General features: G+C 36.4%; 2 protein-coding genes across 2 annotated transcripts; both read right to left on the reverse strand.

The window, feature by feature from the left end:
• Positions 1–4,087: 4,087 nt before the first annotated feature.
• LOC114353196 (serine protease persephone-like) lies at positions 4,088–12,149 on the reverse strand. The gene is made up of 9 exons (XM_028305075.1): positions 12,062–12,149; positions 11,037–11,059; positions 9,888–9,951; positions 9,169–9,219; positions 8,942–8,970; positions 6,556–6,720; positions 5,448–5,652; positions 5,075–5,232; positions 4,088–4,404 (listed from the first exon to the last, which is right to left on the reverse strand). The coding sequence occupies exons 1-9, from the start codon at positions 12,096–12,098 to the stop codon at positions 4,195–4,197; spliced, it is 942 nt and encodes a 313-aa protein (XP_028160876.1). The 5' UTR covers positions 12,099–12,149; the 3' UTR covers positions 4,088–4,194.
• Positions 12,150–16,117: 3,968 nt separating this feature from the next.
• On the reverse strand, positions 16,118–50,314 carry LOC114353202 (uncharacterized). Its single transcript, XM_028305087.1, has 32 exons — positions 50,284–50,314; positions 49,690–49,737; positions 49,255–49,287; positions 48,741–48,846; positions 35,860–35,925; positions 35,515–35,588; positions 34,724–34,879; positions 33,839–34,052; positions 33,286–33,440; positions 32,424–32,616; positions 31,947–32,008; positions 30,864–30,918; positions 29,299–29,354; positions 29,039–29,081; positions 28,642–28,661; positions 28,495–28,549; positions 28,075–28,170; positions 25,197–25,225; positions 24,984–25,026; positions 24,157–24,188; positions 23,386–23,421; positions 22,744–22,785; positions 22,621–22,647; positions 22,281–22,319; positions 21,660–21,728; positions 20,980–21,124; positions 20,522–20,587; positions 19,457–19,533; positions 18,930–19,100; positions 17,438–17,660; positions 16,950–17,110; positions 16,118–16,525 (listed from the first exon to the last, which is right to left on the reverse strand). The coding sequence occupies exons 2-32, from the start codon at positions 49,690–49,692 to the stop codon at positions 16,319–16,321; spliced, it is 2,754 nt and encodes a 917-aa protein (XP_028160888.1). The 5' UTR covers positions 49,693–49,737; positions 50,284–50,314; the 3' UTR covers positions 16,118–16,318.
• Between the last annotated feature and the right edge of the window lie 21,775 nt (positions 50,315–72,089).

Here is a 72,089-nt window from a genome sequence, read left to right on the forward strand (position 1 = left end):
TCTTGTAAATAAAATAAATCGTCCAAATTGCTACAGTATGACTAGATTTTAATTAAAAGTTAAAAATATATTGCACGATACTACAAGAAGCTATCTAATGTGTCCAACTGGTCGAAGGTCATGAATAAAATAAAAAGAATTGTGATCATAACACTGATATAGACAATGACAACAATATGGGATCATCTTTAATATATCTGTTACAGTTTCAAAATTCGATGAAAAATCCAATGCCGCTTAAAGTGAGAGAAATGTCTAAAGTTCTAATAGAATTGAAAGTTTTATTCGCTCAAAATGCTTATAACAATAATTGGTAATACATTTCAAATATTAAGTACCTTTATAATGTATCGATAGAACCAAAATGATATCCTCTCAGCTTGGAAAGGGAAAACCCAGGATTGGGGGAGCGCTCCAGGCAATTTTTAGAACATTTCATAGGTGGTAGTAAATAATATTTATTTTATTATTAAAATTGAATATTTTGATATTGATAAAATTGAATATATCTTTCGATTCAAATACCGAATATTTTTCAATCGATAATAATTATCGAGAATTGTTAATAATATTCAATTAAAAGTTGTTCAATCCCTAGTCATGCATAGACTAAGACGGTAACCATGGAGATAGTTAGTTTGGTAAGTCACGTGTTAAATGTCAAGAGTGGAAAGTAAACATAGGATTCATGTTATTTATTTACGTGCAAAATGTAAGTAAGTAAATCATAAAAGTGGAACGCCGAGCTATTTCCAAAACCCGTCCAATATTATAATACAATTTGGCTGCGACAACTACAATACAGAACATCTCCCAAATCGATGTGCATAAAATAATATAATACAATACTAGTAAGTAAGAGGTTATGATAACAATATTGCTATCAATAAGTTTATAGAATTGGTCCGCCAGGAATAATTGTTCTTACATAAAGATTTGTGTCATTTAGAACCTAGAAAGTATTATTTCGGCACTGTTGATCTAACGGCGAACAATGTATGGAGAACGAACATTGTCCTTTCAGCCCGATCCGTCCAGTGGTTTGGGCTGTGCGTTGATAGATCACTATGTCAGTCAGTCACCTTTGAGTTATATATTATATAGATGATATTACTCATTTTATGTAGATTTCTAGTGTAGGTACTTTTGCATGTTTATCTCTTTAAGTTACTGCTACACCTGTGCTTTGGCGTGGCACCAAGTCGCGATAAGCTGGCTGCCCGTGTGGTGCTGCGCTAGAGATATGACGACGAGTTTTTGATTACCCCGCTTTCTGTTTGGTTATGTTGGAAGCTGTAAAACTGAATATGGTCTGTCAAGAGTCGTCTTTGATATCAAAACTTAAGTCGCAAAATTCGCCGTTTATCGGTCTGAATGAAGTCATCATTTACATTTATTACACTCGAAATAATGCACTTTTCAAATTATGAAAGACCTTTTCAAATAGATTTTAATAGTTTTTTTCACTCACAAAATTCTCAATCTCTCTTTTAAATAACATGTGTATGTATGTATACTAACTAGCATTACCCATGTACTACCCTATATTTCAGAAAACACATAGAAAATAAATAGGAGATACCAGTTGATGTAATTTTCCAGACTGCCTAGCTCGCATCAATACTTAAGACTATAATTTGTATATTTTAAAGACTGTAAGTCCTTGAAAAGGAGGCTGACAATAGTGACTGAGTTTCTTGCGCTGCTTCTTCTCAGCACTGGCCCATTTATTGTCCCGAAGCAGTGGTAGAGATAATACTGGGACTTGTAAAAGTGCTTTTTAAAAGCCTATTTGCAAAAACAAATGAGTTTAAGATTTTTTTTTAATGTAGTGTATTTCCCCGTCTTTCGCCAAAACTAGAGGAACAAGTCATTGCTAAACCAGATATTATGTTAATAATAAATATTATATTCAATATTATATTGTCGGTTAATAATAAATATTATTGAATTAGTTATACATATAAATACAGATAAAAATAAATTTGATAATTAATAATCATAGAATAATTAATGCAATAAATCTAAAAATCTTCCTCTCTCCTAAAATGCAGTGCCCGACAGGGTCCATAATCGTATCTTACCTTACCAATAACACCTTTTCTAAACATTATGGAAGCAATAAACTGTTGAGTATTGAGTATGTTATTTACACTTTCTGTAAATAAAAACATATTTCTTTCCCGTTCTTAGCCTTCAATATCTTAAAGCATCAAATCATCCGTTTTGAAAACGGATCACTCCCTCAGACCGGCAGCAAAACAGCATCGTAATCCCGAACATGGTCCCATACAGTCCCCGTCAATAGTAACCGGCGATTTTTGTAACAAAGTCCAATAACATCGATATCGACATCTCTATGTCCTTTTTAAACAGCACTATTCCCACCTCTCGTTCCCACCGCTGCAACTTCTGTATAGCTAGGATCTACAGCTTGACCGCCAATAAAAACCCAACCAGTGAGAGTCAAGTTTGTCAAAAGTTGAACAACGACTGCAACGAGTTTAATATAATATTTTTCACAAAATCGCTTAAAAACACAGACATTTTTCCTTGATCTGTGTCTCTACTTATCTCTAGAGATATGAGATTAAACAAATATTATTTTATACTCGTACAATTTTACCACGTTTAACGATTCAGAGACAATTAAATCCTCATTTGTGCCTTTATTATAATCCATACTAATATTATAAATGCGAAAGTGAGTCCGTCTGTTTAGACGAGGTATATGAGACAGGGAGTCTCGAAAAATATTATTAACTATTATAACTTTTCCAGGTTTTTCTGTAGCAGGCCTAAATTCGGGTAAAGCCGCGGGCAAAAGCTAGTGCATTTATAAAATTGCCAGTTTCTATCAGCGCTGTACAATTGCAATAAGCGGGTCCCGAGCGAGTGCCACGGCTCAAGTCGGAGCCGCTATCCGTCTACCAGACAAATCGCTCCCTCAAATGGAATATTACTGTAATGCAGGCCGCCTCTCACACCGAAGAGTATCGTCGAGCATAATTCGTATAGATCACTCTGAGCTCCGCTCTGCCCATCGCAGAAGTTTCGCCGAGCCGCAACTAAGAACATGATAACACAACACTTTACTAAATGAACTCAGGTCGCGTGATCTGTCATGACAGATGTGGTCGCGGTCGGTCGGGTCATTTCCCTATTATCGCGCTGGCGATGGCGATCTGCATGCGTTGGTGTAGTTGAAGCATAACTGACCTGGCGAACTTCATACCACCCATGTTTGCCATAAATCAATCGCAATCACTGCGTATGTAGTGGTGCTGTACGTACATTACTTGCAACCTGGTATGCGAACGAATAGCCGCACTCAATGCCATATGTGCACGACACAAAGTCTTCGCGACGTATTGTTTTTATTTTGATTACTTTGTGTGTGTGAATTTCTCATGAGACGCTGGGTTTCGAACTCAGCGCATTAGTTAGCATCTCTCTAGATCTCTATGTTGATGATGATAATATAAGTGGAAGGAAAAAACTAACATTTCGGTGTCAGGCGCGGCCTACCTAAGCCCTGTCCTCCGCTATCCGACTAAGGCTAGTTTTATTGTTTGTTCCTCATCCTACGACGCATCCGAAGTGAACCGCTTTATCCCAGGCACTGTTCTAGCCAGGTGTGGAGAGGTTCATCGTCATCATCTTCATTTCAGCCATAGGACGTCCACTGCTGAACATAGGCCTCCCACAATGATTTCCAATAAAACCGGTTGGTAGCAACCTGCATCCAGCGCCTTTCTGCTACCTTTGTGAGGTCAACAGTCTACCTTGTGGGTCCTACGCGCTTTCCAGTACGTGGCTCCACTCCAGAACCTTGCTGCCCCATCGGTCAGTCAGTTCTGCCACAGTATATACAGTGTGTCTTGATAAAGTGCACATATGGAAATAGGTAAAACTAAACCTATTTTTATCGACAAAAAAGAGGTCAATTTTTTTTTTATAGAATGTTGTTTTAATTTGTGCTATTTTACAATATAAATGTAGGTATTTGGTACACCTAAACTTTTATGTAGGTATACCAGTACCAGATATACATGCATGACGTGAAGTTGAAAAAAACTCCGCGAAATAATGATTTTTTAATTATTTATTTATTACACAGGTTAAGTTTGACAGCTTGTAAACACATTACTAAAATACAATGATTAAAATACTCAGGTTTAATCACTAACTTTATCATTCAACAAAGTGAATAGCGTCGTTTGCTGGAGTTGTCTTCGGCCACACAGTCTCCTCGATCCAATCGATGAAGCTCGATATCCTGGTGTAGATGGTCATGTTTCCGCAGCCTCTCCCAAAGGAGGATATTCCATAGGCATAAGGTATTTGGTCTTCATCACTGTCGTCGAGGCTTCCTTTGGTTATCAGAGGAGATCCCCCTGACCCCTGAAATACAAATAATAGAAACTTTCGTTATTTTTATTTACCTACATACTTTCCATCGTGTGGGATGAAAAAAGTAAGATCACAACCATGGGTGTACCCAGAAGGGGTGGTCAGCTCTTCCCCCTGGAAATGGTACATCCAAGCGATAGGGCCCTGCCTAAAAATCCAAATTCTTTTTCGAACAATATGATTATAAATATTAATTGATTTAATCAATGCATGTTCTAATCAAACCCAAAAGTTTGAAGTGGACTACGGAGAAGTTTTTAAAAGCGTTAAAAAACATGGAATGCAATAAAGATGTTGACTACAGACGGGTACTATTTGTCGTTTGCAGTGATTAGCGTGTGGAGTGTAAGTCATAAGTATCCTCCATTTGACTCTGGTAAATTGGCGTACGTGACTGCACCAGACAGCCTGCCAATGGCGGGAGATCGTGCGAAGAGTTGTATCCGCCTCTACAACCAATGTGAACAACGCTTCAACGTGACCACGACCGCTCTGCCAAGAGCGTAACTAATAAGAAGAAGAAATTGGAGATAGTCGTATTCCTACAGTAAAATAGTTCACCTGATGATGATGAGGGTTATGCTGGCCAAACTGTTTTTTTTTCTCGCGAACGAAGTCACCCCAACAAGCCAACTAATCATAAAAATAAACTTACTCGTACCTGGCAGTTTTTGACAGCTGATTTTTGTTCATCACCACAGATCTGATGCAGACTCAGTTCTCTAAATAAACGAGTGATCCATGGTTTCGTTGCTTCCACACAAGAGTCGTGGTCCAGAATTTGTACATTCATTACTGCTATTTCTTTACGGATTTTATCTGTAAATAAACTTTTAAATATTACCTACTTTTCGATCAATGCCGAATGATTTTATAGGCTCGATTCACAAAGCCAGTGAAAGTAAATTATGTATTAATAATTTGCCATAAACAGTTTAGATCATTTTTTATTTATTTATTTCGAGACGTCCATTGTTGGAAAAAGGCTTCTCCTAAACACATTACATACCTACGTTTTTTATAGTAATACTTACATTCTTTGCCTTCAACTCCCCATGCAGGATTAAAAGCAAACTTGAACGAATCAAGATTCTTTGACCATAGACAAACTGGATAGATAGACCTCGAGAAAGGTACTTCAGACTCCAGTTGAATCAAAGCTATGTCGAAATTCTTTATCGGTGCTTTGTATTGCGGATGGACGATCACGCTACGAATTTTAACATCCAAACGCTTAACCTGCAAGCGAAAATTTAATATAATTAAAAAAACACTGTGGAAATAGAGTTCTCCGCCATTGAAGACATCAGCTTCGAATTTCCTACTAAGGATGATGGGCACTTTTCTATGGAATCTGGGCGTAAGACCAACAGAAATTTAACTACTATTATCTGTTAGGACTTAGTATCAGAAATATATTTTCATATAAATAACTACCAAACAGTAAGATATGATACAATACTATCAATATGATCGATACAAGCAATTAATTTGACCTAATACTATTTTTATTACCCTATTGTGATGTGAAATACTATGGAAACTTTGCATATTCAATGACCTCTATCTCCGTATCCCCGCGTATTTCAGGATTGTTGTCATACTATGAAATGAAGTACTAGTATTAAGCTTTAATTTAGTACACTTTTTGTTTCTGTTGGTTTAACGCCCAATATGCCCACCATCCTTTATTATATCCTACTGATATTATCGTGTGTTCTTTGGTTTAGCCAAATGACGTTCCACTGCTAGACTAAGGCCTCCCCCAAGGATTTCCACAAAGCCATGCGCTGCCCACATCCAGGTTCTCCCGCGACCTTCACCAGATCGTCGGTTTTTTTTCTTTCGCCCCAACGGTCATCAGTTCTACGAGTTATATGCCTTGCCTACTGCCACTTAAGGGTCCCATGACAGTTTAAACTTTCCCTGGGACAAACATGACCTTCATTGGTTTGGTTTTTATAGCGGTCAAGCTGAAGATCCTGGCTACACAAGAGTTGCAGCGGTGGGAACGAGAGGTGGGAATAGTCGTTTGCAACTTAAGCTTGGCAATTCTGCGGGCGCGTCTTCCTGCGGACTGATATAATAAATGTCTAATAATTATAATTGAAACTTGTTTTACATAAGGGTTTTAGTACTCACGTCATCAACTATATTTTTGTTGCCAAAACGGACAATTTCAGGCCTACTATCGGGTCTTCTTCTTGAGCAATGCGCGGCAGTGACCGTATACCTTTCACTGATGAGGAATGTTCCGCACGCAAATACCCAATCTTTACTTTCTTCTTCCTTGTAGCCTACAGCACCCTAAAAAAGAATAGCTTATTAGACAGCTCATCGGGCTATACTTTTCTTTTTGCAAAAATACCCTTATTATAACTACATGAAGTCCCACAGTTTTATCTTGTCATCTACTGTACAATACATATCAATGTTGTTTATTCAATGTCTTTCTCCATTACATTATTACAAGCTTTTGTAAGTTAAGTTATAAGCATTTTATTTTAACCAACGGCGTTACATAATAATAAATAAATAAATATCCTTGGACATTTACACTGCGCTTCTAGTCCCAAACTAAGCAAAGCTTGTACTATGGGTACTAGACAATGGATATAAACATACTTGAATACTTTTTTTTTGTAAATATGTACATACTTATTATACATAGAAAAGACCCAGTCCAATACAAATAAATATGTTCATGCACACAAATGTTTGTACTGTGCGGGAATCGAACCCGCTACCTCCGGAATAGTAGTTCGTTTCGAACCACTACACCAAACGGCAACAATAATAATAATAATTCTGTGGCCATTAAGTTAAATAATTTCTTTGATTTTTATCTATTGTTTTCAAATCTATCTTTAAATCATTAAACGAGAACATAATAATATTATATTAACAAAAGAAATAAAACGTATCTTTTCGATAGCACGGAACCCTTTGTATGTCACATTATTTATAATTTTCATATTTGTAAGGGAAAATTTTCCTGTGTACCCTTGGCTGTTCCTTTGATGGTACAGTGGAAAATAAAATTTAACCGCTGTACCCTTGGCCGTAAAACCCAACCAACTTAAATTGTACACGTGACCAAAAGGACTAGCTTTTCTTGAATTTGGCCAAAAAACAAAAACAAATGAACATCGATAAAAACAAATGAAGTAACATGGATGTAGATAAAAGTAAAACCTAATTATAATTAATTAAGTACATAGAATAAAGACAATATTACGTCATTTTCAACCGACTTCAAAAAAGGGTACACAATTTTTTATAGGCATGTAAATATCGTTTTTCATATTTATTCTAAAGATATTCAAGTATATGCATCTGGTAGTCATCATCTAATGTTGATGAGGTGATGATGGAAGGTAAAACTCCTTAACGCTTAGGAGTTGGAGAATAATTCTTTAAATATTTTAGGTATGTACATACAGTTGTTTTAGGTGAGCTGATGATGAAAGGTCAAACTTCGTAAGTTAGGAGTTAGATGATACTTTTTAGTTGCCCATATTTAAAGTAGGTAGCCTCTATTTGTAGGGAAGATTATTTACACTTAAAATGGAAAACTACAGTCTCAATCCCATTAAACATAGGTACTGTCCATCTTCAGTGAGAATAACAAGGACTAATCAACTAAATTAATTAATTTTAACAAAAAAATTAAAACGACTCCAAAAAACCTGCACTAAAAAGTAGAAAATAATTACATTATTTATTTATTAGGACAATTTTTTGTGAATTTTATCATGAAAGCTAATTGCATTGACGATGATATACCTTGTTTTATTGAGAGGAATGGCGGTATTGTTTTATTACATGACGGTCGACAGTACTACAATTTTGACATTTCAGAAGTGGTACAGGAAAATGGCGTCTTTTTTTTTTCAAATCAAATCAAAATCAAATCAAATCATTTATTTCGCTTGAAAGTGGTACATGTAAGTGATGGTAAAGTAGATTAGAGTAGTATCACACATTTCGCCAGAGTATGGCATGCAAAAATATAAAATTTAAACAATGTCATTTTAAGTAATTATGTCAACAATAAAGTTATTAACATCAAATAGAACACAAATATTAGATATGAATAAAGTCACCGAGTATGTAGTCAAAAATTAGAATATAAATATCAAGGTTACAACAACTTCCCCGATTTAAAATAATTAAAATATTCGTCCATTGAGTAAAAACATTTTTTTATCAACCATCGTTTGAGAGTGCATTTAAATTTGTTTAGTGGGAGTATTTTTCTTTATTCTATATACTTAATTAATTATAAATAAATAGGTTTTACTTTTATCTACATCCAACATGGATTTCTTTTTGTTTTTTGATAACTTCATTTGTTTTTGTTTTTTGGCCAAATTCAAGAAAAGCTTGTCCTCTTGGTCACGTGTACAATTTAAGTTGGTTGGGTTTTACGGCCAAGGGTACAGCGGTTAAAATTTATTTACCACTGTACCATCAAGGGAACAGCCAAGGGTACACAGGAAAATAAGGGCATATGTACAATACTGACCACGTACGGAAATTCGAAGCTGTCTGCGTCTGAAAAATGTAACTCTATTTTAGTTATTGAGCAATCTAGTTAATACCAATACGTTCTATTCATGAATAAATAAATAATAAATAATAATAATAAATAAATAATACCCTAGCTTCATTTAAATAAAGATCAATAGCAATAGCATGATCTAAATCTTTAGTCAAGGTGACATCTTTAATATACAGATTAATTTCACTGACCTGTAGAACATTTTTCTAAACGTTTTCTTTCCCAATTGTATTCACGGCATTCTGAAATTTAAAAAAAAAATGGGTTACAACATACATAAATATTATGGCGCTCTTTTGCTGATTTAAAACAAGATATTTAACAAAGGTTTCACATGCATCTAAAGAATTATCTAAAAAAACATACGATTCCTATAATTTTGGTCGGTCGGTTTTTTAGACTATTTTTCGATTTAGGGATCCGTTTGCATAATATTGACGTTTAAAGTGCCAATTTTTTTTCCGAGTAGGGCGTCCCCCGCCCCCCCCCCCCCTCCCCCTCCTCTAAAAACTGTTTGGTTGGAAAGTCTGGCAACATTCACAATAATAGTGTTTTTTTTTTTTTTCATAAAAAGCACTATTATTGTCTAATATCTGTTGTCTAGTACCCATAGTACAAGCTTTGCTTAGTTTGGGACTAGCGGCGCAGTGTAAAATGACAAGGATATTTATTTTGTTTATTTATTTATTGTGAATTTTGCCAGATTTAAAGTTCATAATTTCAAGGAAAACTATTATGGTTAAGTCAGTTAGTTTAAGAATAATAGTCATTTAAATAAAATTCCTTAGAAGAAAATACATATTAAAAGTGACTTTAGATGAAGTAATTGCTTGCTTCTGAAATATATCGTGTTAACGACGGAACCTACACTGCGCGTGGCACGACACGCACTAGGCTATTTTGTACTTACTTTGCTCGCTGATTCGTTGGCCGGGTGCACTAAAATCCGGTTTGGTGTCCTTGCAAACATCTGCCTGGAAGTAAATTTTATAACATTTTGTAAACATACATTGAACTAAGTTTGAATCCTAAATAAAAATATGAAATAAATAATGCACATTAGTTTCAAATTGCACTGCGTCAGTAATAATTATTATCCCGTTATGACAGCTCAATGGGGAAAATATCAATCATGATTCAACAGAGGAAACAACAATCTGACATTTCATGTCATCATCATCATTTTGACTCCTGCAAGTACCCGACCCTCTCTAATTTAACAAAAGTAAATGAAAGATTTGATTTTCAGTTTTCACTCTTCACACGACAAACCACCAACTTTTAGTTGGCCGATAGTTGGGTCGGGCAGTTAATCAGTATGGGCATGTACGAGTATGAAAGTGCCCACATTACACCGATTTGGTATCGGCCGATTCTTCATACAAATTTAAATCGGGCCTAACTATCGGCCAACTAAAATTCGGTGGTCTGCGCCTAGGCTAATGCGACCTGATGCTCGGATTTTTGTCCCTCATTTGCCTTTTACGACTTCCATGATGTGAAGAGTAGGTGATCCTATTCTACTCTGCCGAGACCACACGGATAGACTACATTTTAAATAATGCAATATTTATGTGCCAGTGCTTAGCCTAGGCGCAGACCATCAATTTTTAGTTGGCCGATAGTTGGGCCCGATTCTAATTTGTATGAAGAATCGACCGACGGACCGATAACAAATCGGTGTAACGTGCACACTTTCATACATACCCATACTGATTAACAGCTCGACCCAACTATCGGCCAACTAAAAATCGGTGGTCTGCGCCTAGGCTCAAAGTGTAGGCCAATTAATAATCACAATAATAATCCTCCCTTTAATCAGATTAATTTGAGAGAGTTGAGTTCCTAAAGAGCCTGATGATGATTTAACACTTAAGACAGCAATTCTCTTCTAGAGAAGAATTTAGGGGATGTTCTCTCTCCAAAGAGAAAATGCATTAACGTCCTTTAAAGTGCAGTCGAATAATTTTGATATTATGGTTTTTGCAGTTATGTGTCCCTTTTCCAACTCAAAATAAGTACTCAATGTACTCTATAATTAGTAAGTGCATGTACTCACCTTAACCAGGTTGAGTATAAGAACTGAAACAATAAAATTCTTGTTAATATTTGTAATATTGTAATAGTCGGCCGTTTGGTGTAGTGGTTCAGAACGGACTACTATGCCGAGAGGTCCCGGGTTCGATTGCCGGCCGGGCAGAAATTGAAATGATGAATTTTAATTTCTGTGACGGGTCTGGGTGTGACTATGTATAATATTTATGTATTTAAAAAAAAAGTATATAAGTAGTATATCCGTTAAGCTAGCACCAATAACACAAGCATTAAGTTGCTTACTTTGGGGCTAGCTGGCGCTGTGTGAAATTGTCCAAAGATTTATTTATTTATTATTTATTTATTAGCAGCTTAACCATTACTTGGACCAATTTAAAGCTTTTTTAACGAATCATTTATTTTAACCTTCATTTAGAGATCCAGAGAATATCTCAGTTTTTACTCAGGAAACAGCTCATCAGACTGTGTATTTGGTTTTAAAATAGTGCCTATTACAAAGACATATAAGATTTCATAGTGATCAGCTAGATTTGTAGCTCTACTAACGCTGAGTTGCACCACCTACTTTTGACCGTAACTATAACGATAACCGGTGTTTTTTGTATGGAGTTTGACAGTTTTTTCACGTTTGTCAAAGTTAAAGTAAGATGGTGCAACCCAGCCTTAGTGTTCTGCAGTTAGCTTTGTATTCCAAAACAATGCTCGAAAACTCAATTCGAAGCTTCAAAATTTAGAAAAAACAATGCTGAAACACTCAATTTGCAGCTTCAAAATAAAATCTTTAAAAAAACTATAAAATAATAGTATTTCATAAAATGCAAACCCAACGCATTTATTTCGTTTTACTAACCAAATATACACTTACATTTTGCACAGTAATAATATACATGATTTTACTTTTATATTTGTGCAATATATCACACATTTTAATTATAAATTATTTATAATGATAATTAACCGATACAAACACACAATATAACAGATGCGTTCTTAAATAAACAATATTAATAACAAAAATGACGTACTTACCAGCAAACAAGGAAAATAGCTCCAAGCGACACGACATGTTGTTTCTTTGTATCACTCCGGTCTGACTAGCTTCTTGATCACTCTTATTTAAATACGGTCATCAAATGGTCATTACTTCAAGAATCTACATGCTTAAGAGGATAATGGATAATTTTATAAACAGGAGTATTAAACAAAGGTTCAAAAGTGACCTGGGTCCGCCAAAGCGGAACGGAGCGGAGCGGACAAATGTTTTGAACAACAAATCAGATTTTAAACTTTCGCGTTTCATTTCAATTAAAATCTGGTCATCACAAAAATCGGCCCACCTACGTTTTACAGGAAAACTCGTTTCTACTGACATATACAATAAATAAATGTGACTTGAAAAAATGTCGATTTTTGTGATGACCAGTGTAGTAAGACACGCGACGTTTATTAATGAGTTACATTATGTACTCACGGCTTGACGTTTCGGCTGAGAAGCTGAAGCCGTGGTCACAAGCAGACTCATGTCTGCTCTTGTATGTCTTACTATATTAACAAATCAGATGTCATGTATGAAATCGAAACAATTTCTAAGAAACAAATTAAAATCGGGCCCAACTATCGGCCGACTAAAAGTCGGTGATCTGCGCCTAAACTAAGTCTTATGCGTATATATTATAAGTATTATGTATTATGTATTACGTATTATGCGTATGTATTATTATAAGTATATCGACGGTAAGAACCAATACCATCTATCTCAAGTTCTGGCGGTTTTCACTTTTTAATGCCAATAGATTTAAAGTCTAATTTGGCACAGGTTGTTCACACTCCTATCTCAATATTCACAGTATTTCCTAAGTTATTTGCTTTAATAGAAATACCACCTATGTTAAGATCACGAACACACATACTATCCAGTCTGTGATCCAATATCCACCGTTGTAAAACGAGTTCTAGTCTTTATTTGTCCTCATCGGGATTCGAGCCTACAATCGCGGGCATACCATTTCCCATCTTCCTTACCTATGATCAGAAGCTATGAGGTCATTTATTACTTACACTTAATCAAACTGGACTCGTTTACGAAACTCGTTACCAAACTTTATTAGTTGAGGTGCTACATTAAAGAACCTCCCCGACGTCAAGCGATATTAAACCGAATGGCCCGATAAATAAAGTTGCGAATTACCTCGTAAAATTTTAAAGGTGTTAAGTTACTGAATCTCAGTATAGCCTGATTAAATTGTTGGATTAAGATGTTTTGTGCGATATTTAATAATTTACAACCACTCAAAGTGGAGTGGAATCGTAAATAAATAATAATATACTTATGGAAGAATTGGCTCTTTATTCTTTGATACATAAAGAGAAAATAAACCAGTTTTCTTTTAGTATTAAATTAGAGGCCACCCGCGACTTCGTACGCGTGGACCCCGTTTTACCCCCATAGGGGTGGAGTTTCGTAAAATCCGTTCTTAGCGGATGTCTACACCCTATAAGGACCCTAACATCCCAAGTGTGTATGCGTTATAGTTTCTGAGATTTAATGATTAATCAGTGAGTGGTCAGGAATCATTCCCTCCTAAAAGTTACCATTCCTGACCTGACGTCATGATTTTTGAAAGGTGGGGGGGCCTCCAGATACTTGATTGAGACACCACAGGAATCGATCCAGCTACGACCATCTCTAATTTTAGTTAACGAAATTATGTCGACCAATCATAGACAACTTCGTATTTTAGGAAAAAAATATTTATAAATATCAAAATAAAAAAGTTCCTGTCTCTACAATTTCTTCTAACTTTCTAATGAAATCTCCCCTGGTAATGAATCTGGATTTTATTTATGCTCTGGTGCTCTCAAACTACGCCTTGGAGATAAGGGTGTCTGTCTACTAAAGCTGAGCGAAAGAAACAGCAGTGGGTCTAGACAAAGTGCACATTTTAATCGCAAACCAGTCGAAAAGTGGTCGAAAAGCCTTTTTTTTGTATGGAGTTTTGACGGATTCGATTTTCGATTCGATCAAAAAGTGCACTTTGTCTAGACCTACAGAATACCAGTGGTCGTCGTGACGTGACACGCTCTTATAATGAGCGGATGCCATTTTGGTGTCTGTACCTTGCATCAAATAAATACTTTTTGTTTCTTACAAACATTTTTTTGACACTTCAGTTGGCCTTCACTGGTTGGATTTTTATTGGCGGTCAAGCTGTTGATCATGGGTACACAGGAGTTGCAACGGTGGGAACGAGAGATGAGAAAAGTCCCGTGTGTTTTACCTGGCTATTAAGATAGGCAGACATGATAGGTTAATAATTCCAATGTCTTACAATCACCTTAATGATGGTCAGAGGGATAGCCAGTCCCAGATTAAAAAAAAAAACAAATAGAATGACAACACATTATGGTGCGTTGACAAACTAAGGAAAATATTCCCTGCATATAATTTACGCAAAGCATAATGCAATTATTTTCTTGCATTATTCAGTTATCGACTCAAAATAACTTATTTTTCTTGATAAAACCATAGTTTTATAACAATAACATAATAGTAGGCTTGGAAAGAATCTAGCATTGAAATTGTCATCTGTTAAGTTTTTAAACCTAATTTTAAGTTTGCCTGTTCTAAGCTCCGCCTCAATAGAACAGCGCCCTTTTTTTCGGGGAAAAAATGCATTGAACTGCATACTTATTACCTACCCTACGGGGACAGGGTAGGTTATGTGGGGCTCACAAAGTCAGTAGGACAAGGCATGCCCACTAAAAAGACCCCGGTGCTCCGTCATTCGCCTTAAGTGGGAAGGAACTGTGGAATTCCAGACAAAGCCTTCACTACCACATGACAGTCCCTCTCGGCGATTGCCCGCCCACACGGCGGGCCAGTGGAACAGCGCCCTAAACCAAGTTATAAAAGTTCAGAAGTTTGATTAATTTGCCTATGCAAAGGCCCGTTAGGAAAAAAGCATTTGACAGAACGCGTTAGATTGAGTTTCGTTCCACATTTATCTTGTTTTCAAGATTTATGGAAAAATTAAAGTGAGTTGAAGAGACTTCATTAGTTTATCAGTGTTTCTTCCTTGAAGTTCCAAAAAGACTTTTATTAAGCAGGATTAAAATAAAGAAAAAAATTAAGAAATAAAATTAACGAGTAAACACAACACGTCCATAAGTCATAAGTAAAACAGAGGGAAAAGAAGAATAAAAAGAACCAAGAAAGTCACTCTTCGTTCAATAGTTCTGAGTTTAACTAACCATCATAATATTCAGATTAATAGTGACTAAACTTCCTTGTAAATCGAAATACAGTATCTGAATACCTAAGTAAAGTCGTAGTATCTGTGATTTCATAAAATCTACGTTTAGTAAACCAATGCCTAATCCAAAAAATACTCGTACTTCAAAGGGCTAATGTAATCAAAATGCAAATCATGCTTTAATTAAGTTCATAAAACAAATTGAAGTCTTTTTAATGCAAATACGACATCAACATGTGTCCCAAAGAAAAAATGCTAATCGTACGTTTAAAATATTCCTTTTTATACACCAGTAAAAGGTTTTGACCACTCTGCGGTTGCAGGAATAAAGGAATAACACTAAAGGTGGACACACAAATGAACATTCGGATGTAGCGCAACATTCGTTCGTTTCAGCCAAATGACGTCCATTGCTGGACAAAGACCTCCAAGGATTTTCCTGGACTTCTCTGACAAAGGCACTGTGCACTGTTTGTCTTTTAAATAATTTAAACAAACCAATGTAAATAAAGGTGGTGACGATTTAACTCAGTTTCTAAGTTATATTTTTCAAAAGCAAATAAATCAACTCAATTTTTATTTTTGAGAAGATGTGAGATGGATCAATAAGGAAAATATATTGATATAAATTGTAATATTATTATTAATGTAAAACATTAGCAATAGGTACCTACTCGCCGTTATGAAGTAGGTAGTCTTCGGTCAATAAAACAGCACATAAATATAATTTACTCATAACTAATTTCCTGGTACAAGAAAGTAATCGAATCTGTAATCACCTTTTTAGGAATAATCTTTTCAAATTCACGCTTTTAAAATGTTTTTATTTCCATTACAGTTTACATTTATTTTATTAACATAGATCTTTTCAGCAGCATTTAGACAAATTTGCGAAATTGCACAAGACTACAGCACATCAGATAGAATTGTTTGTGGAAATTCGCTCCAATTACAACTACTTAAGACTTCAAATTGATTGATTACCTTGATGTGCGGTCGTCGTCGTACATGACCTTTTTTCTGTCGGTTAAACCTAGCAAAAGTCGTTCTTCTCTTCAGGCCACACGGTCTTCTCGATCCAGCACATGAAGCTATGATGGGAGACATTGGTGTACACGCCAGGCAGGTTTGGTATCCCGCATTTGATGCCGAAACTGGTGATCCCGGCGACGTAGTGGAAAATGTGGGTATTATCCATAGGCATGGGTTGTCTGATCTGCAGTGGACCTCCGGAATCGCCCTAGGAAAAAAATTTGAATAAGTCGAAGTACACGATGCGTTGCGGCGGCGGTGTGACGCCGGAGCGGTGTCACTGCGTGTCGTCCGTCTTACATAGAAAAATACCTATCTCTAGCGGACATACTAAGCTCTAAAGGATTGTTCACACTGGATGCAGTCTGCGATCAGGTCGAACTAAATGCATCTCGCAGGTAGATAGGTGGGTATAATTACTTTGACCTTTAGTAAGAGCCGTTCAGTAATCTTTATATGAGACTCCCTATTGCAATGTATTGTATACTCTCACGCACTTGCCGCCTGCTTTTTGCGATGACAAAAGAGTATTGTGTAATTTTCTAACTTTTTTCTTTTTATTTTGCGATGCGCACAAACAAAAAAGGACTTTATACTCAGAGAATACAGTCCACAGACGAGCTGACTCTTACCTGACAGGCATCGATGCCTCCCTCTAGTTTTCCGGCGCAAAACTGGTGCTCCACCAGACCCTTCGGCCATTTTCTATTGTTTCTTCCACGAACGTACTTCTTGCAAGTGTCTACACCATAGACATCCACCTCGGCATATCTGAGATATTTCGATGCCGAATCTGCGAAATAAAGTTGGATTGCGTTTTGCGTAACGTTATCTAGATCAATTTATGCTAGGAGTAAATAGTTACCTTTCTTGTTTCTTGTAATTGTAATAGATGCTAAAGCATATGTCACGTTGAATGCGGTCTGCGGTCAATTCAAAGTGAAAGCAGCTCTCAACCCTCAGTTTGCGATCTGTGCTCGTGCTCGCACGGTCCACACAAAATGTATAGAGATCAACAATGTTGTTCATACATGATGCGGGCTGCGTTCACTTTGCCCGACCGCAGAACGGATTCAGTGTGGAAAATCCTTAAATGGCAACAAAACTGTTCATTCGGTACCTTCGTTAGTGGTTACTTTGCCCCATCCAGTAATGTTGGCCACCTCACCAACCAAATATCCGCTCCACAGACAAGCAGGTCGAATGGTCAGGGTCATTTTAACTTCCTCCTCCAATCTTATCAATCCTATATCATTGTACTTCTGAAGCGGATTCTTTCGATACTCGTCCATCACCAAAAATTCCTTTATTTTTACATCCTTATATCTGGTTCTGTTAGTGTCCTGGAAAAAATTAACAGTTTTTCAAAATACCATCTTTATACCAATTGTATTATTAAGGTAATGAACATTTCGATCTTATACAGGGTGGCGCAACAGAACGTGCATATTGCATCATTTTTTTTTGCGGGGTAGAAGGGGCGTGGGCGAGGGGAGACCGATATCGTTGGGTAGCGCGGTTCATGAAGTTTTAGTCACTATGAGTCACTTCGACGGGAAGCGTCGCGCATTTTGCGTGCGCGCATTTTACGAAAACTGTCGTTCGTACGTAGTTGTCAGGCGACTATTTTGTTCTGAGTATGGTGTACGGCAAATTAGGGAGGCTCCGAGTGCTAATTTAATTAAAATCTGGATAAAGCGGTTTGAAGAGACTGGATCGACGTTTAAACCACACGCAAAAGGTCGTCCACGCACATCTAGGACCGAAGACAATATTGAGAGTGTTAAGCAGTCGGTACGAGAAGATCCACAAATGTCTACTCGCAAGAGATCGTCTGTCCTAAACATATCGCGACGAAGTTTGCAACGAATTTTAAACTTGGATCTTAAATTGCATCCATACAAGCTGCAATTAACTCAAGAATTGAAAGACTCTGACTTCATAGCACGGCTCACATTTGCTAATGAAATGCTCAATCGGTTTTCAAATTTTGAAAACATCCTTTTCTCTGATGAGGCACATTTTCATATGAATGGGTTCGTAAACCGCCAAAATTGTCGTTATTGGAATAGTGAGAATCCCAGACTCAAACATCAAAAACCGTTACATAGCCCTAAAGTGACAGTTTGGGCCGCAATCTCTGCCAAAGGAATAACCAGCACTACTTAAGAAAGTTTTCGGTAATTTCCGTTTGCGGTTAGAGGAGTGCCAACGTAGAGAGGGTCATCATTTAGATGATGTTATTTTTAAAAAATAAACTTCAGTTATCACTTAATAATTGCTTAGTTTTATTTTAACTATACCTTTTGTATTTATTTTTTAATAATTATTTTAAAAATGCACGTTCTATTGCGCCACCCTGTATTATTCCAGCCGCAGTTCCAGCTACCTATTTCCGTTTTTTTCTGTCTTCTCATCAAATGGTGATTCTTTGCGATAGAATGAGACGACATGACCGAAAATGGGTAGCTGGTCTGGAACTGTGGCCAATAGTACGTAGCTCAGAGCAGCTCGGTGATACTGGTAAGAGAGTACTTGCTCAGTGGGTTAACGGAAATTATAACAAACCAGTTAATTAAAATTAATATCTTTAATAAATAAATGAAACTTACATATAAGAAAACGCTGCCGAACCTAACTATTTTGGGATCAAAATACTTCAGAGGCATCCTTCTGGAAGCCAGCCTGCAGTGTGCAGCGGTTAGGGTAAACATTGGGCTGATCAGGGTGCTACCACACATCCACTTCATGCCCCCATCTAATGATACCCAGCCAACAGCTCCCTAAAAATAACCAAATCATTAATGTCGATTTGTGGGAGGCTCCCAAGGATTTCCACAAAGACCGGTCCGGGCCCGCATCCAAGCACCTCCCGTGACCTTCACTAGATCGTCGGTCCTAGTGGGGGGCCTGCCCATACTACGTCTTCCGACTCGTGGTCGCCACTCGAGAACTTTTCTGCCCCAGCGGCCATCAATTCTGCGAGCTATGTGCTCTACCCACTGCCACTTGATTTTAGCGATTCTGCGAGCTATGTCAGTCAATTTGGTTGTCCTGCACTCCTCCATAGTCAATACTACTTGGAAATAGCTGTTTGAGAGAGAGAGAGTATGAAACGTTTAATAAACTAGTATATTACCATATGCGGAAAATCACCCTGCAAGGCTTTTGCTCCTCCGAAAATTTCTGAGGTATCATCTGGCGAATTTTCCTTGCCTGAAATAAAATAAAGAAAGAAACATTTATTACTATGAACATCACACAAGACAAAAATAGAGTGTAAAGAAAAAAAGACAGAAATAGCACATAAAATATTACAAGGACAGAAAAAGTGAACTGAACACTGAACAGTGCCACCCTGTCACAACAGCGATGCCCATCGCAATGGGACCACAGACGGGACTGGCCGATCTTAACTAAAGCCCGGTCTGTGAGCACGTAGAATTTTGTCTAATGACCCCAAGCCACCCATCCTTATCGTTCGCACGTAATTATGTTGCTGTTGCGCTCGCACACTCACTGCGGGCACCCGTCGCACAGTCGCGACTCAATACTCAATACTCAATATGTTTATTGCTTCCTTAAGTACATTTAGGTGTTACATAAATTTGGAGATCATTAAGGACCCTGTTGGACGCTGCAAACTTAAAATCTAAGGAGAGGAGGCTTCTTTTTATAGATAGAAAGTTATAGTTTAGTTAGGTACATCGATAATTAATTTTATGGTCTAGATATTCTTTTATGGTGTAATAGCATTTCGTAGTTAATAGCTCTTTTAGTCCTGTTATGAATGTACTATTATTATTTTCTATTAATAAATGATCAGGCAATTTGTTATATATTTTTATGGCCATATTGTAGGTGCTTGAAGAAGATAAATTTAGGCGGATGGTTGGTATTTTTAATTTATTTTTATTTCTCAAATGATATTGTGGACATGATTCTTCGCGTTTGGTAAAAAACTCAAAGTGGGAGCGGACAAATTTACAAATATTTAAAATGTAGATACAAGGCAAGGGTAGAATTTTGTACTTTTGGAAATAAGGTTTACAACTGACTTTGGGCTTGATATTTGCTAATATACGGATTAGTTTTTTTTGTTTTATAAATAACGATCGAACATCTGTGCTATTGCCCCATAAAATAACCCTATAGTTAACTCGATTGAGTTGTACTTTAACCATTTGAATAAAAAAATCCTTACATTTTAACCGATTTCTTTCTCGATCGATCTCCTCGATCTTGTAATGCCACATGTATTCCTCGCATTCTAGAATAAAGAAATGTATTATGTTAGCAATGGTAATGATCATCTAAAACTATTTTTCTCTCTTTAAAATTGCACCACCTCAACTTTAACCGGTATTTCTGTGGAGTTTGACAGACTTTTGAGTTAAAATAAGATTTTAAACTTTCGCGTTCCATTTCAATTAAAATAGTAAAACCCGTGTCTAAAAATAGTATTTTTGAGTTAAAGTTTCGTTCGTTCGTTTCAGCCAAAATTAAATAACGTCCACTGCTGGACAAAGGCCTCCATCAAGGATGGCCGGTCCTGCGCCGCCCGCATCCAGAATTATTCAGAAGAATTCAGAATTGATTGTTAAAGTAGGATGGTGCAACTCAGGATAAATATGGCTTGACTAAAGCTTATTAATGGCTTACTTATGGCACTGACTCTTCTGTTAGTTCTAATGATATTTGGAAGTGGGTGAGGATACTTCTCGTAATTGCAAGGATCATCTTTTTTTTCTTCAGAATCGTAGTCAGGTTCGTCAGTGATAGGTTGTATTCCTTCTCCGTCGTCACCCTGAAACATGTTTTTTATACAGAATAAGGTAGGTGACCGCAATCGCACCTGATGTTTAGTGAGATGCAGTCTAGGATGGTACATATCTGCCCTGTAGGAACGGTATACGCTAACAATATGCAAAAATGAGAGGATTCGAAGTTAGTAGTTAGTAGATTATCTGATTTGTTTCAAAGATTCAGTAGAGTTCCGTTAGCGGGGTGGACTTATATTACTTTTCTAGTGTCATCAAGTCATTTAGTCTTCACTCTTCACTGCAGCAAGGCGTCCCTCTCTTACTTAACAGACTAAGTGCCTATTCACTATCCCCTTGAAAAAGCGGATCATGGTGTTCGGGAAAAACAGCAGCAGGCAGCGAATTCCAGTTGCTAGCTGTTCGTATCGCAAGAGTTATCGAAACGCTAAGTGCGAGCTGGTGGAAAGTTGACAATGTAGGGATGGCTACTCAAATTGCCTCACTTTTCTTATCTAAAAATATTTTACTAATCTATGCTTTGAACTAAACATAATTAAGTACAAAACTTAAAATACGTACTGGACCTGCTCTTTCATCATCCTCACCACCTGATCCATCTGTAACTGGTGGAGTTGTAATCCTAGGAGTCTGAAAATTTGTATTATCTATTATGATAATAGATCTCACAACAAACTATTAGGCCCAGAACAGACGGTAAAACGCAACTGCAACGAAACTGCAACTGCAACGAAACTGCAACTTTCTGATGATTCCGATGAATGAAACTAAAACTGAAAGTTTCAAACTGGTTGCATCATGTGTGGTCTCTCAACGGACGCTATGGCAGAAACTTAGATGCAACTCAAAAGTAACTAGCAGTTGCAGTTTCGTTGCAGTTGCGTTTCACCGTCTGTTCTGGGCCTTACTATTATTTTGTCGGGAATCGAACCTGCGACTTCATAGCCCGTAATACAGTAGCCCGTTACGAACTATTACATCAAACGAACGATTATTATAAATATTCGATGTAGGTCTTCATTGGTTAGGCCATTAGCGATGGCTTACAAAATGGCAATTGGGTAGGCTGACTCTAATCATCCCTACCGAAAGATTACAAGAAGTTTCTTAAGTGCCAAAATACTGGTAATAATTGTAGAAATACTTTTGATTTTGATTTGATTTTCATAAATTGGTACTCACAGAACTCGTACTTATTGTTGTACTAGGAGTCATACGAGGCTGTAACAGAAAAAGTGTTTTATTAACTTTTTTTTTCACATTTTGTCACTTTAACAAAGCTCTGACTGCGAGCTTAAAATATACTTGTCCAGTGTTTAGTTCATATTTAAATTAAAAATGTTAATAAATAAAACATATCATAATTTTAAACTGTCGTGCCCTGCGTGCGCAAACAACTGCACGCAGGAAGATTTAATGAAGGCTACTGACAACGCCACTCTTTTGGCGGAGTTTTGGGCAACGCTGTGTAGGTTTGTTGTTCACACGACAAGAAGAAGAAGAAGAAGAATTTTGAACTTACCGTGGTTTTCTGATCGCTTTCCTCGGACTGAAAAATATAAGTATCATTTAGTAGGTACTTATGTGTTAATGGTAGGAAAACTAAAACCGAATAGATATACTATAGATTTTTTTATTTACTTACCTCTAAATCCAATCCGTCAATCACTAACAAAACCAACGGTGTCTGAAAAGTCAGAAATAAACCTATATGTTACAATCAAAACTCATAATCGGTCAAAACCACTTTTGACTGCAAAAATCAGTAAAAAGTGATTTTGACTGATGCCCTTGGTCAAATCATTAATGACTGATTTTTTCAGTCAAAAGTGGTTTTGACCAGAGGAGTTAGTCAAATCCACTTCTGAGTGTAAAAAATTAGACTAAAGTGATTTCGCCTGTTTTAAAATTTTACCAATCAGTCAAAATTCATACAAGCGTTATGATTAGTGAAAATTACTTGGTAATGTCAATTCACTTCACTTTACAAAGTATTCATTCGACTTTATTTTTACGTTAATTGACAGTTTTTACTGGCACGAGCTATAAGTTACTTCTATCTGCGTGCTATTAGCCTAGGCGCAGACCATCGATTTTTCGTCAGCCGATAGTTTAGTCGGGCAGTTGATCAGTATGGGCATGTATGGAAGTGCGCACATTACACCGATTTGATTTGGCCGATTCTTCATACAAATTAAAATCGGGCCCAACTATCGGCCAACTAAAAATCGGTGGTCTGCGCTTAATCAAGTACATAATAATAATATGGTTATATTATGTTTCTTACCGTGTACCGTGGGGGTGGTTGTGTGGTGGTGGTAGTCTGAAAGCATACAAAACAGGTTTTTGTACCCTTAAGTGGTCCAGACTTTGGAATAGTTGGATTAAAGGGATGACAATTATTGCACAAAATAGTAACAGAAGACAATGCGTGTCTCAAGCGGACGGCATTCGCTCTCGCACTGGTTTAGACTGGTTTGCGATTATTGGTAATATCGTGCCCGTGTGCGTTGCCCGAGCGCACTTTGTATGTAGAGTGAGAGAGAGCCTTCTTCTATCTATTTTGTAGTTAGTGCGACAATGCTACTTATTGTATATGGGGGATTTAAAAAGAATTACAGTAATATTGATGTCATTATTACTAACTAGCTGACCCGGCGAACTTTGTTCCGCCTTAATGGCAATAAATAAGCAGACTTTTTTTTTAATTTCGAACGGGATAAAAAGTATCCTATGTCCTTCTCCTGGCTCTAAACTACCTCCCTGACAATTTTCAGCTAAATCGGTTCAGCCGTTCTTGAGTTATAAGTGGAGTAACTAACACGACTTTCTTTTATATAATAGATATAGATAGTGTCTATTCCGCTACTCGTAAAAATTCAAACGGGTCAATATGTAGTCACAAATTAGATATTCCTATGTAGATCTATGTATTTTTTATGCATAACAAGGCAGCTATTTGACCACAACACAATCGCACCTGGTGTTAAGTGGGATGCAGTCTAGGCTGGTACATAATATATCTGTTTTATAATTATTATCTTTATCAATTACTTACCGGAGCTTTAGTCCGTTTTCGGGCTCTTAGTTCTGTGAAGGTAAAAAAAATACTATTAAACACGAAAATAGATTCAACTTAAACTTTATTTCATTTATTTATAACTAGCGGCCGCCCGCGACTTCGTACGCGTGGATCCCGTTTTACCCCCTTCATCTATCTTACGCGGTTTAGATTTTTTCATACAAATGTTTTTACCCGCTAACTCCCGTTCCCGTGGGAATTTTGCAATATTCTGTTTCAATTAAGCTTTAAGTTTACTAAAGTACCTGCATGTCAAATTTCGAGCGTCTAACTTAAGTGGTTTAGATTTTTCATACAAAAGGATTTTCCCGCTAATTCTCGTTCACGTGGGAATTTCGGGAATTCCTTGTTGTAACTAAGCTTTAAGTTTACTAAGGTACCTACATGCCAAATTTAAAGCGTCTAACTTAAGCGGTTTAGATTTTTCATACAAAAGGATTTTCCCGCTAATTCCCGTTCCCGTGGGAATTCCTAAGTATACTATAACCTGCCCAGGAGTATGAAAAATAATTATACTAAGTTTCGTTAAAATCCGTCAAGTAGTTTTTGTTTCTATAAGGAACATACAGACAGACAGACAGACAAAAATTTTACTGATTGCATTTTTGGCATAAGTATCGATCACAAATCACCCCCTGATAGTTATTTTGAAAATATATTTCATGTACAGAATTGACCTCTCTACAGATTTATTACAAGTATAGAAGATGATGATATTTAAAAATGCGTTAACTGTGGCTTTTCAAAAAATCATACTTAACTAATATGTATATTTTAGTAATTGGGAAAAATTAAACACTTACTCTCCACTTCCTCTGGGTTAAATCCATCGTACATAGTTTCATTCTGTAAGGTAAATAACATTTTTTTAACCAATAACATGTAGAATAGCCATGATTATTTTTAGGTTCTTGTAATGGAACATTAACAAAAAAATTGTTTTGCTTTTATGCTGATTTGTATTGTTTGTTGTACCAGATAAATATTTTATATTTGTTTTTTCTTTCTTTACTTACTTCATTCATGAGATCCCAGTCGTCAAAATCTGAAAAAAGAGTATTATCACAATTTTATGGACAAAACAAGTGTAGAACTGTTAATAGAGTCAGACTCTACCAACTGGTTCTGAGTTAGGTTCCCAGATGGGACGTGGGAAATTATTTCCCTTTCACGGATCTCAATAAAATACAGTGTGAGTCACGTTAAAGTGTACATATGAAAATAGATGAAACTAGACCTATTTTTATCGACAAAAAAGAGGTCAAAAATTTTTTGAGATTTTTTTTTAATTTTTTATAGAATTTTTTTTCTTCGAATTACTTATTGTAAAGAAAACGTAATAACTTTTAAACTAAGCGGTATATCCTGATAAAATAAAAACAGTAATAATGCTAAATAACAGGCAATACTAAAAAAATACATAAAATACACAAAAAAGGCCAACAAATAATAAAAAATGATACTTTTAAAAAAAAATCTGCTTTAAAATTCGTGGTCATCAAATATGTTAATCGTTTAAATCGTTTAGGATATTTAATATCCTTAAAGAAAAACACATTTAATTTCTTAATAAAAGGATATTAAATATCCTTAAAGAAAAACACATTTAATTTCTTAATAAACGATTTAAACGATTAACATATACAATAAATGTGACTTGAAAAAAGACCTCACTTTGGGCTCACCTCTGGGATCAATTAGACCAATTTTTATGGTTATAAAACCAAATAATGATCTCACGTGTCCTGTTTAACACATTGATAGCGATTAATCCCAACTTAACAGTTTTAAAGCCATAAAAGTTGGCTCAAGCGTAACTACCTATTTTTTGAAGAAGTGACTCTGGATTCTTCTACAGACACATTTTTGGGGTAAAAACCTTTCCTTTAATGAAATGAAGTTTAGAACTAGGCTTTTAAATGGTGCCAATATTAGTGGGAGGTGGGGATGCAAACGTTTGAAAGTGCTTGTCGCGGGAGGGTCGATTTTTGTGATGACCAGTGTAGTAAGACATGCGACGTTTATTAATGAGTTACATTATGTACTCACGGCTTGACGTTTCGGCTGCGATGCTGCAGTCGTGGTCACAAGCAGACTCATGTCTGCTCTTGTATGTCTTACTATATTAACAAATCAGATGTCATGTATGAAAGCGAAATCGTTTTGTGAAACGTTACACCGATTTGATTTTCAATTTGTATGAAACAAATTAAAATCGGGCCCAACTATCGGCCGACTAAAAGTCGGTGGTCTGCGCCTAGGGTAAGTCTTATGCGTATAGATTATTAAAGCATAATAATATGACTAATTATTTTCACATACTATACAACGTGTTAACGAATAAGCGCAAAACCTGAAATTAGTTTGTTCGGAGTCGAGAGTCGAATCGATCCACTAATAAAAAATTAAGAGTCCAATTTTAACCAAAAAATATTTTAATTATGCCGTGTTACTTAACTCTATTATCAGAGGTGAATACACTATCTACGTTAACTAATAGCTCATAGGCATGCATGCCTTGTAATTAGCGTGTGAAAGGTCAATACGTTTCCAGAAATGCGTAAAAAAGAGATAACAAGTGCGCGGGGCGAAAACAAAAAGCTTTGCTTTAAAATTCGTGTTTTTCTGGTTATTTGATAAATTTCTCCAAAAAATGCCCCTATAACCGGTGGTTTTTATTACGTTGTATTATTTTCTATCGTATTACCTTCGTAAAACCAAAAATCGCATGTCTCTATCCCTATCACAACGTTTGCAATGATCGTTTGAACTAAGCCTCTCCGGGCGCGCCATTCAATGCTTCATTAACAACGAAACCGAAAATGGCTCNAAAAGCAGATTTTTTTCAAAAAGTATCATTTTTTATTATTTGTTGGCCTTTTTTGTGTATTTTAATGTATTTTTTTAGGATCGCCTGTTATTTAGCATTATTACTGTTTTTATTTTATCAGGATATACCGCTTAGTTTAAAAGTTATTACGTTTTCTTTACAATAAGTAATTCGAAGAAAAAAAATTCTATAAAAAATTAAAAAAAAATCTCAAAAATTTTTTGACCTCTTTTTTGTCGATAAAAATAGGTCTAGTTTCATCTATTTTCATATGTACACTTTAACGTGACTCACACTGTATAATGAAAGCAAGATTACATATATGACAGGGGGTGGTTCTGCTTAAATACTACTAGTTTTTTTTCCATTGATAGTTGAACTTTGAACCCCGGGACAAACTTGACCTCCGACCTTGACTTTAATTTTTATTGGCCGTCAGGCTGGCTACACAGGAGTTGTAGCTGTGGAAACGAGAGGTAGGAATAGTCCCGTAGTATTTTTTCTTCATCTATATCTATACATTATAAATCTGTAGAGGTCAATTCTGTACACGAAATATATTTTCAAAATAACTATCAGGGGGTGATTAGTGATCGATACTGATGCCAAAAATGCAATCAGTAAAATTTTTGTCTGTCTGTCTGTCTGTATGTTCCTTATAGAAACAAAAACTACTCGACGGATTATAACGAAACTTGGTATAATTATTCTTCATACTCATATAGCAGGTAATAGTATACTTAGGAATTCCCACGGGAACGGGAATTAGCGGGAAAATCCTTTTGTATGAAAAATCTAAACTGCTTAAGTTAGACGCTTGAAATTTGGCATGCAGGTACCTTAGTAAACTTAAAGCTTAGTTACAACAGAATATTGCGAAATTCCCACGGGAACGGGAGTTATCGGGAAAAACATTTGTAAGAAAAAATCTAAACCGCGTAAGATAAATGAAGGGGGTAAAACGGGATCCACGCGTACGAAGTCGCGGGCGGCCGCTAGTACAATAATAAATTCATACTTAAGTAGGTATTGATAACCTTCTATGATCTGAGTTGATAACTTACCAAATTTCTTGGATGTAAGATTACTACTCTCTGTTGTTATTTCGGACCCATTTAAATGTGTAGGTGCTATTCCCGACACACTTACTCCTGGTTTTGCTAAAATAAAGAAGAAAACATAACAAAGTTAGAGATAAATTAAAAATAACTGTCACTTATGTTATCTAAATATATAAAATGAGAAACTGACTGACTTAGTGACATATCAACGCACAGCCTAAACGGCTAAACGTAGGCACTTGAAATTTGGAAGGGACGTAGCTTAAGTACCGTAGAGGTGCACTAAGAAAGGAATTCCCGAAATTCCCACGGGACCGGAATTAGCGGGAAATTATCTATACTTTCATACAGTTATTGCTCATGATAGAGGATGAATAACTCGTTTACAATTAACATTACCAAAAAAACATCACAAAAACTTACCAACTTGAGGAACATTTGTAGTTGTTGCAACCACTGCTTTAGGCGTATTATTTGACTGTGAAAAATAAACATGTAAATTATCATCTTTTTAAGAAAAAGGATATTAAAATAGTAAATATGTCACTAATAAATAAGTAACGTTTTTACCTTTTCTGTTGTCACTAATGCTGAAAAACGAAATGAAAAACTATTACTTTTGAGTAAAAATCTAATATTAAAATAGCCAGCTGTCGGTGTTGCTATTAAAGAAAGATCTTTGAGAATTTATTCTTCAAGAAGATTAAGTTATAATCCTTGACGAGGTCATTTGACAGAAAAAAGCCTCAAAACAAAATTGGCAGGGGTCATATCTGTCGGAAAACCGACAAAAGATGCAAACAGGGTCTTGAAAGGCAACCAAGTCTCGACAAACGTAGGATCATCTACTTGCTCAATGGACCGACGACCTGACGAAGCGATTGACAAACGAATATGACGATTCCTTGATTCCAACAGTGGGCTATTTTGGCTGATATTTTACGACTAATATAAAGATTTCACTTACGAATCGGAACTATTTTGTCTTCTTCAAAAATAAAATTGTAGTCCTGAAAATAATAAGAAAATAATGTTGTAAAACTTGTATGACCTACAGCTGAATGTATCAAAAACAATATACATGTTGATCCAAAGAAGAAGGATTACCACGTTTAAAGATATTAAATAATTTAAAAAATCTAAATATTGAATCGTTCCTTTATAAACTACCTCAAGAAACATTCTAATTAAAATTATGTTTTTTTGTAAGAGGTATCATTAACTTACTAATTCCGAATCATTTTGTGTCAAGACTTGTGTTCCTACTGCGAGAATTATGGCAGCTGTAAAAAAAAGAAAAGAGAAAAGCTGTCATTACTGGAAAAAACATCATCAATAGGTCATTTAGTGTCCACTGTTGTAAGACAAACCTAATGGAGGATTTGACCAACTCTCCCTTGTCAACCAGACGGGTTTGGGAAGTTGAGCGGTCGCATTGCTTAATCGCCTCCTACGAAATCCACGGGAAGAGTGTGGTAGGTAGTCATCACAGCAATAAAAATCATATCAAATACGGGGCAATAAAGGTCATAGCAGACTTATCAACTCGGAAAGGGATCAACACCTGTATCGCCTTCCGCGAGTTAGTCATCGCCATTCGCACGCTATCAACCGCGAGGCGAGCCGTTTCGTTACGCTGCGGATAAATGTGCGTTGCAATATGGAGTTTCATACAAAGAATACTTACCGCCTCGAGTTGATACTTTTACGATCCCTTTCGGGCTTGATCATCATAATCATAATCATAATATCTTTATTGCTTCATGTGGTACAAACAAGGTATTAAAAATAAAACAGTCCCAGAACATGAGCCCTGTGAGGGCATTGCAACATTATACATAATATTAATTAAGAAATGATAAATGTGCTACGTTGTTAACTCGGGCTCTAACATTATAGATATTAAATCCAATACAGTGATTGACTGTTTAATATTCAAGAGAGAGTAACAAAGCTTAAAAACACTTTAAAAGATATTCGTTTTCAATTCCACTTAAAGGTTATCCCAAAACTCAACGATAATCTGGTATTGGGTGAGAGATTAAGGTCTGGGATAAAACCCAGTTGGTTTTGGGACAACCTTTAAGTGGAATTGAAAACGAATATCTTTTAAAGTGTTTTAAGCTTTGTTACTCTCTCTTGAATATTAAACAGTCAATCACTGTATTGGATTTAACCTATATTTTGATAAGTATAACAGTAGAATAATGTAGTACGTAGATGGATTCTTGACATGCTGAAATATATTTTATCCTTGTTTATAATTATAATAAATTGTAGTTAATTAAGGAAAAATTTGAAGGTTAATAGAAATAACATGAATGTCGTTTTAGCCATAGATTTACTTGTTAATAACTAAATCATTTGCCTAATATTTTAAAAATACCTACTTACTGCCATACATAATAATATTTATTGCCAATTATTATGTATTTTAGATATCTTTAAATAAAAAAGATCAAGTTAGGTATATTTTTTAAATATTCGATAATATTAGTATGTTTAAGTAATAGCACAGAATCGACAATATTTTTAATTACTACAATATTAAAATAATGAATAAATATACCACAGATTTCAATGATATTGGTAGAATATTTTGATCTTAGTAATTTAAGCAAAGCATAGTAATGCAAGAATTTGGTCAAAAAAGAGAATAGAAAGAATTGTTTTTTGTTTATTTTTTTTATTAAAGCATTAATTAGCATAAACTGTGGTATATTATTATTTTATTATTATTATAAAGTTTTATTAATAGTATTGTTAGATTAATAATAGACACAAAACTTTACCTATAAACACAGAAACGCTCATGGTCACATTGGAGGAGAACTGCCTTGGAGCAAACTATAGTGATACTGACATAATTGTAACAATATAGGAAAGTGTATCTGTTTGTCAACTCGGGAAGAACGAGAGAGAAATACCTATTAGTGATAAAGGCATATTATTTATAGTATGGTCTCCCCCACAATACTAACATAGTAATAGAGCTAGTGATCAGTAAAACCAATTTAAATTAAGAAACGAACTTTGAATTATATTACCTCGTGACGTCACAAAGTGCTACACTTTTAAGCCCGTGACGTCGGAGCTTCTTCCTTTGATGCTTTGCGCGCTCTATCTCTTTAATTTTTCATTAGTTTGAAAAAGTGAAAAATACTTGTCGAGTTTTTTTTTCCAAAGTTAACCGACGGTCTAATTCAAACTCTTGCTTTTTTACCTAGGAAGCATCCCTAAAATACACTTATATTGAACCTGAGGGGGAAAATCCTATTAAGTTTTCAGCCGGGCTAGGATGCGCGCCGTGATATACTTTATCAACGTCAAAATGTATGAACAAAATCGACAAAATGGCGTGTAAACCGCTTATCGCGGCGCGCATCCTAGGCCTACGGTTAACAGTTAGATTCCCGTCTAGCCTACGTGGAGAGTGTTGGCCAAAAGGGACTACTGGGAATAAAAGTTTGGGACGCGTATAAACCCCCTGTAGGGATGGGATGCGCGCCTTGATAAGGTTTAATCACGTCATTTTATCGTGTACAAAGTACAATAAGTCACGAGTAAATACTATGTAGGTCATGCAAACGCTGCAATATTTAATTTTATTAACTTGAAGCATTCGCCGATCAGTTCTACACAAGTTCTCAACCTATTAATTAGTGTGCACACAATCGTCAAGATTTATATTGTAATTATCTTAAATAAATAATCAAGAGTTTCAAGAGTTTCCTTCTATCAAGACAACTACAACACATATCTTGTACCATCGCGTACATATCGATTTTACGCGATAAACCCATAGGTTTGTCGTCTAGAATCATCGTTAAGATTTTATCACGGCGCGCATCCTAGCCCGGCTGAATAGGCCCTACTTGACTTCTCTCCTTTAGTGAGTTAGTTGCCTGCTTCTGAGCGTATATGCACACATACGTCACTTTAAAAATCCCAGTATTATAGTTAAATTAATTAATACCTACCCTTGGCCATTATACACTGCGTTATCCAGTCCCAAACTAAGCAAAATTTAAACGGCACAATACATGTTAACGTTTTTTAAGCATAGTTTATTCAAAGTTTAGAACAGGGTTCAGAATTACATTAACTACGTATTGAAGTATATTTTTTTATTGATAGAAATAAACAGTATTTTATAATACACACATAGAATTACAAACAACTGAAGTATGAATGACTACATTATACTCGTAAATAGTCCATATAATAAATAACCAACAGCAAACACCAGCCGATAATAGCTGTCCCGAAGTGGTGTCATAATACCATAAAAAGGGCTAATATACTAATAATTAATTTAAATTTAAATGTGCTGACAAAAATAAACTAAGGACAAAATTCGTTTGGCTCTTCAGGCCACACAGTCTTCTCGATGAAACATAAGAACGTGGTTGTGTTGGTGTACACTCCTGGTAACTTCGTCCCACATTTTACGCCGAAGTTTGTGATTCCAACCACGTGGTGCATGAATCCAGATTCGCCATAATTAGACGGCCTTCTGATCCCAATTGGTCCTCCTGAGTCACCCTGAAAAAAACAACTATTTTGTTTTATTTATTCATTTATTTAAGGCTCACGAAACAAGTTACAGTCATATTCAGGCACAGATAATAATCTATAGATTAATCTAGACCGCGACTCTTAACATGTGTGCACAGAATTAATTGAAAATTATGAAATAAAGAGGGTAAGTACTTATTTTATGCTTAGTATTTAATGTTATTAAAGTTTACAAAGGACAACTTGACTTTATATTCAGGAAAATTATGCTACTTTTAGCCGTGAAAGTACCAGGAGGGGGGATAACATCATTCAGCAAATATACCTAATTTATTTCCAAACTACTTGTAACTACAACTTCTGAAGAATCCTATCTGGATTGGATAGATTGAGTTGAGTAGACGCAAAAACTACTGAACATTATGAAAACTAACAATTCTAAAAACGCCGACTTGACTACTATATTTTTGTCGCATCACGGACGCCGCCGCGGCTTCAAAAACAAAATAACTTACTTCATAGTTTCTGAACAAGAATATTGAAACAGCTCTCTGACGTTTTAAAATATTCAAAACATTTCACCGACGCAACACTGTAGCACTGATACTGAACTGAGCGGACACTGTGACGGAACTGTGGCTTCACTGATATGTGTGAATAGAGCTTTAATAGTAAAAAAAATACAATTTAATTCACCTGACAAGTATCGACACCCAGCTTGCCGGCGCAAAATTGGTGGTCTTTCAGGCCATCTTTCCAGAGCCGGTTAGGTCGGCCTTTTAATGATTTGTTGCAACTGCCTTTCTCCCAGATATCGATTTCTGCGTAATTAAGATTGTTTGACGCCGAATCTGAATAGAGAAACAAGTGTGGTGGTTAATGGTCACTCTGATTTCTGGGAATAGAAACTAATTATTGTATAAAGTGAAATCAGGAGAAAAGAGGAGATCCGCAGGAGAACCAAAGTGATTGACATAGGCCGCAGAATTGCTAAAATCAAGTGGCAGTGGGCGGGGCACATAGCTCGTAAAGCTGATGGCCGCTGGAGCAGAAAAGTTCTCGAGTGGCGACCACGGGCCAGAAGAAGTAGCGTGGACAGGCCACTAGGTGGACCGACAATCTGGTGTAGGTCGCGGGAAGAACCTGGATGCGGGCAGCACAGGACCGGTCGTTATGGAAATCCTTGGGGGAGGCCTTTGTCCAGCAGTGGTCGTCATTCGGCTGAAACGAACGAACGTAAAAAGCTTACTTGATTCTGGTGTTGTTTTTCCCCATCCAGTGATGTTCGCCACCCATTTATTACCAACGGCGCCGCTCCAGACGCAAGCCGGTCTAATATGCGCCTGAGTCTTGAGCTCGCGCTCCAACTCCATTAATGCTATATCATAGTACTTATATGGTTGACTATAGTTAGGGTGTATAAAAATATTTTTAATGCCCACATCCAGCGAAACCCCCTTACCCTAAAATGAAAATGCGAGAATTAAAAAAAATACAAGCAAGTCTTAACAATTTTTGTTACAATTCCAAAGCGTTTACCAATTTTGAACGGATGTACACTACCTACTTTTTCGTTTATACTCGTATCATTGCCAAAATATACACATAAATTGCTTGCCCAGGCGAAAACCATAGACTTTTAGTTGGTCGGTAGTTGGGTCGGACTGCTATCAGTATGGACATGTATGCAGGTGCGCACATTTATACCTACACCGATTTGATATCGGTCGATTCTTCACACAAATTCAAATCGGGCCCAAATATTATTGGCTAAAAATATGTGGTCTGCGCCTAGGCTTTATCTATACTTATAATAAATCTGTAGAGAGGTCAATTCTGTACATGAAATATATTTTTAAAATAACTATCAGGGGGTGATTAGTGATCGATACTGATGCCAAAAATGCAATCAGTAAAATTTTGGTCTGTCTGTCTGTATGTTCCTTATAGAAACAAAAACTACTCTACGGATTTTAACGAAACTTGGTTCAATATTTTTCATACTCCTAGGCAGGTTAACAATAATCAATCACCCCCTGATAGTTATTTTGAAAATATATTTCATGTACAGAATTGACCTCTCTACAGATTTGTTATAAGTATAGATAAAATGCAAAAACATTATAAGTCTTACCTCACTCCCTGATGTATTTCCAAACCGTATCCGATATGGTCTATATTCCATAATTGTTACACAGTGCGCTGCGGTTAGCGCGAACTTATAACTGATAAGCGAGCAGCCACACTCGAACACTGTTTTATTAGATTTCGAGATACCAAAAAGAGCACCCTGAAAATAATATAAATGGGTACTGATTTTTTTATAGGACAGGCGGCAAACGAGCATGGTAATGATTACCGTCGTCCATAGACACCTTCTTATTTCTAATCTCTTCGGACAAAGCCTTCGCATAATAGGCTAGTTTCCTAAAAAAAATTTTTTAGTCCGTCATGTTTAATTTATCAAAAAATATTGGACACATATATTTTTATTTGTCAATCTAACAAATAATTACATAGTTATGGTGCGTTGAAGTTTCGCACGACGTCACAACGTGCGGCACTTTTATGCACGCATTGACGTCACGGGCCTCTTCTTATGAACTTTGGCGCGCTTTATCTCTTTAAATTTTCATTAGTTTGAAAAAGTGAAAAATACGTGTAGAGTATTTTTTGATAAGTTAACTGACGGACTAATTAAAACTCTTGCTTTTTGACCCAGGAAACATCCCTTAATAATCATCATCATCATCATTTCAGCTATAGGACGTGCACTGCTTAACATAGGCCTCCCCCAATGATTTCCACAAAGGCCGGTTGGTAGCGGCCTGCATCCAGCGCCTTCCTGCTACCTTTATGAGGTCATCCTCCTTGTGATTTAAAGATAATATAAATAAGAAAATATAAACCATGTGAAAATGTTACCATGTGTGGAAAGTCTCCATATTTAGCATCCATACCGCCAAATACTGTAGATGGGTCTTTCAACTGCTGCTTGCCTGTTGAACGAGAAGTAACATTAATTATTTATTGTTCATATTAGTCGATTTCAATTTTATTCGATATTCAATTTTTGTCGAATTTAGAAGTGAATCAGCTTCCACATTGCACTGCAGCACTGGCGCGAATGTCAATTTGGCTACTTTTGCCACTTACGCGGTATTTGCAAGCGATAAAATTCAGTGTTTTTTTTATCGTTTTATAAAACATAAAACATTTCGTCATATTGTGTAAACTTTTCTTTTCCAAAATACTTATACTCGTACTTACACTCTTCCGCACGCCTATCAGATTCAATAATTCTTGTCCAGTAGTCCCACGAGTATTCATCGCACTCTAAAACAACAATAACATAATAATTATATTAAGATAATTTATCACTGACTAATCAACTTAACCGTAACCGTAAATGTACCAAAGATCCATAAACTAATTAAAGTCGCTGACAAAGCGCGACAGATTCACAAGCTGAAGTGGCAATGGGCAGGACACATGGTAGTTAGTACGCAGAACTGATGGCCGATGGGGTTCTGGTTCACTGAGGTTCTGGAGTGGAAGCCACGTTCCAGAAAGCGCAGGGTGGGATGTTGTTAGGATTATTGGGNTATAAAATAAAAACGACGATGAAGGCTTCGTAAAAACTTTAATCGTAAACTGCTTTACGACAACCATCTCGATTATTGAGAGACGTAATGCTGCATAAGACCAAATAAACTGCACATATTCGTATCTAATACGACATTTTTCATGAACACTTTCAATAATAAAAATGGGCGCTGTGGCCTTGAATAAACTGAGTTAAGTACGTTTACATCGTTTCTCTCGTAAAACTTGTAATGTGGCAAAGTTTTTATATTATTACTGACTTTATATGAGACGAACTGAACATTTTATTTTGAGGATTTCTGCCGGAAATAATGTTTTTAGTGAAGTACATTTTGAGACATTGAACATTTAGGTATGATATTGTTACTGACACATCATTATTCTTGGATAGATTTTTAGCAAAAGATATAAAATTACTTATAACGTTCTCGTTTTGTAGTGTATCACCTAGTTACAAAACATTTAATTTAATAACTTAGTACCTAATTAGTGGTAAGTTATAATGGAACCTGAGCTAAAGTTTCAGAACTTATACCTAATTGTAAAGTTTGAGAAACGTTGGCAATCTAGAAGAAATCAATTAAAAGTTAATACAATAACAGATGGAGTGCTTTCTTACATTGTTTTCGTCGAACACCCGAAAAACCAGTGACGCAAATTTACTCGGGTCACCTTGAGGGAAGAATTGCTTGTAAATCTTAATGAAGCCCTGGAAATAAAACAATAACATTAACTAAAAGTTTCTGATTCTATTTATGTACCTAATGTCAACGTGAAATTACAAATTTCATCAGTTTATAATATAGCGTGTGAGATTGCCAACGAACAGTGGGCTAGGTTAGGTTAGATTGTAATTTCAGATTATACCTACTGACGGAATTCACAATTTTACGGTGACATAAATATCCTAGATTTGCGACCGACAGCACATTAGACTAAACATTAGATTTATCGCAAAATAACACCTTTACAAGAGCCAGAGTCACAGAGTTTAGTTAGCTTTATTCTAGTATGGAAGATACCGTACTAGGATGTTTCGTGTCTATCTAAAAGATATGCCTGTTTAATAAAAGTTGAACGCTAGTTTTTTTGGGTTTCGCCATTCTTCTTACAAGTAACGTTTCGTACAGACCCGTTTTACTTATAAAAATTTAAATTTGGGAGATTTTTAATATTTTCCTTACCTGTTCTGTTAAGAGGCCGTTCGGACAGTCCTTCAGAAATCCCTTGTGCCTAAAAATAAATTAAAATATTAAGGCATTAAGTATTTCTACGTTCATTAATAATGATACTGTCACACGAGCATTAGCAAAAAAGTTAATGAATGTGCCTTGAAGCATGTTGTTTAATTAAAGCGAAAATAACTCGTGAAGGTTTTGCCTTAGCAGACATATCGTTACGAGTCACCAATGACACAGGGGCATTGACTTAGGCTGGGCTGCACCACTTTAACTTTGACAAACGTCAAAAATCTGAACACACCGGTGATCGTTATAGTTACTGTTAAAGTTAGGTGGTGCAACTCGGCCTTATTATTAGATTTCTTCCAATGGCGTTGAGCGCTAAACGTTGGCTAACTTAGGTACAATATAATTATAGTAATTAATGTATTTTTAAAGAAAATTCTTTTAGACTAAAATACTCTTGGAATCACTTTTGATTTTTAATCTGTCTTACTTGTAAAATTACTAGTTCGTGGGGACTTAAAACACCTTGAAAATTATAAATACATAACTTAAAAAAAATTAAACTGCCGAAGGCGGGAATCAATCCCTAACTAAAACATTGTTTTACTCGTACTTACCAAAGTCTGATCTCCTTCTCGGTAACTGTAACAATATAAAAAGCTCTCATTAGTTATTTACGCACTTATTTGCTTATTTTTATGATATTTAAATACTACAGTGTTACTTAGTGTGACGCGCACAAGATTCAATTCCTCTCCAACTTATGTAGGTATATTATACTAGTATCTTTTATTAAATCGTTTTAGTTAATTAATTGGGTGTAATTGGAGTATAGCTGTTCGATCAATTATATTGTTAACTAGCTTTCCGCCCGCGGCTTCGCCCGCGTGGAATTTTGTCTGTCACAGAAAAACTTTATCGCGCGCGTCCCTGTTTCAAAAACCGGGATAAAAACTATCCTATGTTCTTTCCCGGGACTCAAACTATCTCTATGCCAAATTTCATCAAAATCGGTTGCGAGGTTTAAGCGGGAAAGCGTAGCAGACAGACAGACAGACAGACAGACAGACAGACAGACAGACAGACAGAGTTACTTTCACATTTATAATATTAGTTGGGATAGTTGGGATTAGGTGCGAGTATGTACTGTATAACGTATGTTTGATACAATGTTTTGATGTTGTAGCGCTCATCCAATAGCTTCACCCCCAGAATGGTCTGGTGTCCAACCCAGGATGTTGGACTACCGATTCGAGGATGATAGAAAACCAGCCTCATAGCAAGGGTTTCGCCGTGGTTCATGCTGAATGGTCGCCATTTCGGTTCTATTCTATTCTATTTCGCTGCGTGATCGAATCAAAAAAAACCGGCCAACTGCGAGTCGGGCTCGCACACCGAGGGTTCCGCCGTACAAACGTAGCGGTTTACAATTTATGACGTATTAAATCAAATTACTTACTTGATTCCGTTGCGAGTAGTGGCGAATTTCAACATATGCGGTATGATTATTTTTTATTTATTTATTTTTCCTATATTTGCATTATTATAGGTAGGTACCTACCTCAGCGTTTTGAATTTTTGCGTTGATTNAAATGTGAAATTGAAATATGTAGGTGAAAATACTTCCCTGTTAAATATTTCAGATTATGTCACCACACCACACACTCGTAGTCTAAGTTTGAACCGCTTGTAATATATGATTCCGGTACTAGTTAGTCACCGGTCAGTTTTTTGAACCACTCCTGCGCACTCTGTCTTATCTTTTAGGCAATAAAGTTGAGATTAGCCTAACTTGGTGACACATACGCAGTAAATGAATATTCAAATGATGCAACGCGTCAAAGCATTCATGCGCGAAAAAACTTTATAGTCGCATATTCGTAGTCGCCGCAGAAAGTTGAGGCTTGTAAAGTTGTAAAACTCAGTTAGGTATTGGGTCAAGCCGAGACACTCAACAAGTAACGCAAGTAAATTGCCCACAGTACCTTTAACTTGCAAGTAAATTATACTTAAACTTAATTTTAAATGTTAAAAGTGACACATTCACGGAAAAAGTTTTTGGTGTAAGTAGCATAGTAAGTTAGCAAGTAGCATTCTTAAATCAAACTGAAAATAAAGATAATCTGAGAAATAATTAAAATTCTAAGTCCTATTTATTGAATAGTGTGAGAGCTAAAAACATTTTACATAATAATAATAAAACAAAATTCATGACTTTCAAAGAGGCTCAGCAAGCAATTATATACGAATTTTCGTTACATCTATTCGAGGCAGGCCGTTATTCAATAACATGCTAGTGATGCTCAATGTTGACTTATCGATAACTTTCATTTATAATAATAGGTAACTATGTCTCATTGCACTTAATGTAGTTTTGTATCATAAAATTTTAGTCATAATGTCATATTTGCTAATGAGAGTTAATATTTAAACAGTCACTTTCTAAAACTAATAAGGCTGAGTTGCACCACCTAACTTTAATCGTAAACCGGTGTTTTTGTGTATGAAGCTTGACAGATTTTTGACTTTTGAGGTTTCCAGTCTTAAAAAGTAATTTTCCAACACTTTGCTTCGGCGATTTTTATTGTTAACAATAAAATTACATTTGCACTTAATATTTTTTCCGTTCACAATTAATCGATGAACACTATCGATACATACATTACCCGCAACACTAAACAGTAAGCAGCAAAAACTATCAAAACAAATCTGTTTGATAATCGTCAAGCCGCTTCGGTAACGGTGCCTTCGCAGGTTTCGTTCGCAAATGCCCATTAAAACGTCGTTTGGCGAATTCAGGTGTAGGAGATTATAAACGACATGACAAATATTTGTTCTCATTCAAAAATAGTTGGCTTGAAATTTGTACGGAGATTTTTTACCACAACCGGGAAACTCTAGGAATGTATCTTGTAAAGTGATGATCAGGACGAAGGAATCTTTCTTACCCAGGGCATTTCTGTGTCTGAGACCTTACAGTGGCGGACATCAGCTGTGTCTGAGTTAGGTTTTACACTTTAGAGTACCCGGTAGAACTTAAACCATAGTCATTTTAAGTTATGTAGAGTTAAGAGTTCCTTGAAATTGTGATCTGACAAAATGCCTATTTTATTACCTAGCCTTGAAGAAGTTCAGGTTTTATTTTCACTTTGTTTAATTTTGTTAAATATTTAATACTCAAATTGTACTATTAATTAATACACGATACTCGTACAAATAATACCTACAAGTAGTAATTTGACCGCAAAACCAGTATTTGATAGCGTCCACTATAAAACACCTATAAGTTACCAAGTAGCCCCAAATACATAATGCATCGAAACTGGACCTGTTATAAGGACAACGTAATTAACTGCGCTTGCGAGGATTCGTGACGTCATGGGTTTATGATCTGACATTTATAAATTGAAGGTTTGAGCCGAACGGAACGAAATCCGTGTCAAACGCGATTAGTGTCGCTTCCTAATAAGGTCTCAGCCACAACGTAAGTACTTTTAGTAGGTCCAGTGCTACATTATAAATTGTTTAGGTCCAATCCGACCAAACTTTTATCCGATAATAACTCCTGGTTTAACTGGCATATTGACAGTTTCAATATGGGAAATATGTCGAATAACTAACGATTTATTCTGAGATTAATATTTACCCTTACTATCATATAAGCACAGAACTTCTATGTTCTTGTGATCAATTTCGTCGCGTGGTCCAATGATGATAGTTTAACTTTTCCCCGCGACAAACTTGACCTTCACTGGTTGGGTTTTTATTGGAGGTCAAGCTGTAGATCCTTGCTAGACATTAGTTGCAGCGCTGCAGCGGTAGACAACAACTGGTGGAAATAGTCCCGTTATCATAGAAGCATACATTTGTGAACGTGACCGGCCGGTGGGTGCAGCAGGGTTGGGGAGGAATGAAGGTCTCATATTTCTCCAACAGTTATCTTCTGGGACATCCACAGGATCCACAGGACATCCAAGAGTGGCGTTGATCCTATTACTAGTTCTGCAGAAAATCCCTGTACTTTACTTCTTACAGGGAAATCTGACGTTCGCCAAAAAAGCTTTCCAAGACTTACTGTTAGGATTATTGGGTAATTGAAGAAAAGATGCGTAATTAACTTGACATTCTGTATTTTATCTTGGAAAGTAATTTAGGTACAACGTACAACCTAGCACAATGATGGAGGGTTCGAGAGAGATGTCATAGACAAGAGCGACATCTACCACAGATACAGTAGGTTTTCTATTACATTTTATTAATCAGCTTGTTTTTGTTGCACTCTTTAACACCCTTCCTCAACAAAAGCAAGCTATAACATTTCAAAAACAAGCTATCTCTAAACTTAAACTTACACAGAATTACTTCTCACAAACTTATATTGACTTGACTTCTAAACTGTTTACTTAAATAACATTGGAACCTCTATAAACTTAGTACTTTAAATTATCTGTAACAATACATATTATTTATTAAATAAACCGATTCCAAAACACAACTCTTGCAATCTCATTTTACACAACCTCTTGGTAAACATATCTGCTAATTGTTCCTTAGTAGGAATGTATTCTAACAACAAAACACCTTCACAAACCTTTTGCCTTATAAAATGATACTTTAAGTCAATATGTTTTAACCTCTTATGATGTTCACTATTTTTGGAAACATGAATGGCTGACTGGTTATCTATGAAAACTTTAAAACTTTTAGCATTTAACTTTAACTCTGACAACAAATTTTGTATCCAACAGCCTTCTGCTACCCCTTTCCCCAATGCTACATACTCAGACTCGGTCGAAGAGAGAGCTACACACTGTTGCTTTGCACAACTCCACGAAACGGTAGAACCAAACACCTTCATGACATACCCAGATGTTGACTTCCTGTCTGCTCTATCGCCAGCCCAATCAGCGTCTGTGTATCCCAACAGCGGTGAGCTTTCTTCAGACTTGAATACTAATTTGTAGTCCAGTGTCCCCTTCAAGTAACGTAGAACACGCTTAAGTGCCTTCCACAAAGATTGATTTGCAGATGTTTGAAATCTAGCTAGATAACTCAATGCGTAGCAAATATCAGGTCTAGTGCCCATCATGGCATACATTAGGCTACCAATCAATCTTCTACAGTTTCTTACCAAGACTGGATCATCTGATGGCTCTTTATTCAGTTCAAGACCTAATTCTATAGGTGTTCCCACAGCATTACATTCTTCCATATGATATTTCCTTAGCAAGTCTTCTATATATTGTCTCTGATTTAGTTCAATTACTCCTTCCTGTCTGTTGATATTAATTCCCAAGTATTTTAAGTTATTATTTCCAAGATCTTTCATTTCAAAGTTGTTTTTCAATGCTTCTTTTAATTTATTTATTTTATTTTGACTTTCTCCAACTACAATAACATCGTCTACATAAAGTAACAAATAGAATTTCTCATCTCTTTTATAGTATAAACAATAATCAGAATTGCTTCTGCAAAACCCTTCCTGAATCATAAAGTTGTTAAACTTCTCATTCCACATCTTAGGTGATCTTTTCAAGCCATAAAGTGATTTTTGCAGTTTCAGAACCTTGTTGTCATTGATTATTCCTTCAGGTTTCTTCAAAAATACTTCCTCTGCAATATCTCCATACAAAAATGCACTTTTTACATCCATTTGTGAAATGTTCAAATTATATTTACTTGCAATAGCCAATAAAATTCTCAAAGTTGGTAATTTTGCGACTGGTGCGTATATTTCCGAGTGATCGAAGCTGTCCTCCTGTTGGAAACCCCTCGCAACAAGTCTTGCCTTGAATTGCGATTCTCCATTTTCATTCTTTTTGATCTTAAAAACCCATTTCGCATCTATCGTTTTCTTTCCTTCTGGTAATTCCATTTCAGTCCATGTTTGGTTTCTTTCTAGTGCGTCCAATTCCGATTTTATAGCCTCTTCCCACTTTTCTCTGTCCGTTCCATTCATTGCTTGTCTGTAAGTTAGTGGTTCCTCCGATGTAGTTAAAAATCCGGTGTAATAATCTTCAAATCTCTTTGGTTTCTTGATTTCTCTTGTTCTGGTTCTCTGTCTCTGTCTATCAGATCCTGTAATTTCTTCTTCTTCTTCTCCTGGTGTTGTATATTCCTCGCTATTCCCCATTTCCTGCTTCATATTATTGCTCCCTTCCTCTATTTCACTTTCTTCGTCTGTAATATCCGGTTCTCTAGTTTGATTTTCTTGTCCTTCCATGTTTTCAGTCATCCTGTTTTGTCCCCTGGTGTCACACTCTTCGTTATTTCCTTCTTCATCTGTACTATCATCTGTTCTCTCAATATTTACTGTATTTTCTTCTTTATTTTCACTACTGTATATGTGTCTCTCGCTATTTATTTCCTTTTCCTTCATATTGTTTTTATTGACAAACACCACATCTCTGAAAGTATCAACTGTCTTAGTATTCGGTATCCAGACTCTATATCCTTTACATTTATCACCATATCCCACAAAAATTGCCTTCTTACCCTTCGCATCCCACTTCAGTCTTCTCTGCTTTGGAATATGTATGTAGACTTCAGATCCAAACTTCTTTAGCATATTTATGTCAAACTCCTTCTTGTATAATAATTCAAATGGTGTTTTATTCATCTCTTTACTAGGCCCCGTTCTATTGATCACAAACGCTGCTGTATTTATTGATTCTGCCCACAGTTCCTTTCCCAAACCTGCATCCAACAACATAGTCCTCGCCGATTCCACCATTGTCCTCATTTCCCGTTCTGCTCTTCCATTCTGTTCCGGTGTATATTTCACAGATGTCTGGTGAGTAATTCCCTTCCTGTTAAACAAGCATGAAACCCCTTTATTAATAAACTCTGTACCATTGTCTGACCTAACAATTTTAATTTTATATCCCGTCTCATTTTCAAATTTATTTATGAAATCAAAAATTTTATCTTTAACTTCCCACTTGTTCTTTAGAAAATATAAAAATCGAAAGCTACTATAGTCATCTTTACACAACAAAAGGTATCTAGAACCACCGAGAGAACACTCCTCCATAGGACCACACAAGTCCATGTGAATTAATTCACCTGGAGTGGATGCCCTATAATCACTACTTTGAAATGGCTGTCTATGCTGTTTCCCCTTAAGGCAAGAAATACACTGGTCACTCACCCCTTCATGTTTCACATTAAATTTATTTAATACATTTTTAACATGGTTGTAATTTTGATGTGCTAGAACTTCATGCCACTCATTCACACTTTTGAAAGCTACTTTTCCTTTAAAATTAAAATTCATGATAAACAAATCTCCACAGCGTGATGAGGTGCATGTTGTCCTACCATCCTTAGTAAAGCAACATTCATTAGAACTCTGTACTACCATTTTATAGCCTTTGTCAATGGCACACACAACTGAAAATAGATTTACTTGCAACTTTGGAACATGTAAAACATTTAATAAAATTGAGGGTTCATAATTTTTACCATTAAAAGCATACACTTCAACATCACCAATACCTAATACTTGTAATTGTTTACCATCTCCTATAATTACATGTTTGTTATTTACCTGAGTGTAGTTAATGAATACATCTTTATCTTTGCACATGTGCTCACTCGCACCACTGTCCATAACCCAACATTTTGATGTGTAACCTGGCATTACATACGCATTAGGTGACTTGTTTGTGTTTTGCCTCGCTCTGCATTGCTTATACAAGTGTCCAACTTTACCACAATAGTTACATTTTCTATTTTTGCAGTCTCTCTTAAAATGTCCTAGTTTACCACAATTGTAACACTTATTTTCACTAATTTTCTTCTTACTATCTGACACCAGAGCCGCTGTGACCTCTTCTTCCTCAACTTTGCACCTTTCCTCTTCAACCAATAGCCTTGCAGATAAATTACTGATGGTTTGCTCGCTCTCCGGAACCGACTCCCATGCTGACACGAAATGTTTATAGCTGCTCGGCAGACTCATAATGATCTTGGTGACAACCATCTTCTCTGAGATTTCTTCTTTCATGGTTTTTAGTCTTGTTACTATTTCTTCTACGTTGGAGAGGAATTTAGCCATTGGCGCCTCATACTTCAAATTGTAGAACTTTTGTTGGATCAAATGTACACCGACTTTGGACTTTGATTCGTAGAGGTTGGTAAGTTTGACCCACATCTCCTTGCTGGTTTCACATGTTGCTAGGTAATTCAATACCTCCTCATCTACACGTAGCACAATGAGTTCTTGTGCTTTATTGTCCCTGGCCTCCCACTGCTCGATCATGGCTCTATCCGCCTTTTCTGGCTTTTCAACAGTAACCACTTCGTACAAACCACGAGCCTTTAGCATAATAGCTGTTTGAAGCCTCCACGCCGGCCAATTGCCCCCATTGAGCACCACGCCTTTCGCCTCCATTTTGTTGTGATGCAAGTTTGCAATTTTTGCAAATCAACTGTGTAATTCTTCTTTCAACTCTAACTATATGTACTAGTTGTNCTTAGATTAATAAAACCTAGATGGATAGTCTTCATACAAACGCTTCGTCAAGAGTGAGGCACAAATCTTATGTCATTAGTGTCAATTTTGTTGGGGAGTGTAGACAGTGAAGGCGATTTTCCCGAAAGTAGGGAAATTTTTAATACGTTTTTATTTATTTTATAATTAACAAAAACAAAACGCATCATTTACTTACTTATTTATTGAATTCAAAGTACCTACCTAATTACAATAAGATAAATCGACTTAAAAGTCTCGATTTCATAAAAAAAGGAAGTGTAAGAAGGGAAGGCTTTATTAATCTAAGGATGCAAGTTTGCAATTTTTGCAAATCAACTGTGTAATTCTTCTTTCAACTCTAACTATATGTACTAGTTGTGTCTGGGCCCATAACCTGTTAGGGTTATTGGGTAATTGAAGAAAAGATGCGTAATTAACTTGACATTCTGTATTTTATCTTGGAAAGTAATTTAGGTACAACCTAGCACAATGATGGAGGGTTCGAGAGAGATGTCATAGACAAGAGCGACATCTACCACAGATACAGTAGGTTTTCTATTACATTTTATTAATCAGCTTGTTTTTGTTGCACTCTTTAACATATCTTTTGATTGGCTTGGCTTAGAAGTTTGATATTTTCACAGCTTAAAGGGACAATAGACCTGAGTATTTCATGTGAATTTCAGCTTGATACGATCACGCGTTCTTGAGATAAAGGGTCTTGACAGACGGACGGACGGACAACAAAGTGATCCTATAAGGGTTCCGTTTTTTCCTCTTGAGGTACGGAACCCTAATGAGGCGACCCGTAGGAGAATAAAAGTGACTGGTATAGCTCGCAGAATTGCTAAAATCAAGTGACAGTGGGCGGGGCACATATAGCTCGTAGAGACGATGGCCGTTGGGGCAGAAAAGTTGTCGAGTGGCGACCACGGTTCGAAAGACGTAGCATGGGCAGGCCTCCCACAAGGTGGACAGACGATCTGGTGAAGTTCGCGGAAAGAGCCTGGATGCAGGCAGCAAAGGACCGGTCGTTATGCGAATCCTTAGGGAGGGAGGCCTTAGACCAGCAGTGGACATCATTCGGCTGAAACGAACGAATGAACGAACGATTGGCATTTGAACAATATTACATGACGAAATACAATATGGCATGAGAGACGTCTCTAAGATTCTGTGTTACAATCTTATCTATATTGCCACAGTCTACTCTGCTGGCATTTTGGGGCGAATTCGTACTTAGTTTTAAAGTTTGCAGTGCTGTAGCATGATTTAAATATGTGATACGTATCACTCCCTCCAGTACTTAAGCAGGGAAATGGGGAGGGAGTTAAAGGAAATGCAGTAATGTAATTATGTTATTAGTACCCAATTGGGGAAAACCTAATAACCATGCTCGTTATTTTTGAAAAAAGAACAGAAAGGGAAGTGACAAATTATAGTGCTTTCACGTTTTTTGTGCCAACTGCAATATTATCGTAAATTAATTGCATACCTGCTTGTTTAATAAGGAATCATACCGTGAAAATGTTTCGTTGTATAGGTTCAGGGCCGCCGCAAGCGGGCGTGCAATGCGTGCACCGCACGCGGGCGGCACGCCCAGGGGGGCGGCAAATCGGGCGCTCAGAGCTTGCGAGAAGAGAAGCTCAGGGCGCTCAGAACAGCTGGGATCACGCAGCTGTTCCCGTCTGACGGAGGAGATGGTGTGTGCAATGCAGGCGGGGGCACCCTCACACTATCAGCCGCTGACCATCACCGTGGAGGGGAATCAGGAAGCGATCATATTGTCCCCTCCTCTGACCCCTCCGCCGCCGACGGAGTGAGGGCGCGTTTGGTTCGTCCTCGTGCTCTCGCTCCGAGGACTCATTTTGAAACATGACGTTTTCGCAGAAGGAGGCTATGTCCGCCCAGGCCTCATTACTGTCCAGCATTGCTTTGACTATGCTAGCCAACACGAGGTCCCGGCCCAGCGCCTCGAGCCCACGCCACACACACTGCGAGGGTATCGCGCCTCGTCCTCCGAGCCACGCGGCGGACCACCTCTCTTCTCGAGCGGGCCTCTCGACTTCTGTCGAGGATGGCAACCCATATGGGAGCCCCGTAAAGCGCAATGCTTTTCAAAATGCTGGCGTAAAGGAGCCGCCATTTGGCTCTCGAACCACCCCACGATAAAGCATCCGCGGCCTTAAGCAGGCGCTATGACAGTATGGCAAAATGAGGGTCAAACTGACACCGGCTATCCNATCTTGGAAAGTAATTTAGGTACAACCTAGCACAATGATGGAGGGTTCGAGAGAGATGTCATAGACAAGAGCGACATCTACCACAGATACAGTAGGTTTTCTATTACATTTTATTAATCAGCTTGTTTTTGTTGCACTCTTTAACAGATGTCTATCCACAAGGTGGACAGAGAATCTCATAAAGGTAGCAGGAAGGCGCTGGATGCAGGCCGCTACCAACCGGTCAATTACGGAAATCATTTGAGGAGTCCTATGTTCAGCAGTAGACGTCCTGTGTCTGAAATAATGATGATGAACCACCTGAAAATCTAGCAAACATCAAGCTGTGTGATCCTGGCTACACAAAAGTTTAAATTTGCGAGAGGTAAGAATAGTCCCGTACCAAATCACATCTAGTTAGTAACTACTGACTATAGACGTCTCATCCACGAAGACGCGCCCCACCATTCTTCCGCTAATGTTTGAGTGTTATCGGTACATGCTATATTATCCATGAGGCACACACACGCACTCTACAATAATAACGCTCGGATAGCTCGGATCAAACCGCACCCCGCGCTTCCCTCGACCAAAAATTGGTGGGGCGCATCGTGGATGAAACGATCTATTTCAAAAAGAAAAGTGAAAGGTAGACTTTACTGATATCGCTAACTCTTTTGCCTTTTCTTGAGCTTTCAGGTCGTGTGTGGTTGACTCGGTCGTAGTTGCAGGGATCATCGGCCTTGTAGTCTTCATTATTTTGGTCCTGAAAGTGTAACTCGTTATTTTTAAATTACAATCAGCAGCACATCAAACTGTGTTTGTCGATATTCCCAACCTCAGATCATAGAAGGGAACTGAGTTCCCAACAAACACTGGGCGAAGAAACATATCGCGCCGATAGTGCGGTCTCTTCGCGCACTGTGCTTTATTGTAATTGTGAAAATTAATCAAGAAAGAGGAAAAAATTACTTTGTAAATGCTAAAAAAGATATAAAAATATAATTTAAGAGACGTTCCATGCTGAAAATTCTATTTTAATTAGTTCTGAAGGGACAGAAAAGTTCTCAAGTGGCATTCAGAAAGTGCAGGATGAGGGTAGCGCAGAAACATTCGTTGTGGAAATGTAAGAATCAATTACTAAATTTTCTTTTAAAAATCTATTCTGACTTACCGTATCCTGAAATCTTTCCGCCAAGGAAGGATTCTGAAAAAAAAATCTTTAATAGTTAAAAATCACTCGTTAAGTATCAGCATTTTCTATTTATTACCTACTAAAGACTCTTGAAACCATGAGCTCTTGATTACTTGATCGTAATAATATATTGTGTAATTCAGACATTGGAAATATTATTTGTTGATTTCGACATGGAGTTTTCTAAGTGTAAAAAAAGATTTCAGTGTGATTCTTGCCCATATTTTTTGCACCATATCAACTCTGTTGTTAACTTTTCTTAAGCAATTCCTTATTTTGACTGGTTTACTTACTTATTGTAAATAAATGCTGACCGCACAAGCATTATCTTTGCTTTATTTGGGACTAGATGGCGCTGTGTGTATTTTATGTATCACTTATGTAGAAACGTAAAAAGTAAATATGGATACTTACCATTGGTAGAATTTTAAACGGTATTGTTTCCTCTTTAGGCGGCGGCGTCTGAAATAATTAATGTATTTAAAGTTTTTAATCATATTTTAATTAAGAAGTTAGGACATACAGGGTGTTAGGTGAATGGTATATCAAGCGAAGCATTATGGAAACTACTCATATCATTTAGTCCCAATCAATTCTGGGTTTTTTGTCCCTACAAAATAGATCTTCTCCATTCTGGCTTCACTATAATATTTATATGCATATGTTAACATAAGTAGGCTAGTGTCGGCTTTATAGTATCGTAGTGCAGGGAAAAGTTGAGGGAACCAGACCACGTGGTAGATCACCAATGAGATGGACGGACCAGATCAAGGCCGCAACTAAGTGCTCGGTTAGCGAAAGTACCCGGAAAGCTGAAGTCCGCGAGGAATGGCGCCGTATTACGAGGAACATCACTCTGAATCGTGATTCAAAATGATGACCACGACCACTCTGACAAGAGTGTACCGACTGAGAAGAAGAAGAAGAAGTCGGCTTTATATACCATTTGTCTAACACCCTGTATAATAACAGTATTTAGCTTGATATCCATACAAGTAGTACACTTACCGTTAACGGGAGCTGTAACGCTTCGTTGTTGTTGCTCTGAAAATTTAATATTTTTGTTTTTTATTAATTTGTTACCATAAAGGTTCTTACAACAATATTTTTATACAGTACGAGTTTATGGAAAACTGGACACCACGTATACATTGTTGCACTTCTTCTTAGCTAATTTATTATGAAAAACAAACAGTCATAGTTTCTATGTAATGGCTCATATTATGTCGACATTTTAGACCTGAGGGCCTAGTGTGAGTTTACGTCAAACGCGCTCACTAGTGAGGGCGACAAAAAATGACATTAAATGTATGACGGATTGTACAGCGCCCCTAAAAACGCGCGAAAACTAAAATTTTCATACATTTTTAAACGCGCTCACTAGTGAGCGCGTTTGATATAAACTCATACTCAGCATAGGCTCGAATCAAGTGTTTTAAACATTTGAGTTTCACTGACTGCAACCACTTGTACATTCAAAGTGCAGTGAAGTTCGTTCGCTGAACTGCTGAGCTGCGTCGGACATTAACAACTTCAAGTTTTACAAAAGCTAGAACTTTGTAGGAGTTACGCGTACATCGTAGGATCGAGTCGGAAACGCCTGATAATATTGTTCAAGCAATTACAACAGACAGCGGAGTTAAGCGAAGAAGGTGTAGGCGTTAACTTTGTAATGTCACATCATCTGGATTTCTTAGATCTTTTGGTCTCCACTACACACCCTCTCTAATTGACAGAGGCAAATGGAAGATTTGACCTACACTCCCCACGCTGACCAGACGGGTTGGAGAAATAATTCATTGGCTTACAAAATAAATCATAATATTCGTTTATTGCCACTCCATGAAAAGAAATGTTCCAACTAATAGTTCCAAATAACGGGCAAGAATAATCGAATTTTTACCAATTCCATCGAGTGACTGTGTACTGTCTAATGTCCAGCCTACCGTGACCTCTATAGCCCTTGTAAATTGTTGAACTAAAAGGTGTAGATGAAAAAGAGCTGGGGTCTTTTGTAAGTGGGCATCGAGGCCGAGGCCTTAGAGGGTCTAACTGAATAAAATGCACTTAGAAAAGCGAGTGTTTTGTTCAAAAGGACCTTTCCAAGGAAACAAGATTATTTTCGTCCGATATACGTGAGGGGACAGCCCACGCTTTTTCTGTTGATGCCATATCTTGGTCTACTGAAAAGTTATAAGCCTGAAATACAGTGGGAATTATTGAATGAATGAAAGAAATCGTTACAGCACCACAATGGGTACACATAAACATCATTAAAAATTACACACGTATGAAGATTGACAGATTTTTACGTTTGTTAAAACAAGATGGTGCAACCCAGCCTTGTTGTGGTGATGTCAAAATAAAAGTGATTACTAAGTGCAGGATTCTGCACACATGCAAACACACTAACAATTTTTTTATATTAATGCTAACTTAATCACAGAATAATACCTACCTACTTCAATTAAAACAGTTTTCAAACTGTTTTTATTTCATCAAAAATAAATTAAATTAAATGAGACATAAACTAATCAGTAAGGCTTAACAAGATAACTTTACTTCCGGTGTGATTAATGATGGCCAGATAAAAAAACTGCCAAGACCGAGTCGTGCAGAATGTTCTGTACAATTTTATAGTACAAGTACACGTTTCAACTACGCAGAGTAAAATATCTGATTATTAATGTTTTTTATACAGGCTGTTGATTTCAATACTCGCCATATTTAGGGAGTTGATTATGTAGCTTTTTCTGAACACGAATCAGCAAAAAACTTAATTCGAAAAAAAAAACATTATAAAAGTTTTTCATCTTTGTCGTAGTACCAAATTAAAGTCCTTTTATCCATCGATTCAGCAGCATATAATTTATTTATATCTTGACAATTTCCTGTAACAGATGTCCCGTTTAGAGAAAGCTTGTACGGAACTCTGATAATAAATTAGGAAAATGCAACTACCAAAGCATAGACCAGGAGCTGCTCTGCACAAAAAATGTGAATGATTTTTCATGATGTCTGTGTATAATCTATACCTATATAAAAGAAAGTCGTGTTAGTTACTCCACTTATAACTCAAGAACGGCTGAACCGATTTAGCTGAAAATTGTCAGGGAGGTAATTTAGAGCCAGGAGAAGGACATAGGACACTTTTTATCCCGTTCGAAATTAAAAAAAAAGTCTGCTTATTTATTGCCATAAGGCGGAACAAAGTTCGCCGGGTCAGCTAGTATTCAATAAATGTATGCAAATGATGTTATAATACAATAATCTAGTCATATCCATATTCGTAAAAGCGAAAGGTCACTGACTCACTCACTCACTCATCATGAAATCTCAGAAACTACAAGTAAATCATACACTGTGCTACAAGTTCTACGACTTCTAGAAGTCTAAAATTTTGCATGGGGTTTACTTTTAGAACGTAGGTGGCTAGGTGCTCACTAACGCCCGATTCCCATATTCAATCCTTGTCCAAATCCGGATTACAACTGTCAAATTGAATTCAGTTTTAGATTATATTTCCAAAATTTTCGATGCATTTACACTTTAATATTGTTAAAATAGTCTTATAAACAATATAAAAATGTAAAAACATCGAAAACCGCAGTTATTTTGGCCAAAAACATATTAAAATTTGACAGTTGACAATCCAAATCCGTATATTTTGGATTAGGATTGAATATTAGAAATCCAGCATAAGACGGGATCCACGAGTACGAAGTCGCCGACGGCCGCTAGTACCTATGAATGAACCTCCATAATATTATAATAATATGGCGTGTTCATATTTCATTAATTTCGTTAAAATTATTAACATTATAACAAGATTTTTTTTTAAACTGAGACAAAGGACATTGGGAACTTTACTATGAGAAAATGCCCCACGGCGGACAAAGATGAAACGTATTTTATTTCAAAGCTTTATACTTGTAGGTATATTCACTTAAAGCGCTATGTTGTGACATATGGGAATTCTGGAATGTGACGAGTCTAAGTTGAAAATATATTTGTCTAAAATGATTTGATATTTTTACATGTTATGTTGTTTGGCATTGCAGAGTAACCAATATAAGTAAATAAAATAATATAAATAAATAAAAAATATAAATAAATAAAATATTATAAATAAATTAATATTAGACAACATCTCATACATTACTCCAACCCAAAATAAGTAGCTAAGGCATTTGTGTTATGGAAATCGGGAACGACGAACCACAACACACCCAAACCACAGACAATGTGAAAAGATCGTTTTCTATATTGTCCCGGCCGGGAATCGAACCCGGGACCTCAGGATTGGCCCGGCACACCTTGAAAACGGTTTTGTCTATCCATTTTAAACCGAAACCCAATCAAAGAGCAAACTCGATAATGTCCGTAATACAAAGCAATCAGTTGGTTCAGTAATAAGTTAAAAAAACACGGGAGCGCACAGATCACAACGACAGATGTCATTTGGCGTATTTTTGTGATGATATTATTAATATTTAGATGCAATAAAAGTTTAAATGTAAAATAAAATAAAATATTAAAACTTCATTTTCTCAATATTCCCATATAAGAGAGAAAAAAAATGCACGGAAATTCATTGGATAATATTAAGTATCATCTGTGATAGGTTTCGTTTGTGTCCGCTACTTTTCGAAAAGTGGGGCAAAAAGTTCCCAATGTCATTTGTATACTATTTACATTATCCTGCTTTCGCCTCCGAGATTTATTTTACCATGTAGTACCCCTGTACGACAACCCAATCCGCACACAATATTCAGCGTAGTAGTATTAAAAAACAAAAGAGCGGGCAACCCCACCCCTACCACGCTGTGGGCTCGGTGTCCGAGCGGTCTCATTCCTTTGTGCGCACGCGCNGTGTTATGGGGGCTGAAAATATAGGAAATTACCCATTCTATCCGCCAAATCATTTTGGCACACGATGCGCCAAACACCCTGTATTTCCAAAATGTTCGATGCATTTACACTTTAATATTGTTTAAAAGTCTTATAAACAATATAAAAATGTAGAAACATCAAAAACCGCAGATATTTTGCCCAAAAACATATTAAAATTTGACAGTTGACAATCCAAATCCGTCTAATTTGGATTAGGATTGAATATAGAAATCCAGCATTAAACCTTTTGTTTTGCCAGTACGGCGGCGTGGGCGGGGTGGGAGGCGTGGGCGGCGGCGTGGGTGGCGTGGGCGGCGTGGGCAACGCCGGCGGCGGCGTGACGGCGGCCGCCAACCTCGTCAACGGCGCCGCCGTCGTGCAGTCCGCGCCCGACTCGCATCAGCAACATCAACCCTTCGATGTGCAGGTGAGCTGCTTCACTTTTACATGCTATAGATCGAACAGCGAAAGTTGAGGCGGACACGGTACTCGTGATGACGTAATAAATACGTGTACGTCGTGTACATGTACCATCGGCCACAGTGTTCACTATCCATTGCCTTTCATGTCGTCTCGTTCTATCGCAAAGAATCATAATTTGATTAGAGCGAGAGCAAAAACGGAAATGGATAGTTAACGAGTGTGGCCGTGTGTACAGAAACACACGCAACACGTGCCAAATTGAAATATTGAATAAAACTCATTTAGTTATTGCATAGGCTTTGAAAAAGCGATATTACAGGACCTGTAATTAATAGTAACCTGAGTACCTGGTACTCAGTATTACTTTAACTTTACCTCTGCTTCGGGACAATAAAAATGGGCCAGTGTTGAGAAGAAGCAGCGTAAGAAACTGTCAATATTTCAATGGCGGAACTATAATGGCAGGCCTGGCAAAATGCCTGTAGCTTGAATTAGGGTCCTGGGCTGGGGCCCCCTAAGGTCGGGGGCCCCAGCCCAGGACCCTAATTCAAGCCACAGCATTTGCCACGGGCCTCGGATAGTATAGTTAGTGGCTTAACTCGCTCTTGCTAAATTAACGAGTGTGCAAGCGAGACAGAAAGCACTTGTAAGTCAGACTACTCACGACGTTACCGCCGCTAGAGTATAAATACACAAACACAAATTGTATTCATCGCCTCAACTGTCGCTGCGCGAGCTATACACCTTGATAGGAACTTTTCAGGGACAGATTGACACTTGGTTAGAGGTTCTTCTACCTTATTACAAAACACTGGGACGGTACCCACCGACCGGCGTGCGTCGGAGCGCACTTACACGGCCGTAAAGAAAATAGTATTTTATTAACAGTTCTTAGAGTCGTAATTGCTTACAACCGATTAACTGACATTTCAATCAGCCGGTAAAGCCGGTCGGCTCCGAGCGTATTCCAGAGGATACGCGAGCAGACGCGCACATTCCACCGCATTTTTGGCCCTGTCGTGGAAGTTTTTATAATATTTCGCTACGAACTTCCTATGATATTAATTCCGAAGAGTTTCGTAACAAAAACGGTACACTTATTGACGGATTTCAGTTCTTGTAGTTGGTATCCAGATACTTAGGAAGGAGACGATCTGGTAAAGGTCGCGGGAAGAGCCTGGATGCGGGCAGCGCAGGACCGTTCATTGTGGAAAACCTTGGGGGAGGCCTTTGTCCAGCAGTGGACGTCATTTGGCTGAAACGAAACTTAGGAATGGGATTACTAATGTTTGGCCAAAAAACGTTTCCCAAATTAACACATCGCAAACAACGTTTCGCAAATTTTCATTTGGCAAATTCTCATTTGGCAAAACAACTTATTGCAAACTTTTAATTCGCAAATGTCGTTTTTGGCATATTATTGTTTGGCAAAGTATGTTTTGCCAAATGTTTCATTTGGCAAAAATATTTCACGATAAACTATTTACAAAACAATTTGATTGGTGCATAGAATGGAATACAAATTAGCTTGTGGTTATTATTTTGTTTAGTGGGTAGTTAATATATTTTTTTTTCTAAATAAATTTTCATATTTCATTCTTTTTATCGAAATTTCCAAATGATTGATTAACAATAGAGATTATTCTAGGGTCACTGTTCTAACCGAACCTAACCTACTATTTTCTACAATACCTACTTTTTGCAACCATACTATTTTCTGCAATCTCTCTGTTTTACATAAAATTATTGTGAAAACCTTGACCATGTGCCTTATGCTTTGATTTGTGGGTAACGGTGGGTACTCGTAAGTATGTGAAGTGTCAATTTGACCAAGCAAATTATTTGGGATATAATATTTGGCAAAATAAAACATTTGCTATTTACCACGTATAATTTATTAGTTATTAAAATATTGTAAAAACATAAACACCAGTCACTATATTTTAAAATAAACCAAAGCAAGAAATCACTTTCGTGGCCTAAAATCACCTTCGTGTATAAAACACCACGAAGGTGATGCCACGAAGGTGACGAAAATTTTAGTTTTTTATGAATTATCCTTAAATTTGAATTAAACGGTTCAAGTTGAATACTACACAAATAAGTCTAACATGTTAAGTTTTCAATGGCAAAGTTTCAATTAAATTGTTTAAATTTTAGAGGTAGAAAATATTGTTCAAGCAAGCGACGGTATGTCTATGGATAATCACAAAAAGTTACGTATTTTTTTCGCGGAACGACGATCGACCTACCTCACCTCCCCAATGGTCGAAGAGCGACTGACGTTAACCGAATAGAACGCTGTGATTGGTTGCTGGGGTTCGGTTTAACGGCAATCTTGTATTATTACTCAAAATTTTAGGTACCTAAAATCGTGTGACCAACGTATTTCGCTTTCTCAATTCAAAATAATTATAAGAACATATTTTTTTGACTATTGTGTGGAAAGTATATTTAATTACGATGATTTTAGTATATGCTACACACAAATTGAATGAAAATTGTGAATGCAGTAACTAAATGTTTCATTGCAACCGAAGGTGTGACACGATGAGAACGCGAAAAATGACCCCGTTTTTATCGTTTCATGTGATTTTTTCGTATTATTTTTGCTTCTATTACGATAAAATTTATTTTGTATGTAGCTAAATAGATATTTTATCATCTGATTTCAAAGTTATTGTTTTAACATATACCGTTTATGAACTATTACCGTGTGACCATCAAATTTGAGTGTAAATGAGAAGTACCCGTGTAAAGTTCCGAGATACAATGAATTCAGTGTTTTCCAATGCACAAACACAACTGCAACCTGAAATCCGAGAAAAGCAATAAATACTTTTCTTCAAAATGTAGACTATTCATTGGATGTAGGTAGAACTAGAGGACAGTCTAGACAAGCTATTCGTCAGATGGGAACGGCGACAGTCCGCCATGAATAATGTTCATTCTGAATTTGTGATATAACGAACAAATTCCATGCCATGCGAATTAAAAAATCCGAATAAAAACTAAATTGCTCTAAAGATACAAAATCTCTACTGATAGAAACATTTTACTGCTGGCGATATAATATGAGACACTTAGGCCTTGGTTATACCTTAATTGAATTGTAAATAAAGAGAATTACGTATTAATAAATAAATAATTTAATTAAAAATTACTTCATTTAACTTTAACATCAAAATCTATAGAAAATATTTCACTCTCTATTTAGCAAACACACAACTGAAAACTACAAGAAAACCCAAATTGGAACGGCAAAATAAAGTTAGCATACTTGTACTTATTTAATGAAGATGTCAAATCCAATTTTAACATTTAATTAAAGCTCTCTAAGTTCGATTCAACAAACAACTAACTTTCTTATCGCCTGATTTGACAACAAAGCCGTGGATAAACCCCCGTAGCCTACTTCCAAAATAACAGCTACATCGGGGACTGTTAAACTGTATTTCAGCGATTTACAACTTTGTTTGTGACAAGTCTACCTTCGCAGTTTGCATTGGTTAACGGAAACATAGAAGCAGTTCCGCACTAATAATCTTGGTATTCTTGCAAAAATATGAGCTAATAATATTGATATCGATTGTTATTGTCTCAAGCGAAATCACGTGGGATGCAAGCCAAGAGCTACCTCGTTTAGAATAAAAAAAAAATTTCTCGTAAGTACCTAAAATTGGCCATCAAAATCGGTGGTAATTTATTTCATTCAATCCAACAAGTTCCAGCTAATTTATTTTTAGTGTTAAACTATTGTGCAATTCGCTCTGACAGTATTTAATTACTAAAAATATTTTGCGAGAATATCATAAACTGCTGATCAACAAAGCAATTTCAGTTCAACATTTATTTATATTAAAACCAGTGAAAGGAAATCCGAATTGGAGCGAAACAAAATTGTTATCATTTGCCGATGAAACCAAATTAAGGGAAATTTGAATAATTCAATAACAATAAATGGTGCGCCATTTAGCTCAGGGCTAACGACAATGATACAACCAAAGACAATCGTTTCATGATTATTTGATCATCTTTTGTTTTAATATTAATTGGGTTTCAGATTTCAAAATCGTATTTTATTTTAATGAAAAGCTGAAAAGTAATTTTCGAAATATTTGTAATAATTTAAGATCTTATAACTCATCGAATCTAATATCCGCTGGATTCTTGCTACGATGATTAGATATTTTTTTATTGTGATAACATCTTAGTATCAGGGTTTAGGTACCTTCTTGTACTCTAGTCATTGACCTTTCTATTTATCTAGTTTTTATTTTAAACCTATGCGACACTCAGAAACACTTTAGCTAATCTAAACATTTCTTAATTGGATACCAGCCATGGAATTCAAATATCTTTAGATTTCTTTTCAAGTTCCAAAACGAGAGTTCTTTGTTTATGTTGTTGAGCTTATTGGCTCGAACCCGCCAGAGGCGACGAGTCTCTGAAAAAGAATAAAGGAAAATTGGAGGAAAGAAGGTAACCTAATCCAAGATTTTATTTAATAACAATGAGGTTTCAGGATTTTGTCTTGCTACATTAATAAAATACACCGTGTTACTTTGCATTCTTGCCATATTCACAGAGATAAAAGTAGGGAACAATACCTATTATTTAAGATAAACAAGAGACTCCCATAAAGAAAGTACACTAAGATTTTAGTAAATTTAGTTTTTCAGTACAAATTGGAATAAACCAATTTTGTCTCGCACGTTCTACAGGTGCAAGTGGAATAAACCTAGTGGGCGTGGCCTAGTTCTTAATTTTATGGCTTTGGGTACCAGCCTTTTTATCCAGTCATAATAACTATTTTAAAATACTCTTCAGTTGATTTCAGATTTTCCTTTCTACTTTACGGGCTTAGGACCGTCAAAAATACGTAATAATTAATAGGGTTTCAATTAATTTACAACATTGTACCCTATTTTTACAAATTAATAAATTAAGTATGAAATGAAATCACTTTTTTTTTCGCGCGGCCATCGACCAAACTTTGTTTTTTGATTACAAAATAGTGTAATAAACCAAACTTACTATGGCATGTATACCTCTAAACTCAGTCTGAACTGAGTTACGAGCATTAGAAGTTTGATGATTTTCATACTAGATTTGCTTTTTGTGCGCAAGTTTTGTAAGAAATTGCAACAAAATATTGCGCTATTTTTTTATTGCGCTGATTCTGCTCCATACTGATGTCTGGAGCCATTAATGGATAATATTGTTTGTTTACACATACAATTTCACTATTTTGTTGCAATTTTTTACAAAACTTTGCGCGCAAAAAGCAAATCTAGTATGAAAATCATCAAACTTCTAATGCTCGTAACTCAGTTCAGACTGAGTTTAGAGGTATACATGTCGTAGTAAGTTTGGTGTATTACACTATTTTGTAATAAAAAAACAAAGTTTGGTCGATGGCCGCGCGAAAAAAAAAAGACGCCAATTTCCGGCATTGTCTTTTGGTGTAATGAGAGTGCGATAGATTGAGCGAGACCCAAAAGCACAGGTAAGATTTATATTTGGTTCTTGAATAGGGGACGCGCTCGATAAAACCAAAATTACGTAGGCAAAAGCCAGTCAAAATAACACATGAAAGCTTATTAAAATATCGTGAAATAGCTACTTACCCTATTTTCAGGCCACTGTAATTTTAGAAACATACAAACACAAACTAATTAAAACTTAATTCAGTTAAACAGATTCGTTATTTTCACTCGTTGAACACGAAAAGGTGTAAATGGAAGGTCCTTTAATAATGTAGTCTAACCCAATAAACTTTTAACAGAGCAACCCAAAAGTTGAACGAAGTTACTGGAAATTGATTTTACGCAAAAAAGAGGCGACTCTCGAAACTTTTATAAGTTTTTTATCATCCAATCGGATCAAGGGAAATCTCCCATGTTAAAAAAGTCGGGTTAGCTCGGAAAAGTGATATCTGCATTTACTGTTCTATTATGTATCGTACTTTTTATAAGAGACAGTATTTCTTCCGGTGACTGGAGAGTTTGACTCTTTTGACTCTTTGGCTGAAATTTTGAGTTCGATTTCTTGGTTGCAAATACATAAAATGTGTTTTATTGATAGTTTGGTTACATTGTAAACTTGGATCAACTAGCGGTTTTGGTTGGTACTTCGGTCCTGGCCTGGGCAAAATAAAAGAAGAAGTAAAAGAAAATCTTCCTCAAGAAAAAGAATAACATTAACCTTTAAGTTCACCTTCATGAAAAGCAAACTAGTTTTACCACGTGTAATGCAAAAATAGCCAACTTTAACTCCCAGCTCGGAATCCAGTTAGTGTTTTTACAATGTAATTGTCTATTCTATAAAGGTCATCAAAAAACAACCAGCTTCCACCTCCACGTGTAAGAATTATCCCTGAGCTTATCTACCATGAAATAAAGTAAACAAGGTGTCGATTCTCTTAATACAATTTTGATTAAAAAGTCCATGTAGAGCTAATTGATGGATCAGTCGATTTCTCATTCAAAAATGAGAGGTAGAGTCCTGTAAATTCCAAAAAATCAAGCCAAATTAAAACAAAGAAAACGGTACGTAAAGTGAACCTTGCTTTTTGCTTAATCAAAATCAAAATATTTATAGGTACCTTACGTACCTATAAATATTTTTTATTAGGGCACCCAAATATCCCATTTTCAATGTAGGTCAAGACTTCGCAACAACATACGGGCTGATGCTGAGAAGAAGTGGCGAAAGAAACTCAATACCCATTTTCACCATCAATCCCTAATTTTTAAGTGACCCATATGTAAAAAAAATTATAATAAGACTACCAATAGGGGTCACTTAAAAATTAGGGATTGATGATGCGGGCGTCATCAGTCACCTTCAGCGTAGTAAATAATGTCCAAGATTAAGTATTTATTAATATATTAACTGTAGTTATGAAAGAATCGACCCCCTATTAATATGAGCGGGCTCAAGTTGATACAGCATGAAGTTTTACCTCCACGTGTAAAATTATGGAGTTTTGATTATGCCATAAATTGCTACACATGTTCTCTACTTTTCCGAAGAACTTTCGTATGTACGAGTACAGTCAACGAGACTCAAGTTAGAATTTGAAAATTTTATTGCAAAAATAGCACTTATCACAATTGCATAAGATAACATTGTTTAGCTTGATAATGCCGCCATCGTCTGTAGTTACCTAAGTACGTGACTAGTGAATGCCCCCGAATTCGTTCCCTAAAAGTTCAAACCTTTTATCCTCCTTCATTTTATTTGTTACCATTTGGAATGTGTAAATTATTTTTAAATTTTGCATGTTGTTTGTTTTGCATAATGTTTCTTGCGCTGTTTCTTCTCAGCATTCGCCCATTTACTCGTAATTTCCCGAAGCAGTTGTAGGGTACCTAATAACCGCGTTACGTCTACTAGCCTATTACTTTAAGTATAAACTAGCAGCCACCCGCGACTTCGTACGCGTGGATCCTGTTTTACCCCCTTAGGGGTGGAGTTTCGTAAAATCCTTTCTTAGCGGATGCCTACGTCATAACATCTACCTGCATACCAAATTTCAGCCCGATCCGTCCAGTGGTTTGGGCTGTGCGTTGATAGATCTTAGACTTTGAGTTATAATATTTAGATAGACTTTTTAAAAGCACTTTTTAAAACCTAATTATTGCAAAAAGTAAACGATTTTGTCGACTGTACATACAAAAGCAAGATTGAAAATATAAAAGCAAACAATATTAATAAGATATCAAGCCTCCAGCCTACAGAAAGAAGTCATTTCAGATGAGCATCACGTCTTTCTACAGGTGCGCGGTGATGGATGCGGCCTCGCGCTACGCAGTGCCATTACGCCTTATTACACAAACGACCGTTTGAAAGCAACATCAAGATTTAGGAAAAACAGTGTAGGAATTTCGCCAACGAATAGGACTGAGACCGAGATATTAGGAAGGTCCGTATGTACTAATGCATAATGGCAAAGTGTAATTTAGTTACAGGTAATTACGAGTAACTTTATAAATATTATAAACTACTTCTTATCGAAACCACTGTTTCTGAATCAAATTCTTTTCGTAAAATCGGTTCTTAGTGGATGTCTACACCCTAATTAAGTGCCACAATTCAAGTTTGTAGTTTCTGACATTTCGTCATGAGTGTGTGAGTCAGTCAGTCAATCAGTGACAGTGAACTTTCACTTTTATATAAGCCCTAAATTGAATTTTAAAGAAAATTAATAAAACTATACTTTGAAGGATTTTTTTTTGTGGAAATGGGTTTATTATAAAACTCTAGCCTGTTTAAAACTCAGTTTGTTTGTGACCGACTTAATTGAAATAATAGCATAAATGCAGACGAAGTAAATATTATATTTTCTTGGCGCTGTCATTGAAATTTTCCAAAGCCATCGATGTTGTTTAGAATACTAAATGAGATGTTTGTCAATTTGTTTTGCTTGTGCGACCTTCAGTACTGATAAATACATACCTAATCAATGAAGCTTGTTATTTCAGATTAAGGTACAAGGATAAACAATGAAACCTAAGGCACCATCTTAATTTAACTTTATCAAACATCAAAAATCTGTAAATCTCCACACAAAAAGCACCGGCTATCGTTACAGTTACGGACAAAGTTAGGTGGTGCCAGCCAAATGACGTCCACTGCTGGACAAAGGCCTCCCCCAAGGACTTCTATAACGACCGGTCATGCGCTGCCCGCATCCAGGTACTTTCCGCGACCTTCACCAGATCGTCGGTCCACCTATTGGAGACTGTACATTATGACTATGTATTTTTGCAAACTATCTTCAGCATATACATAGATGATCAACCCGTCTGTAGAGCTTGGGGAGTGAAGGCCAAATCCTCCATTTGCTACTGCAAAATCAGAGAGGACCGTCCTCTTGCTGTGGAGACAAATTGACTTGATCATGACGATGATGATGATGAATAGATGATCAAACATGATAAGTGCAATTTATAAGTATACCAGGTGAAAGAAAAAAAAAAGTTACCTACGAGAGCAGCATATTATGATAGAGTATTTTCATAAACATTTCAATTAATCTAAATTGCGAAAACACAACAGACTTGTAATTAAATTCCAATTTAATATAATTGTCGTGTAAGCTGAGTAATTTTCTTGTGTCGTGCGACGCGTTCCGAGATTATATTAAAATTAACGTTAATGTTGAGCCAGATAACAAATCTTATTAACTTTTATTATCTGCACCATAAAGATGTTTTTGTAACGAGAAAATGTAGTGCTACAGCTCGAGAATTTTTGGCTAATTTCATTTTCAAAGTCAAAGTCAAGTGGGATCACTGTATTTAAAAAAAAAACTCATAGTCTTAGCCTCAGGCCTGTGTTCACAAACATTACTATGAGGTCTCACAGTGCGCGTGGACGCACAGGGTGACGAATACGGGCGGCCGTTGCACCACCTCAACTTTAACGGTAAGTAACTATAACGATATCCGGTGTTTTTGTATGGATTTTGACTGATTTTTGACGTTTGTTAAGTTAAAGAAAGAAGGTTATTATTCTTCAGTCAATAAATACCAGGATCCGGGAGTAAACCAATCTCCTCTAGGTTATTAATGACATTGTAGATGATGTAGGTAGATATACAAAGCGAGTTGTGGTTGAGGCTTCGAATCCTGTGGTAATCCAATATTTTATGAGAGTGATGAGCATGGGCATATATTAGGCAATGGGCATTGTACATTTTTCTGAACATAAATCATTTAAACTAATTTCAACGCATTAGTCACATAATCCCCGGAATTTTAGTACCAAAAATGGACGAAAAATGTTCTTAAAATGTGTTTTCATGGGAAAATACAAGTTATAAACAATTTCCTCAGCCAATAAAGCAAAGGAACTGTTTTTTTAGGGTGTTGAACTACGCCTTTTGTTTCCTCTGCTTACTTGTAGAATAGATTTGGCAGTCGGCCAATGAGAAATACACAGACTGGAAAATGCAGCTGAATAATTTAAAACGGGATTTTCAAGGAAAATGCTTTTAGTTATAAATCGGAAAGTTTTAGATCTAGATTTGGAAAAAGATATAGTAAGATGGATATCGAAGTCTACCAGTTCCATTTCAATTGTTATCAGTAAATAAATTGGCAGAGTTGTGGTTTCTTATTTCCAATTACCCATTTTTTCCATTAAAAATTTTGGCAGTTAGAGATAAGATAGTCAGTTGCTCTGTGGTTGAGGATTCCGGATAAAGCTCACTTCCACCTTCGACCTGATCAGCTCCCTCGTTGTCGATAAAAAACTTAGGTAGGTACTTTAATTTTTTAACAATTTAGGCTGGGTTACACCATAAGATGGTGCTTTAGACTTTAACAAACGTCAAAAATCTAACAAACTTCATACAAAATACGCCGCTAATGGTCAAAATCAAAAATCAAAATCAAAATTTTCTTTATTTGTTTAGACTAATTAAATCAGTACTTGCAAATCGTCAAATGCTCTTAAGGAGCCTATACATGTCTCATTCTTTTTTTGCCCTACCAGCGCTTCGAGACAAACATTTGGCAAGTGCTGAGAAGAAGCGCCGCAACAAACTCAGTTATAATAATTACAGTTCAGTACAAACTGGTTATAATTACAGTTTAAGTTAGGTGGTGCAACTCAGCCTAAATGTGTAGATGAAAATTAATATCGTCCAACTGCGAATGCGTACTCTGTATCCGAGGTGAATGATTACTTCATCACAATTAGACGGTTCACGGGTTCAAAGCCCGCCTTTGAACCCTGGGATGAGCTGGTTACGGGAAGGAATCCAGCAATATCGCTCGTCTTTATTGTTGCTTAATCGACCGGCGGATTGAGACGATATTGGTTTATTGGTAACGTGTATTACTATCTTATATCGGTAACTAGCGGCCGCCCGCGACTTCGTACGCGCGGATCCCGTTTTATCCCCTTAGGGGTGGAGTTTCATAAAATCCTTTCTTTGTCCGATCCGTCCAATGGTTTGGGCTGTGCGTTGATAGATCACTCTGTCAGTCAGTCAATCAGTCAGTCAGTCAGTCAGTCACCTTTGAGTTATTGTATTTAGATATAGGATCAGTATCAAATAATCTTAGCCTAGGCGCAGACCACCGACTTTTTGTCGGCCGATAGTTGGGTCGGGCTGTTAATCAGTATGGACATTGGGCATGTATGTAAGTGCGCACATTGGATCGGCCGATTCTTCGTACAAATTAGAATTGGGCCCAACTATCGGGCATCTAAAAGTCTGCGGGGAATAATCTTGTAACAAGAGACAAGAAGGTTTTTTAAAATATATGTTAGGAGTAAGAAGTAGATGATTTAGAGAAAAACGTTTACTGCAACATACGAAGATAGTAGTAAATAGTATGATGGAGTATTTCTAGAGAATGGTTTGACCTGTTTTCTAAGTTTGACAAAAAGGTTAATGCCCGTTTTCACCATCAATTCCTAATTTTTAAGGAACCCTATGGTAACACATAACAGGAATTTTGTTTTCATCGGGGTAACTTAAAAATAGGGATTGATAATGAAAACGGGCATAAGTTTAATAAAAAATAATGTTACAATTCACGGAAAAAGCTTAGTGTGAAGCTGCGGGCAGAAGTTTTTATCAAAGTGGTGTAATATGCAATGTTGTAAAGGACATGCTCCCACATAAGTAGCCGCACGCAAAGCTCAAAGCAGGGCTTAACAAGTTGTTTTTCCTCTATGTTCTTCAAAAGCACAACAATCCGCTTTGAAACTGATACAGGCGGAAAAATGTGCGTTCTGACACATTGTTATAAGTTCGAAGTTCAATTACGTTTGATATGTCCGCCTACGCCCCGCACTAAGTCCCGCTTACGCATGAACGCGTATACGCAATTCCCCTAACGAATTCCTTAATTAATTCCAATGGAATATTAATTAATTATTGTTTGTGAATTTGTAGTTTAATATTCAGAGTTCCCAGTATGAAATTTCAACTATTTTCAGGCGATGTTATGTGCAGAAATTATACGAGTATCTTTTATAATGTTGAGTAGGTAATTGTTAACTTGTTCTGCATAAACTATGAATGAAATTATTCAAACTTTAGTAGTTAGAGAAGTTAGCAAGTCACTTTAGTTTATAAAGCCAAGGTTTACAAATGTAGACATTGTTTTAGTAAGTTATATCAAATGATATATGGTTGCCCTATAAAGATCTAAAGTTAGATATGGATATATGGATAAACTACATACAATAGACCCTGTGTATCTAATGTTACACTTCAGTTCAACAAAGTTTATATTAATAATACATAATTTACTCATCTTTGAATATATATTTGTTTACAACTATTTTGCGCCTCAATCTTCGAAGTGCGAAGAGATTTTCATATTAATGTCTTTATTTTAATATAAACTTGACGCCCCGAAATTGTTTTTCGGTGAAATTGTAGTCCTTTGATGTTGCGACGAGTAACGTTGTATACGTATATTCAGCACTGAATACATTGAGATGACATACGAAACTTGCGGCGTAGTTACAGATAAATGAAAGCAAAACAAAGGGTTTTCACAAAGGGATGTATACTCGTAATACCGAGAAGTACTTGTAGTAAATAACATAAAGCTATGTATTTAGTAATGAACCACCCTAAATAATATTTTTGGAAACAGCATGAAAGAGGCTTAAAAATATGTAACTTATTTAAAGTTTTGTTTAAAACACAGCCTCATTGACTTAAAACTAGTAAACTGTACCCAACTCTTGTAAATTTTGAATGTGCTGAAGCACTTTCGAAACTTCTCTCTCTTTCCCGCTTTTCTTACTGTTTCATATTTATTAATAACCACAGGAATCTGTTTAGCAACAAGACGTTCGACTTCATCAGACAATGTGCCAATACACGTAACAAGGCATGAATATGTAATGTGGCGTGGGCAGTAATATCTATAGTAAACATAAGAATAACTACATCTCCTTAATAAAAATGACGATTTTGCACATTGTAGGGGCGAGTGGACGGTTCAACTTTTCGAAAGCCTAACATTCCGAAAACCCAATTCTAGTGAAATTCAAAATTCAACTTACGTTGGAATTTACATAAGTAAGATAATTAGTAGTTTAAGGCTGGTTGCACCATTGTACTTTAACTTTACCAAACATCAAAAATCTGTCAAACTCCATACAAAATGCACCGGTTATCGTTATAGTTACTGTTACAGTTTAGGTGGTGCAACTTTGCCTTAAACGCACATTCTAAATGAGGAATGTGATGCATGTGTCAATTTTATCAGAATAAAATGTTCGTGCGTCACAGGACTTTGTTAGTGTAGAATAAAAAGTAGTCTAACTGATTATTTAATAAACATAGCCTACTCGTATGTGCTATCTGATGTACAATAATTATTAAGTTTTATCAAATTCATCCATCGATTATTGCGTGAAAAAGTAATAAACCCATATCAAACCCAATTATGCCTCACAAATACGCAATAAATGACAATAGAATGTGCAAATTAAAGCACTAATCTTACTATTAACTTTCACTATATGGCCGTTTTGTTTGTTTTAACCAACAGGCCGTCCGGTTATCAATGACCGAGCGAAGGCGATTTGCTTTATAAAATTCCTGGTATTTTTTAGTGTGACACAGAATGCCTCTATAAATTAAAGCTGGATAAATTTCGGTGTAGTTATGTGTACTTACTTATGGCTGGGTGGTTCGAGCACCAATGACGATGGCAATCCTACTAATATTCTAATGACCGCCATCGCTATCGCGCACGCACTCTGCACGCGTTGGTTTGTTCGAACCTTTACAGTAAAGTACGATCACTCCCAGTGACTCTTCTCGTAGATGTCGTAAAATGCGAATAAGGGACTATAAATATGCGTACAATTCAGGTCTCCCTAACTTCTGGCTAGCGTCAGGAGTTTAGTCCAAATCCTCCATTTGTCTCCAGTAAATTAGAGAGGGTCATACTCCTGTAGAGATAAATGTACCTGATAGTGTATGTTAGTTAGGAGTACGCTACGTTTACGTTGGGCGGTGAGGTGCGACTTTACCTGCAAAGTTTAGCTCTGAATTTTCTTACCTTTTCGAATTTTATACAGGGTGTTAAGTAAATGGATATATGAGCCGACACTAGCCCATGTTAACATGGGCTAGTGTCGGCTCATGTTAACATGGTCATATAAATGGTATGGTGAAGTCAGAAAATTGATATCTTAATTTTAATTATTTTAATTTTCATACAAATCGGATTTAAAAAATATTTTATGAAAATTAAAAAAATTAAAATGATAATATCAAATTTCTGACTTCACCATACCATTTATATGCCCATGTTAACATGGGCTAGTGTCGGCTCATATACCTAACACCCTGTAGACAGCTTTATTATTTCTATACTGTTTAATTTATAATATTAATTTAGCACAGATCCTATAGAGTTATGTTTCAAATTATCTCATAATCAAATTAATTACAATACCTCTAGTATTGTTACCATTCCATATTATTGCAGCAGCCAGCTATCCAATAAATTATGTACGTAATTATTGGAATAATATTGTAATTATGAATAATTAATACACCGAATGGCCTGTGATATTAATTTAACTAATTGTCACTTGACATTGAATTAATTATTCAATTCAAAATAGGATTCATTTGGAATTCCCGTGGTCTAGTGTTAAAACAATGTGACTCTCTCAACTCGGAGGTTCTGGTTTCGATTCCTAGATGGGGACATAATTAAGTCTCACTAATATGAGTAACGTGTTACATTTACTTTAGTGTCGATATTGCAGGATTAAAAGACCGCAGTCATCACACATCACATAGCCATGTCATCTAAATACGAGTAAACTCAAAGGTGACTGACTGACATAGTGATCTATCAACGCATAGCCCAAACCACTGGACGGATCGGGCTGAAATTTGGCGTGCAGGTAAATAGATGTTATGACGTAGGCATCCGCTAAGAAAGGATTTTTACGAAACTCCACCTCTAAGGGGGTAAAACGGGATCCACGCGTAGGTACGAAGTCGCAGGCGGCCGCTAGTCACACATAAGGCGACAACTCACTCAATAAAATAAAGAAGATAACTTGGCTTGATCAAAATTAGAATGTGGTGTCAATAATACAAGGCACTAAGGTAAAAAAGTCAAGAGAACGTAACATATATTTTTTCAGAAATTTTACAGAGTGATTCAGGTTCTGGAGAAGTGATTTATATGCGTACTTAGAGAACAATATTTTGTATAGGTAAGTAATTATCTACCATGGCGTAAATCATCACAGCGAGCACCCCACAGCTTTGGAGGCTCATCGATCACGTGACATTCCTCTTAGGCTGTAGGCCGTGGAAGAGGCTGGGGTCTTACTGCTAGCGATTTGTGGTCGTAAAAAAAACTGAAAAGTTTAATTATCAGATGTATTTATCAGATTGGTATTGATAATAGACTGCGAAAGAAAGTGTTATCGTGATTATTATAATTCGTACCTTTTGCATCTGCTTGTTACATCGAGAATCATATCCAAATTTAACTCAATCTCACACTAGATCTTTGCAAGACTTTTAATTTATCCCAATAAGTACATGGTTACCGTATTTGAGAGTCGCCTATCTATTCTATTCTAGCCTTAGCTCAATTAATATTTTAAGTTTCAATTTCGACACTTCCTTGTTAAATAACGTATCTTTATAGAGCAATATAACCATTTCGCTTCCGTTTATTTCAACAAAACCATAAAAAACACATTATTCATTATTACTTCGATTGTTCCAGAAATCGTTTCAACGCCGTTATATTTCAGTAAGCTTTAAAGTTTCATGGTCAATAACATAATAGTTATTATTGACGGGGTTGCTACCATGTACTTACCTTAATTTTAATTTTGAGTATCCGAAATTTTGACACTGTTGCAAGCGCCATGGTCACGGAGTAACTGAGGAAACTTGCTGGTGAGATGTTATGGGCAGACATACCTATAGGTCTACTTTCTTTCGCAAACACTCAAAATTAAGTACATGGTAGCGATCCCGTCAGTAATAATTATTATTTCAGCAAGCGTTTTCACTCAAGCGTTTTCACTCAAGCGTTTTCAGCAAGCGTTTTCAGTCAAGCCACTGCTACAGCGCTACGGGCGGGTAGTCCAGTCTCGCCTCGCCCGTAGCCCGCTACGCCCGTAGCGCCGTAGCACCGTAGCTACGATCGGAAACTTTGCAGTGGTTGTGTGTGTTTGTGTTTTTGCCGGCGTGTAATCGAATCGTAAGTTTTTGATTTAATTTTGTATGTTGTATGAAGTTTTGTTACTAGTCGTATGTAATTTTTAATGTTGTTTAGTGGATTGCGTTAAGTTTGAATTAGTTTTAGGAATTTTTAATTGCGGTTAGATTATTTTTGAAGAAACAACATGGGATTATAGACATTGTAAGTGATAAAGTGATTTTTTTCGTGTCAGGTAAAAATAAAAATAACACATGCAATTATAATTAATTGTTTTCGGTTCTGGTGCAGGGTGTGATAAGTTCCGGGATGCTGAAAATAGGTCAATGACCCCCTGATGCCTGTAACTCAATCCTGCACGTGCCTGAGGTATTAAGGAGTTAATGCTTTCCTTCCCCGAAAGAGTTTCCCGAAAAGTTGCAGGAAAATGCGTGATAAAATGAACGCTGATAATAAATTGAATGTCAAGAGCAATTACAAGGAATTTATAGGGAATTATTTCTATTTTTGCAAAAATTCGTTTAGATGGTAACGGTACTTTTCAAATAATAACGACGTATTAATAGTAATACAGTTTTAAAGACGGTGGCGGCATTTCAAGATAAAAGTCATACTCATAGTTGTAAAAGGTGCGATTTCAAAAGAAATTGTGAGCTGCACATTAGGTATTTGTTATTTTATGTTAGAGCTTTGTAAGATTAAGATATTGTAAGATAAGATTCCAGAAAACAGACCATGTACTTACTTATTGGTTTTTAATAAGATTAAACATTGGCCGTTTTTCAATATTGTGCTCGACTATTGTGGTGAGCTCACTCGTGATACAAGCATATTTAGCTTAGTAATTTGTATAATAACAAATTAATCATTTAAAAAAAAACAAAAAAAAAAGATAACAGAAAAACCATATTGAGAATCGAAGTATAAACAGTCTTTTTACTTCATTTTGATTAAAGTACCTATTTTTATTGGTAGGTATTACTTAAGTTTGTTGAAATAATGGTGTGATGCACACTTTACAAAATCTTTTATAAGTGGTTATAGCTAATACTTAGTCCATATTAACTTATCTGATATTACATCTAATATTGATCTTCAAACCAGGTGCGGTGCTTAAAAAAGTTAATTCATAATTTCCTTAATTACTTAACAGTTTAAGTTAGCATCGAGCGCAGCAAAGTTGCGGTTAACTTAGCTCGCGTGCTGTAAGTTTAAGTATAACTGAGTTGCTCTCAAGTTCATTTAGTAATATTACTTCAAGTTTTGTTATGTGTTCTCCTACAGCCACCTTAATTGTGAGGT

The sequence above is a fragment of the Ostrinia furnacalis genome, unplaced genomic scaffold, assembly GCF_004193835.3.
Source record: "Ostrinia furnacalis isolate ACB-3 unplaced genomic scaffold, ASM419383v2 OfSCF0166, whole genome shotgun sequence".
Taxonomy (NCBI): domain Eukaryota; kingdom Metazoa; phylum Arthropoda; class Insecta; order Lepidoptera; family Crambidae; genus Ostrinia; species Ostrinia furnacalis.

Bases quoted from the DNA above. Each gene is read 5' to 3' on its own strand.
- LOC114353196 (XM_028305075.1), bottom strand. From the start codon at position 12,098: ATGTCGTGTCGCTTGGAGCTATTTTCCTTGTTTGCTG. The intron at 11,060-12,061 runs GTAAGTACGTCA...TTATTGTTTCAG, and splicing joins GCTATTTTCCTTGTTTGCTG to TTCTTATACTCAACCTGGTT. The intron at 8,971-9,168 runs GTCAGTGAAATT...TACATTTTTCAG, and splicing joins TTTAGAAAAATGTTCTACAG to ACGCAGACAGCTTCGAATTT.
- LOC114353202 (XM_028305087.1), bottom strand. The intron at 35,589-35,859 runs GTAAGTACGAGT...CTCGTTCAACAG, and splicing joins TGATAGGCGTGCGGAAGAGT to GCAAGCAGCAGTTGAAAGAC. The intron at 28,171-28,494 runs GTAAGTTTTTGT...TCTTTATTTTAG, and splicing joins TACAAATGTTCCTCAAGTTG to CAAAACCAGGAGTAAGTGTG.